A 71,546-nucleotide genomic window follows, 5' to 3' on the forward strand; every position below is an offset into this window, starting at 1 on the left:
TTGTATCCTGCTCCTTTGCCAAATTCATTTATTAAACCTAGTAGTTTTGGGGTAGAGTTTTTAGGATTTTCTATGTACAATATTATGTCATTTGTGAATAATGAGAGTTTTATATTCTCCTTTCCAATTTGAGTGCCTTTTATTTTTTCTCCTTGTCTGATCACTGTGGCTAGGACATCCAGTTCTATGTTGAATAAGAATGGTAAATGCAGCCGAAACCGGTTTGGCTCAGTGGTAGAGCGTAGGTCTGCGGACTGAAAGGTCCCAGGCTCGATTCTAGTCAAGGGCATGTACATTGGTTGCGGGCACATCCCCAGTAGGGGGTGTGCAAGAGGCAGCTGGTTGATGTTTCTCTCTCATCAACGTTTCTAGCTCTCTACCTCTCTCCCTTCCTCTCTGTAAAAAAAATCAATAAAATATATATATTAAAAAAAAAAAAAAGAATAGTAAATGCAGACATCCCTGTTTTGTTCCTGTTCTTAGGGGAAATGGTTTTAGTATTTGCCCACTGAGTATGACGTTTGCTATAAGTTTGTCATATATGGCCTTTATTATGTTGAGATATAATCCCTCTAGTCTCACTTAGTTGAGAGTTTCTATAAACAAATGTGTTGGGCCCTAGCCAGTTTGGTTCAGTGGGTAGAGCATTGGTCTTCGACTGAAGGGTCTTGGGTTTAATTCCAGTCCAGGGCATATGCCCAGGTTGCGGGCTTGATCCCTAGTAGCGGGTGTGCAGGAGGCAGCTGATCAATGATTCTCTCTCATCATTGATGTTTCTATCTCTCTCTCTCCCTTCCTCTCTGAAATTAATGAAAAAAATATTTTTTAATATGGTTGTTGAATTTTGTCTATTGCGTTTTCTGCATATATTGATATAATCACATGATTTCTGTCTTGCAATTTGTTTATGTGATGTATCACATTTATTGATTTGTAAATATTTTCAGACTTGCATCCCTGAAATAAATCCCACTTGATCGTGGTGTGTGATCTGTTTAATATATTGGTGAATCTGATTTGCTAATATTTTGCTGAGGATTTTAGTATCTATGTTCATCACGAATATTGACCTGTAATTCTCTTTCTTTGTAGTGTCTATATCTGGGTTTGGTATGAGGATAATGCTGGCCTCATAAAAAGAGCTTGGAAGTGTTCATTCTGCTTGGATGCTTGAGGAGTATAGATGATAGTTCTTCTTTGAATGTTTGGTAAAATTCCCCTGTGAAGTCATCCAGACCAGAAATTTTGTTTGCTGGGAGTGTATTATTATTATTATTATTATTATTATTGTTTCTATTTCATCAGTTGTTATTGGCCTCTTCAGGTTTTCTGATTCTTCCTGATTCAGTTTTGGGAGATCATATTTGTCTAGGAATTTGTCCATTTCCTCCACATTTCCCATAGTATTTTTCTACAGTCCTTTGTATTTCTGTGGTGTCAGTGGTTACTTCTCTGCTTTCATTTCAGATATTATTTATTTGGGTTCTCTCTCTTTGTTTCTTGATGAGTTTGACTGATGGTTAATCAATCTTGTTTATCCTTTCAAAGAACCAGCTCTTGGTTTCATTGATTTTTTTTTTTTTTTTTTTTTTTTTTTTTTTTTTTTAGTCTCTATGTCATTTATTTCTGCTCTAATCTTTATCATTTCATTCCTTCTACTTAATCTGGGCTTTTCTTGTTGTTCTCTTTTTAGTTCTTTAAGTTGTAGGGTTATATAGTTTATTGTTAATTTTTTTGTGTTTTGAGTTTTGAGGTAGGCCTGTCCTGCTATAAATTCCCTCTCAGGACTGCTCTTGCTATGTCCGAGATTTTGGGTTGTCAAGTGTTCATTTTCATTTGTTTCCAGGAAGTTTTTTTTAAATATATTTATTAAACTCATTAGTAACCCATTAATTATTTAATAACATGGTATTTAGCCTCCATGTGTTTGAATGTTTTGGGGTGTTTTTACTGTAGTTGATTTCTAATTTCATTCCATTGTGATCTGAGAAGATGCCTGATATGATTTCAATCTTCTTGACCACATAGAGACTTGTTTTGTATCCTAACATGTGATCTATCTTTGTGAATGTTCTATGTGCACTTGAGAAGAATGTATATATTGCAACTTTGGGGTGAAATGTATAAATGTCAATTCAACCGATCTGATCCATTTTGTCCTTTAGAGTCACTGTTTCCTAGTTAAGGTTTGTATGGAAGATCTGTCCAGTGAAGCCAACAGGGTGTTAAGGTCCCCTATTATGATTGTATTGCTATCAATCTCTCCCTTAAAGTCCTCTAAAAATTAAAAAAAAAAATTTAGGTACTCCTATATTGGGTGCTTATATGTTTCCCATGGTTATATCCTCTTGTGGATTGATTCCTTTAGTATTATGTAGTGGTCTTTGTTTTCTCTTGTGATGGCTTTCATTTGGAAGTCTATTTTGTTGGATATGAGTATTGCTACTCCAACTTTTAAAAAATTTTCCACTTGCATGGAAAACTTTTTCCCCATTCCTTCACTCTCATCCTGTGTTTGTCTTTTGTTTTGAGGTGGGTCTCTTGTAGATAGCATATAGTTGGGCTATATTTTTATATTCATTCAGCAACCCTATACCTTTTGAGAGAAGCATTTAATCCTTTTACATTTAAGGTTATTATTTATTAGAGGCCTGGTGCACAAAATTCGTATACTTCGGGGAGTTGTCCCTCAGCCTGGCCTGTACCCTCTTGCAGTCCAGGAGCTCTTGAGGGATGTCCGATTGATGGCTTAGGCTCTCTATGGGCCTAAGCAGTCAGTTAGGCATACTTAGCACTGATGTGGAGGTGGGAGCAGCTGATGGTTTATCCTTTCAAAGAACCGCTGTGCTTTCTAGCCATGAGCCTGGCTTCTGGCTGAGGGGCGCTCCCCCTGTGGTCAGTGCGCATCATAGTGACCAGTCATTCCGCCGTTTGGTTGATTTGTATATTAGCCTTTTATTAAATAGGATGGGTACTTATTTATTGCCATTTTACTTCTGTGTGCCTAGGTTCCTCTCTCTATTTCTACTTCTCATTACAGCAATCCCTTTAGCATTTCTTGTAATGCTGGTTTGGTGGTGATGTATTCCTTTAGTCTTTTATGTCTGGGAAGCACTGTCTATTTTTAATGATAGCCTTGCTAGATATAGTAATCTTAGTTTCAGATCCTTGCTTTCCATTACCTTGAGTATTTCATGCCATTCCCTTCTGGCCTGTAGTTTCTTTTTTTTTTTCTTCTAATAATTTTAAAAAAAATATATTTTATTGATTTTTTACAGAGAGGAAGTGAGAGAGATAGAGAGCTAGAGACGTCGATGAGAGAGAAACACCGACCAGCTGCCTCTGGCACACCCCCTACCGGGGATGTGCCCGCAACCAACGCACATGCCCCTGACCGGAATCGAACCTGGGACCTTTCAGTTCGCAGACCGACGCTCTACCGCTGAGCCAAACCGGTTTCGGCTGGCCTGTAGTTTCTAATGAGAAATCAGGTGTCAGCTTATGGGAGCTCCTTTGTAGGTAACAGTTTTTTTTTTTTCTTTTACTGCCTTTAATATTATCTCTTTGTCTTTAATTTTTGGCATTTAAATTATGATGTGTCTAGACATGGGCCTATTTGGGTTTTTTTTGCTTAGGGTTTTCTGTGCCTCCTGAGCTTGTGTGACTTTTTCCTTTTCCAGATTAGGGAAATTTCCTGTATTATTTCTTCAAACATGTTTTGCATCCCTTTTTCCCTTTCTGTCTCTTCTGGCACATCTGTTGTTTGAATAGTGTTACATTTCACCTTGTCCCACAGCTATCTTAAGCTATCCTCTTGTTTTTTTCTTTTTGGTTTTCTGATTGGATGAATTTTTCAACCCTGTCTTCTAATTCACTTATTTGATCCTTAGCTTCCCCTAATCTGCTGTGTATTCCTTCCAATGTGTTCTTTTATTATTATTATTATTTCTTTATTGATTTCAGAGAGGAAGGAAGAGGGATAGGGAGATAGAAACATCAATGATGAGAGAGAATATTGATCAGCTGCCTCTTGCACGCACCCTACTGGGCATGTGCCCTTGGCTGGAATTCAGTCTGCAGGCCAACGCTCTATCCACTGAGCCAAACCAGCTAGGGTCAATGTGTCCTTTATTCGTGCTATGTCATACCTTATTTCTTTCTTTCTTTTTTTTAAAAATGTATTTTATTGATTTCTTACAGAGAGGAAGGGGAGAGATAGAGAGCTAGAAACATCGATGAGAGAGAAACATCGACCAGCTGCCTCTTGCACACCCCCTACCGGGGATGTGCCTGCAACCAATGTACATGCCCCTGACCGGAATCGAAGCTGGGACCTTTCAGTCCGCAGACCGACGCTCTACCACTGAGCCAAACCGGCTTCGGCTATTTCTGTTTTCATAGTTTCTATATCTTTTTTCATGCTGTTGAGCATCTTCTAGAGTTAGACCATCATTATTTTTTAACTCTATATCAGATACAGATCTCCATTTCATTTATCTTTTCTTCTGGAGAATTCTCTTGTCTTTCATTTAGATGTTGTTTCTTTGTCTCCTTATTTTGGCTGCCTGTTTGGATTTATGATTCTGTATTAGGTAGATCTCCTATGCTTCTCAATCTCTGATGCTGGACACTATCAAACACTGTTTCTGATTATTAGATCAGGCAATGACTCAAATCCTCCAGAGACTACCTCCACCTATAAACTGATAGAATTCCATCCTGACTTGCCCTTAGGCAATCATCCACAGGTGTGTGAAGATGGGGCAATTGCTACTGCCTGGAGGATAATTACTATATGTGTCCCAGAAACTCTATTACTGCCGGGCATGTTGTTTTGCAATAGTGTGGGCGTCTGTCTTCTCTTCAGGCAAAGCTGTCTATGTAGCAATTGTCTGTGTGAGAAAGATAACCTCTGCAGTGTGAGGGAATGACTCAGCACAGGAAACCGGGGTGTCTGCCTTCAAGCTACTGATCCTAGCTTCTGCTCACACAACTCCAGTCCACTCTGTCTTCCCTTTGCTAAAGCACAAGGTGAGGAGCTCACAGGGAATTTTGTACATTGGCCTTTTAAGAGGGTGCCTGAATTTCTAGCCATCTCTCCCTCTCAGATAGCAACCCTGTTGCTTTTCACAGCCAGATGTTATGTGGTACCCTTCCTAGTTCTGGTGCTCTCTGTTGAGGGGTCCAGCTTGGGGATTAAACCCCAGAGTTCTCAGTGGCCACCCCCCACAGCTGAGATATCTCTCTGGAACTTCAGTTGCTGTCTATGTGAGCCTGGCCAGCTCTTTCACGCCTCCGCTCCTTGTAACAGACTCTATGCAGTCTTCATTTTCTGTCTTTGGTTATCAGGGTTCTCTCCTGCTAGTCTTCCATTGATATTCAGGAAGTATTTTAGTTATAATTCCCATTTGGTCCTGGGAGTGTGTCCGTGCAGCATCCACTTACTCTAATCTATTGGGTCGGCAACTAAGTAATTGCGGGTTTTTAAAAGAAAATCAAAGACAATTTTTTCATGGAACTAAATAACTTTATTCTGTAATGTATTGCCCATTTTGATCAATAACCTTTTGCCATCTTTCAGGCAGCATCATAATCCCACGTTCAAAAAACTTCTGGTTTTTATTAGCAAAAAACTGAATCAGGTACGATTTGACATCATCATCATTAATGAAATTTTTACCATTCAAGGAGTTTTGTAAAGATCGAAACAAAAAGTAATCAGATGGTGCAAGGTCAGGACTATATGGTGGATGTGGCAAAACATCCCAACCAAGCTCCATTAATTTTTGCCGAGTGACCAAAGATGTGTGTGGCCTTGCATTGTCATGATGGAATACAACACCTTTTCGATTTGTCAATTCGGGCCACTTTTCTTCAACTGCATTGTTTAATTTCGTTAGTTGTTCAATGTAGACATCAGAATTGATCGTTCGGTTGGGTGGTAAGAGTTCAAAGTAGACAATTCCTTTGTAATCCCATCAAACTGATAACAAAACCTTCTTTTGATGAATATCAGCTTTTGATGTTGTTTGAGTTGGTTCACCTGGCCTGCTCCACGATCTTTTCCGCTTGATATTGTTGTAAACAACCCATTTTTCATCGCCAGTTATCAGTCGTTTTAAAAATGGATCATTTTCATTACGTTTCTTTAGCAAATCGCAGCTGCTAAGGCGTTGCGTTAACTGTGATTCTTTCAGTTCGTGAGGAACCCATGTGTCGAGTTTTTGAACATAGCCAAGTTGTTTTAAGTGATTTTCAATGCATGTATGTGATACATGAAGCTTCTCTGCAATCTCACGTGTTGTACTGTGACAGTCCGAATTGATTATTGCTTTGATTAGGGCGTCATCAACTTCAACTGGACGACCAGAGCGTTTTTCATCTTTGAGTGAAAAATCACCAGAACGAAATTTGGCAAACCAATTTTGACACTGCCGTTCTTTTAAGGCTTCGTCACCATAAACAGCACATAACTTTTTATGAGCTTGCGATGCGTTTTTCCCTTTGGGGAAATAAAAAAGCAAAATATGACGAAAATGTTCCTTTTGATTTTCCATTTTTCAACGAACGCCAAACGAAAACTACAAAACAGATCAAAAAACTTTTTTTACTGATTAACAGCTGAATAGCCAACTATCAAATAACAAAATGTGTTTTACATTTGTACTACGTCTGCAAACCTAAAAATTCAACTGAAGCCATATATGTGTGAAACCCGCAATTACTTAGTTGCCGACCCAGTTAATTTTAATTAATTTATTGAAAATATTATTTCACATGTAATCAAATGTGAAATTAATATCTTTCATTTTAATTCTTTGAAATCCTGTATGTATTGTACATACTTGCATATATCAATGAAGGCTAGCCACTATAGGGGAGAAAAAATATTTTCCTTTTAGGTTCAATTACTGGGACCTGCAAATTAAACTGCTAAAAGCCTCATTAATAGGAAGGAAAAAATGGTATTTCACATGCATGCAGGAGCCAACAAAGGAGGTAGCTGGTTCATTAAATGATTAAAGTTAAAGGCTTACATATCTAATTTAAGAAAACAGAAGGGGGAAACAAATAGATTTCTTTTAGGAAGACAAATGGCTTTTCAGGAGAACAGACTTAAGATAAGGTTTGTGATAATATTTGTCTAACAAGTATGAATGGTGTCTCTTCTTCTTCAGGGCTTTAAAATTCCCTGGACAGGGCATTCGTGGCAGCCTCATTTCCCAAAAGTTGCTGATGCTTTTAGTCCGATAAGGAAAGCTCCAGGAGGCTTTTCTCTGCATCTGTTGAATCTCAAATGTCTTCAGCTTAAAATAAGCTTCATGCTAACTCTGGGATTCTAAGGAGGTCCCCACGCCACATTTCAAGTGCTCAACCAACAGTGGCTATGTTATTGGATTGTGCAAGTGCAGAGTGGAGTCCCAGGACTGCACAGTCCTGGAGGTCCCAACAAACATCTCTCTGCTGCCTCTTTCACCAGCTCTGGCCCCTACTCTGCTTGAGTGTCTCAAGCGCGGGGTGCCCACTGCCTCCGCCAAACAAGCTGTGAGGTGGAAGCTGTCATCTTGAGCGGAAATCGTCCTCCTTGCTGTGTATCCCATTACCTTTTCAACCCGCTGAGGTGTGAGCGGTGGCAGGCAGGAATTGTGTTTCATTTTACCCAGAGGGTCGCTGTCCCACAGCAAGTGGGAAGAGGGGGATGCTAGCACACTACAAAGTCACCCTTCCTCTGCGGGGCGGCATCTCCGAGGCCCTCGGAGAGAGCCAGACTTCTGGGCGAGCACCCCCACACCGCCGAAATGGGGGGCCCACCCGGCCAGCTCTGTGCCGGCTCAGGGCCACCTCTCCTCCTGCAGCCGCGCAGCAAAAACTGAGAGCAACGCCCGGCTTTACATTTGCTGTGCAGCCCACTCTTGAGCTAAACGCAATTCCAACCAAGTCCCAGGAGGCTCCGGCGGAAACTTGGAGACTTTTCTGTCCTGGAGGCCTGGGGAGGGTGGCGCTTCGCCAGCTCCTTGATCACCGCGGCGGAGCGAGGGCCGCGGGGACCGGGCGCCGGGGCGAAAGCTCCCGGGAACCCTGATGTAATTTGGCGCCCGGCTTGCAGGAGGAGCCCCGAGACCCGCCCGCTCACCGCAGCGGGAGGTCGCAGCGGGGCCCAGCACGGCCCCCCCGACCCCCCACCCCCACCCCGAGCGCCCGCCTGGGAGCCTCCCTCCTCCCGCCCGGGGCCTGCAGCCCGGCCTCCGGGGCCGCCGGGCCTGGTCCCACAACCGACCTCCTGGGTCGCTGGGCGTTGGCGGGGTTTGGTCCTTTTTCAGCCCTGGACCGTCTAAGACCCGGAGCAATGGCGGTGCCAAGGGGCGAGTCTGATAGGGCCAGACCCCCAAAACAACTCAAAATATCATTCAAATCAATTAAATAGCCGGATCTTGCTATGCCCACGTGGCTTCAAGACAAGGTTCTGCTATCCAAGCGTACAGGCATCTCCACTATAGTGGTGGCAGGTCCTGAATTGCTCTAATCGGAGCATTTGCCATGACCGTCTCTGATTCTAGTCCTTGTGGAGGGCACTTCTCTGGGTTTTCCAAAAGTCTACCTCAGGGGAAACATCTCCAGCATTTTCCATGGCTTTCCTAATTTGCTAATAGCATGGAGAGTTTGTGATTGGGAAAGGTTGTTAACGCTCTGGAAGGTTGAAGGGCAGAATTACTAGGGGCTGGGACTCAAGGTCTGCCTCACTGGGGCCAGTGGGGTGGAGCAGGAGGGCTGCTCCCACAGCACCCTTCCTAGTTGAGCTCTCAGGCCAGACACAGGCCTCCCACTCCCAGGGGAGAGGCAGAAGTCAAGACTGTGTGGCTGGATGACAATTGGGCTGAATGGAGCACAAGGCAGGGCATTGTTATGCCCTGTGCCCATTGCCAAGGGTTTCTCTCCCAGATTTTTAGTGCCCTGGTGAGGCAGACGAGCTGAGTCCAAATGAGGGATCTGAGACTACAAAGATCAGGGCAGCCCCAGGTCACCCTGGGTGACAGAGTTGCAATTAGTCCTTCATGTTCCTACTCTTGAGAGGGCAAGAATCCTGTGAGCAGGAGCAGTTGGAGGCCAGGTCTGAGCTAGTCAAGGCAAGAGGGTCTAGATTTGGAGAGGGTGTGGGAAGGGCTCCCTGAGCTGGGAGGTAGGAAGAGAGGGAAGGTTCCTCTGGGGATAGAATAGCCTAGGGAAGGTGTAAGAGCAAGGGTGTGGGAGGCCTGGCCATAGAAGAGAGTCTGGGGCTTAGTCGGGGACTAGTAACTCGGGGACTAGTAACTAGTCCAGGCCAGTGCGGGTCAGGGAAGTTCTGGAAGGGGTGGCAGATCAGATGCAGCATCAGACACTGTTGTGATTGGGGCTAAGATTCTGGCCTGCCTCCACTTCAGGCTCTCCCATTTCCCAGCCTGTGGGTATGTTGTTTCTCTATGGCCTCAGCCTCCTGATCTGTAAAGTGGGATCAGCTCCCTGTTCTGTTCATACTGAGAAGGTGCTTTCTGACTGGGCTTTATGTACTTGAGTGTGTGAAGGGCTCATCTACAAATGTGACAAAGAGATTGGCGTCAGGTGAGACTTCTACGAGGGGCTTCTCCCTCCCCTGATCCCCTGGCCCCTAGGGCCTAGAGGAAGAGGCCCCTGCACTTACTTGCTCCCCCAGCCCTACCAGCAAGTCCGGGCTGCCCCTGAGTTTAGTAAATATTTGTGCCTCTGATTTAGTTAGGGTCTGCTGGAATGTTCTGGTCTGCCCTGCTGCCCAGGCTACCAGGCTCCTGCCTCAGGCCAGGAAGATCCAGGAAGAGGACAAAAGTGAGGATGTGGACTTCTGGGTTCTTCCCCCAGCTTCCCTCCTGCCAGCTGCCGATACAGGGTTTTTGGACTGGAACTCCAGGTGTTTCTCCAGGGGCTCTTTGTCCCTTGGAGTTGAAGAGTGAAACCATGGACTGAAGATGCTATAGCCAAGGTAGAAATTTATTAAAGAACCAGTACAGACTCCCACGTGGGATGGGAGGGAGGAGGGAGTAAAGAGCCCCACCGACTTGCTGTTTTCATAATTCATAGAGGCTACTGTTTTTTGTTTTTGTTTTTTAAAAATATATTTTATTGACTTTTTACAGAGAGGAAGAGAGAGGGATAGAGAGTTAGGAGCATCGATGAGAGAGAATCATCGATCAGTTTCCTCTGGCACACCCCTACTGGGGATGTGCCCGCAACCAAGACACATGCCCTTGACCGGGACCGTTCAGTCCGCAGGCCGATGCTCTATCCACTGAGCCAAACCGGTTTCGGCGAGGCTACAGTTTTTTGTGCCTCGATATCGATATCCCCTCTGATTGATCACTATTCCCCTTTGATTTGGTCACTATAGTAACTCCTGAGCTTAAAGGTAAAAACTGAGAGATAAGGCAAGAAAACCAGGACTACAGGCTTCATTAGAGGAGAAGGACCCCTGCCGGGCTACCGCGTAAGGGGGAGTAGCAACCTGTGCAGAGGGGACACACCTTTTGAGGGGAGGAAAGGGAAGGGATGGGGCTTAGGGTACTCGGCACGCACAGTTTGGTGGTTTCATAAAAGGCACATGATTAGGCACTTAGGGACTTAGGAATGGGGGCTTAGGGTATTTGGCAGGTGCTGATTGGTGGTGCAATGTACAGTCCATATAAGGTGCCTGGTGAGGTGCTCAGGAATGTCCAGGCCGCAGGTGCAGTTTACTCATTCTCTGTCCATCTGTTGGGGGAAGGGAGGATCTATCAAAACCTCACCTGAGACTTGTGAGGCCCTCCTTCCTCATTGTTCTCCTATTCCCTCTGGGCTTTCTTCCTCCTTTATTTTGTAAATATAGACCTTTTGCTACTCCCTGTTCCTGTATCTTATGGAAATGTAATTGCTGCTTCTCCCAACTCCCTCGTCTTATGGAAATGTAAATCGCCCCAATTATGCCCCAATTAATTGATTATCTGTCTAGACTTAGTGGGACAAACAGCAGGTGACCAGGAGTCAGCAATATCAGCATATCCCCTGGTGCTTCAATGTCTAGACAACTGAGCCAAACGGGGACATTTGAACACACAGGACAGAATTAGTATGCAATCACACAGGGTTTATTTACTTACTCCTAGTGGGATCCAGGCTCCAGCAACGGCCACCTGGTGATGTACACTGAAGGACAGACGATGAAAACAGTGACAGGGCCCTAACTGGTTTGGCTCAGTGGATAGAGTTTTGGCCTGCAGACTCAAGTGTCCCAGGTTCGATTCTGGTCAAGGGCATGTACCTGGGTTGTGGGCACCTACCCAGTAGGGAGTGTGCAGGAGGCAGCTGATCAATGTTTCTCTCTATCCTTCTCCCTTCCTCTGGGTAAAAAATCAATAAAAACAACAACAGTGACAGGAAGGCAGCCGCAGTTGGTTCAGGCTCACACAGCGGAGCAATCAGTGGCTTGTCTCTAGGAGCGACGTGGAATCCTCTTATCCGGCAGGAGACCACAACTGAAGATAGTCTCAGGGTTATATGGACCGTGGCAAACAACTGTGACCTTATCAGTGTGGGCCAGATGTGTGTGCCTTATGCTGGGAGCAGGGCGTTTACACTTTAAGGGCTTAGAATTTTTACATCAAGATAGTGGGGTGTTCATTAACTTTGGAAGTTACAGAGTATTGGGGTTTCCATACAGCAAATGGACATTTCACACAGTAATTATGTCATACATTAGAGGGGTTGCATTATTATAACATTACTGCTGCCTCTTTGCAGCCTGTATTTTTTCCATGAACCCCCTTAATTTTTAAAAAAATATATATTTTATTGATTTTTTCAGAGAGGAAGGGAGAGAGAGAGATAGAAACGTCGATGAGAGGGAAACATCGACCAGCTGCCTCTTGCACACCCCCTACCGGGGATGTGCCCGCAACCAATGTACATGCCCTTGACCAGAATCGAACCTGGAAACTTTCAGTCTGCAGACCGACGCTCTACCACTGAGCCAAACCCTTTTCGGCCCCCCTTAATTTTTAAAATTCCCTAAACCTGCCCATTTCACCCCTAAAAATTCTTATTTCACTCTCCTGAGCCCCCTTTTCCCATTTTGTTTCTGAAGTTCAGAACCCTGTGCTAGAAACTGTGTAAGGATGTTGTAGTAAAATATAGAAATGTTTAAAAATGCTTAAAGAATGTGAAAAGTTAAAAATGTTTGAGTTAACTTCCCTTAAAACTTAAAGTCTGATATTAAAGATACATTCCCCACTGCCCTGAAGCGTGTGTACCCCAGAGATAAGGATTTGAACTGACGCAGAGTGACTTGTATCAAGATAAACACTGGCCTGAGTGACCTACTCCCCTTGGCCCCCTTGCGGTGTTTAAGATGAACATATGTGCATTGATGTAAATCACTGATAGACGCCTGGGCTGCTACGGGTACGACCAGGCTCAATACGGACCCCTGCCAGGCAGCGATGCGATGCTGCTTCCCGCCAGATGAGAAGAATGGCCAGTAATGAACGCGGCCCTGCACCCAGCCCAGCCCAGCCGCGGACCACGGAGGACAGCACCACGGATTGTACCCGCAGCCGCTCAGGAATTTGTGTAATAAAAAGCTGTGTGCTTTGCAACTGCATATGTTTCATGTGGTGTAATTCCTTCGGCAGGAATTGAATTAATTTGCGTACACTTAAAATTTAAATCAAAGCCTTTGGTCTTTGTTGGTCCTAAGTCTGTCACTCTGGTCCTGCTGATGCAGAGCAGTCTCTCCATCAGCAATTACTTGAATGTCCCAATTGCTGCATGGTAAAGTTTATCTCAAGGGATGCCTTAGATAAACACCCCAGAACCTTTTCTGAGATCTACTTGGGACAACGGACAAGGGACATTTGGCTTTAAAGATCCTCTTCTAAGAACTAAAACTTTGGCTTCGAATGTGATGTCAGCAGTTGTCCTACTAAGTGGTCTTGGATGAGTCCCTTTACCTCTCTCAGCCAGTTCCTCATTGTTGAAATGGTTCGGGTCAGTGCCTGGGACTTAGTAACTGCTTCCTCCCCTAGCCTTACTTCCATGGCTTTGCACTGTAACCCAGAAGTTCGAGCTTGCCCAGTTTAACCAATAAAATAACATGAGTAAGAAATTTCCAGTATTACTGTGTGCCATGTACAACCAGCTCTAAAAAACGCCCTGTTTTGCAGCATTTGCCTGATTTCTGTGTTGTTAATATTGATAGGGGCAGAAATAGAATGCTGGGGAACCAGCTAGATTGTAAGAAATATTAATCACGCTCTGTTAACAGTGATTGTTTTATTCTGATTAAAGAAGGCACATTCTAACCTGGCTGGCAGCTGCACTAGGGACTTGGGAGCTCATCCTCCCCATTTGGAGCTGCCTGTTATCAGGGAAAGATGAACAACTTTGCTGCAGAAACCAGAGCCGCCAGCCCTTTGAAGACCCCATGCCTTTGCATATCACTAGCCTTTTGAAGACCCAGCCTCTGCATATCACTAAGCCCTTTGAATATCCCCAGCCCTCTGCTTACCTGTTAACTGCCCATTTGGCATACTCTTTGGCTGGTTCCCATGTAATATTTGTCCTTTTACTCAATATAAGCAGCTGGCTGATGGTGGTGTTGTGGCAGAATGCACGGGAGAATGATCCTTTATTTCCCAGATCTGCCAGTCCAGGGGAATTCCGGACCCTAAGCCTGAATGAACTCGTGGGGAGGCTCTGGACCATATGTCTCCTCCTGTGGAGGGCCCCTGAGCGTCCCTGTCAGTCTTGCTGGGCTTGGGGGCATGTTCCAAAACTCCGCCCAAGTCAGCTGTGGCGGGCCCTGGGCTGAGGCTCTGCAGCTCTGCCCAAGTCAGGCAGAGTGGGGAAGTAAGACTACAGTTTTAGCCGCATACTGAACTAGTTTACAAGCTCCTCCCACCCATTTTCCTTTTCAGTGGGGTGCAGAGCAGATTTCTGTGGATGACCTGCTGCTCTCCCATACTGCCGGCAGTATTGGAATAAATGCTCATATATGATTCTACCTGTGTCTACTTAATTGGCTCAAGTGGTGACAGGCAGCATGGACCCATTGATTATCCGGTTACATATTCTCGCAACCATGAAGGGATTGCTTGCTGCCTGGACTGGGGGTTCCCAGAACTGAGGCCTGAACTCTATTTTTTTAATACTCACTCAGTTATTTTTCCATTGATTTTGAAGCATGGTAGAAATCATTTCAGGCAACCCTGCTGTTCTGGCTTCTGTAATTATTTGCTTGCTAAAATAATAGAGAAGTTATTTTGATCTCCCGAGAGCTTATGTAAATCACCACATTCAATTGTATATCCCCTTGATTGTGGTTTTACTGGTCTTTCAAAACCCATTCCTCTGCACCTGGAGACCAGGCCAGCACAATTACTTTAATTGCCCCAGTGGCTCCAGAAAATGTGTTTTCCATTGACTCTGAGACCTAAAACTATAGTTAATCTTTGTAGATAACTAACTTGCTCAGTTAAGCTTCTGTAACAAACTGCTTTTGCAATCAGGTTCCTAATTTCCAACCAAGAGATGTAATCGATACCTTTGCCTATATAAGCCTGATGTTACTGCCATTCGTGGCTGAGATTTGGAGTGCTGTATTGCCCCTCATAGCCACCGGCTTATGAAATAAATGTGGCTCCTTAATTCAACTTCCTGAGGCGTCATTGTGTGATTCACGGGGTACATTACAACAATTTTTATATTTATTTATTTATTTATTTATTTTTCACCTTACAAAGTTGTCTTTATTATTTTCTTCCTGCCTCGCAAGCATCAGGGTTGACCCCTCCCGGGAGTAGGGCATTTGAGGAGATAAATACTTATTTTGCCCCTCATTCATCAGTAGGGGGAGGTTTAATAAAAATAGTAATATAATAATAATAATAATAATAATAATAATAATAATTGTTACGGAGCAAGTCCCCAAGAGATGGACCACCAAAGCCAATTTGATTAAGCCAGCAAGAATTTATTACAGATTCGAATCCGGGCTCAAACTGTGGCTGATGCAGCAGCCGGCAAACACCCAGGTAAGAGCCCCGATGGAGGGGCAGTCCCTCCAGAGCGCTCACACAAAAACACAGACAAACACACACCTACCACGGCCAGTCAGGCTCTCCGGATCGGGTCCCTCATGGTCCTGGCTGGGGATCCCAGATGAATTCGTGATCCCCAAGGACCACCAGGGAGCCGAGTCCGATGCAATAAACAAAAGAGCCTTCTCCTCCATGCTAGCATGGGCTGTCCCACTCACGCCGGCAGCATGGCGGAAGAGAGCAAATTTCGCCCAGTCCAGGGGTTTTACTCCGGTCGGTGGTGATGTCACTGCCTCGGCTAACCCTGATTGGCCCCTCAGGACAAAGAACTGGCCGTCCTTATCTGTTCCTAAATCCTAAAGACTAAATTCTAAAGACTGGGGACAGCCCGCAGGGTTGGTTCCCAGTCACACCCTGCTGGACATTGGAATGTGGCCCTATCTTGCCCACAATACAAAAGCAGAACTCGGAGGTTAATCTCTAAAGGTTATCTATAGTTTCTACCCCTGAAGCTACTGAGTCAGTGGGAGTCAATCTCCTGTAACTACCCTATTGTTTAATCAAGTAATCAAAGGTCGAAGTCAGATAGCAAGGTTAAAATTCAAACAGCAGTTTTTACCCAAGTATGATTGCTACCATATTTCAATAATAATGGCTGTGCTCAATAATAAAATGTCGTCTATGATCCCCTAAGAATATTCACAGTCTCTAACCTCTTATCCAACCATCCAGGTCCCTGGCTTTTACTATTTTCCTTCCCCTTTCCCTCCCACTTTCACTGCAACACAGTCTCAATCACTCACCTACTCTCTCAGCTTGGAGTGTGGAACTAGAAAAAGGAATCTCATACCCTTCAGTCCACCTCTTCTTACACCTCTCAGCTTGTCTCCATCATCAGGGATTTTTCTTCCTCTGTGGGGAAAACTCATATATCTGTCTCCCCATCAGCTGGACAGGAACCTGTACTCTAATCTATCTCTCACCCAACGTAGATGCAGCCTCAATAATCAGTCTTTACCTGTCCCTGTAACCACTGCTCTACCTACTTTGGAACCCTGTCTCAGGAGCTACAAGAAACATGCGGATGCCCAGCAAGGGGCAAAACTGAAAAAACAAGAACCTACTTCCAATGGTAACCCATTCTCCCCTTTCATGTCACTAGTGAGGCAATTAAGACCTCTACTCTTTTCCCCCTAAAAATAACATCTAGGTCTCAGTTATCTTTCAACTCCAGATCTGTCTCCCACTCACCTGGACCAGGGGTCTGCAGCCTTTAAGACATACAGAGCCACTTGGACCCGTTTCTGAAGGAAAAAAAAACCTGGGAGCCGCAAAACCATTGCGACATTTAAAACAAATATAACACTGCATATATTGTTTCTTACCTTAATGCTATATACCGGATCGTGCAGTTAGCTGTCAATCTGAAGAAAAAAAGGACTTTTTCACTTAACAATGTAAAATATATTTTTGCAAATTAATAGCTAATTAAAATATTTAATTTACCTGGTTAATGGGATTTTTGCTCCTCAGTGCACAGTGTCTGCACATCAGGGCTGTAAGACGTTACCTTCATTTTCACACAGGCTTGCAAGATGTCATCTGTGAGGCGTGACCGATGTTTGTTTTTAATATAGTTCATGTTGGAGAAGACCTGCTCACATACATATGTGGAGCCAAAGATCGACAGGACTCCAAATGCATACTTTTTCATGTTTATATAAGTGTTGGGGATGGCATTCCATGTTTTGAATACAAGTTTGTCCTGTTTGGGAAGGTTTTCAATTTCACTCCATTTATGATTCTGAGCCAGAATGGCCTTCTGATGGGCAACATCCTCAAGAGTAGTGGTCAAGCATTTGAACTTGGACACCCATATATCTTTGTCGGCTATATCGGCCAGTTCCATCTCAAGATCAGGTTGACTTACAACTGCAAATGCAGTCATATTCAATAGGGATGGATCGATCACCGGAGGAGTGACAGGGAAGGATAATGTGTTTTTTTCCTCTCTGAACTCACAGGTCGTTTCCCAAACAAACTTTGCATTGTGGTGATTGCAGACATCAAATATTTCAAATTTATCGTATCATGACTTTGTTTGAACTCTCTCAAAAAGGGAAAGTGAGACAGTGTACCTCTCTGTAAATCTTTGACAAACACTGTCAACTTGTGCTCGAATGCCAAAACCTCCTCCAGCATGTGCAGGGCTGTGCTTCCTTTCCCCTGAAGGGTTGTATTTAGTGTGTTTAGATGTGCTGTCATGTCTACCATAAAATGTAATTTTTCCAGCCACTCTGGTTGTTCCAGCTCAGCAAAGGTAAGCTCTTTGCTGGCCAGGAAAGTTTTTACTTCTTCCAAACATGCGACAAAGTATTTTAGCACCTCGCCTCTGGACAGCCACCGGACCTTGTTGTGGAGCAGGAGGTCAGAATATATGCTTTCCACCTCATCCAATAGCAAACGGAACTGGCAGTGGTTTAAACCCTCTGCCATTATCTTATTAACAATCTGAATGACCACATCCATCACTTTTGTGCATTGTGGGGGAAATGTTTGAGCACACAATGCCTCTTGGTGCAGGATGCAATGAAATGAGAGCGGCGTTCTACCCAGAGCCTTCTGCAGGAGAGCCACAAAGCCCTTCTGTGCTCCTCTCATGCTCAGTGCCCCATCAGTAGCCACTGAGATCAGGTGGTTGGTGTTTATTTTTTCAGCACTTAAATAGTCCAGGACAGCCTTACAGATATCCTCACCCCTTGTTTGGTCTTTTAGTGGTATCAGCTCAATCAGTTCTTCCTGTGGCCCAAAAGAGTTCACATATCGGCAGAACAGCGCTATTTGTACAATATCACCTTTATCTTTGGACTCATCACAGGTGATGGAGTATGCCACAGCTGAATTGATGTCTTGAATTTGCTGTTTGCTAATGTTTTCTGCCATTTTTAGGGTTCTGTCTTTGACAGTCTTCGCAGAGAGAGGCATGTCTTTAATTTTCTGCACAATTTCATTCTTGTTTTTGAAGTCCTTGTATAGATGTTCTGAAACCTTAATGAATGCTTCTTTTATATACTCTCCATCTGTGAACGGATTCCCGTGCTTGACTATTTCCTGAGCGTCCACAAAACTAGCATATGTTGTGGAATTTGCAGACTTCACCCACTTCTTGAAATTATTTTTGTTCCTATCAACCTTCCTCATAAGTTCTGCAATGGCTTTTCTTCTCTCATCTCCATCTGAATATTTTTCAGCAAAGGCTGTGTGTTTATTCTGGAAATGTCTTGCAACATTCAACTTTTTGTTGTTTGCAAATTTCTCACTACATATTAAGCATACTGGTAAACCAGTCTCCAGTAGAGAATGCAAATGATTCAGTCCATGTATCATTAAACACTCTGTTTTCTTCAGAAATTTTTCTCTTCTTGCCTTTATCCATGGCTGGCCTACCGGGGCGTCGAAAACAAGGACGTAATAAGAAATCACAAAATTAATCAGGGCCCCAGTGTACCATAAATCATAATCAGTGCCTGATGTAAATAATAATTAATAATGAGGGCCCAATGTCATCCTCGTCATTATAAAAATAACTTTTTTGTCACTTTTTGGTAATAATTTCTTTTCCTGACCCCCTCAAGAAGCCCTCCTCATCATAAAAATATTTTTTCTCATTTTTTTAATTATTATTTATTTTCCGAACCCCTCAAAATTACTCTTCCTCATCATAAAAATAATTTTTGCCACTTTTTTTTTTATTATTTCTTTGTTTGACCCCCTCAGAATTACTCCTCCTCATAAAAATAAATATTAAATTAACAAGACACCTTTTTAAAAAAAACAACAAAAAAACAATTCATCAGGCCCCCCAATATTCCGTAAATTAAATTAAATAAATTAAATAAAAATGTAAATAATAATTTTATTTATTTAAAAAATAATTTTTTATATAATAGCCACAAATTTCCTACAGTGTACACCTTACAAAGGGACCTGTCTCCCATGCTTAACCATCAGCAAAAATTAGTATCTGTTAATTTTTTTTTTTTTTTTAACCTGGCTTTTGTTTTTTCTCTTTCAGGCTCTTGTTCTCCATTCACTGTACAGTCACACTTCAAGCCCACTCTTTCTCTTTCCGCATGCGGCTCTGGAGCCGTAGGTTGCTGACACCTGCACCTGGACAATCCTGTCCCAGGGGTTCAGAGACTATCATATATTTGGCCAGGCCTTACCCAGAGACCCCCAAGAATGCTTGTTAAAACCCAGCCCTACACATCTGAGGCATATAGCTGGTCTCCACTGGTAGGATTTCTCCATCATTGGATCCCAAATTTTTCTCTCCTAGCTAAGCCCTTATACCAGGTTTCCTCACCCTCCCTCGTTTGTCAAGCTTTCTCTAACTCCGGGACACCCCTCTGGTGTCTGTCTCTCCCTCTCCATGGGGGTCCTCACCCAGCCCCTAGGGCCAGCCTTCACCCCCATAGCCTACCTGTCCCAACAGCTTGATTCCACAGTTTGGGATTGCAGCCCTGCCTCTGGGCTCTGGCTGCAGCTGCTGTTCTCATCAAGGAGGCCCAGAAGATCTGCCTCCAGCAACCCTTACAGGTCTTCTCCATCCATAGACTACAGTATCTTCTGTCACACCAATCCTGATCTCTCCTTACCCCCTCTCACATGCAGGAACTTGATCTCCTATTCCTCGAGAGTCCTGATGTCTTCCTAGCCCAGCCCTCAGCCCTGAACTCAGCCACTCTCCTTCTTGCTGCCTCTACCCAAACTGCAGCAAAGCACTCCTGCCCCGAGGTCATCTCTCAACCTCAGGTGGGACTCTCAGATTCCTCTCTCTAATCCTGATTTAACTCTGCTTGTGGATGGAAACTTGTGTCTAGACCCCCCAGGAATGTCGGAAAGCCTCCTATGCGATTGTAACACTCAAGTGGACCCTGGAGAAGCCCTTCATCCCTCTTCACCTCACCCACACTGCGAGAGGCAGTCAGGAGTGCCTGCTCCCCTGCTCCACGTGTGCAGCTGCCTCACTCCAGGGAGGAATGCACCCCAACTTTCCTACCCATCAAATGAAGGGGACACCTCCCAGGGCAGGACTGCAGGTAGACTTTATATGCCTCCCCACAAGAAGACCAAATATCTATCACCATGGTAGACACCCTGACAGGGTGGGCAGAGGCCTTCCCTACCTGCAAGGAAACTGCTGAGGTTGTTGCTGAGATCTTGATAACACACATAATCTCTGGCATCTCCTGGAAACTGCACACACCCTACCACCCACATTCATCGGGTAAGATCCAGAAGAGCAACGGCTTCCTTAAAGACCATCTAACTAAACTCTCTCTCTCTAGAAATTCGCAGCCCTGCTGAAACCGGTTTGGCTCAATGGATAGAGCAATGGCTTGGGGACTGAAAGGTCCTGGGTTCGATTCCGGTCAAGGGCATGTACCTTGGTTGCGGGCATATCCCCAGTAGGGGGTGTGCAAGAGGCAGCTGATCGATCGATGACTCTCTCTCATCAATATTTCTAACTATCTCTCTTCCTTCCTCTCTGTACAAAATCAATAATATATATATATTTTAAAATGCTTTAGAAATTCGCAGCCCTAGCCGGACCTTCTGCCCATGGTCCTAACTGGAATCCGGACTACGCCAAGGAGCCCCTCCTTTTTACCTCCCCAAGAATCTTAACCCCCTAGGTTGTCTGTCAGTTCCAGGCCCAGAGAAACAGCAAAACCAGACAAGTGATGCCGTGGCAGCCTCAGGACCAGCTTTTATCTTCCAAGTGACTCAATAGGATCGCTCTCAAGATGTCACCAACCAATCTCTTGGAAATCATGCTGCTGCACCCCTTATCCAGCACGGAAAAATGCTACCTGCTTTTTGCTCATGTACCCCATGGCTCCTCCCACTATTAGGCCCACTGGTATTTATACTCTTTTTTTTAAAAAAATATATTTTATTGATTTTTGTACAGAGTGGAAGAGAGAGAGATAGAGAGTTTGAAACATCAATGAGAGAGAGTCATCGATCAGCTGCCTCTTGCACACCCCCTACTGGGGATATGCCCGCAACCAAGGTACATGCCCTTAACCGGAATCAAACCCGGGGCCCTTCAGTCCCCAAGCCGACGCTCTATCCATTGAGCCAAACTGGTCCCGGCAGGTATTTATACTCTTAATTTTGCTCTTTGGCCAATGTCTCATGCAGAACAGAATGCAGGCGTTCGCCAACCATGGGAGAGATCTATCTGGCACTGAATTCAGAACTGAACACCAGAATCTTTGAGACCCTGGGTAGATGCCCCTAAAAGACGACACCCCCTCACAGCTGGAAGTAGCTACGGAAGATTGACCTTCGCCCCCTGACCTCGCCCGGACTCTCAATTTTTAAAAAACATTACCAGAAGCCTGGAATGATAGATCCTCCCTTTCTCCAGTTGATGGACAGACATAAACCCCACCTGCGGCCAGACATTCCTGAGCTCTGAACCACCAATCAGCACCTGCCAAATACCCTAAGACCCCAATTCCTAAGTCCCTTGGTCCCTAATCAATCCGTGTGCTGAGTGCCCTAAGCCCCGCCCCCTATCCTTAAAGGTTCTTGTACACACCTCCCTCGCTCTCTTCTGCTCCTCTCCGTGGAAGCAGCCGGCAGGGGTACCCTTCCCTCCAGTAAAGCCTGTGTGTGTCCTGCCATCCAGATCTCCGGTCTACCTTCTCTATTTAATCTATCACACAGTTGGTTGAAGCTTTGAGAAAAAAAGACACCCCCCCCCTTTTTTTGGGGAAGGGCCAAAGTGTGCCTGGAGACCCGCCAATGGACTGACCAGGTGCCCATCTCCCACCGAGTAGCCCATATAAATACCCTCCCCATTCCATCCCAGCTCAGGAACCCTCTTCTCCTCTGGACGGATTAGGTGTCAGTTGCTTATGGAGCTTCTTCTCCCTGTTCCCAACCCCACCCTGCTCCTCCCCAGAGAAAGGACCCGTGGGTGTGTTCCTCCAATTCCCTCTCCCCTTGTCTCTTGTTCATCCATCTTCCTTTATCCCTCTCTCCTTCTCCGGGTGGCTTTTCCTTCCTTCTAATCACCATCACCTCCTCTCTCCCTACTTGCCTCTCACTTCCTTCACCTACATCCTTCCCCCTGCTTCTCTCGCTTCTTTCCTCTGGCTCAGAGCCTGTCCTTCTCGCCCTGGCCCTGAGCAGAGACCGGGATATGCCCCAACTTGGCCTCCCTGGGGGCTGGACAGGGCGCAGCCCAGACCTGAGTCTGCTCCCAGGGACCTGGCCCTTCGTTCCTGACTCTTCCAGAGCCCCTGAGGCAGGGCACTGGAAACGAGGGCTTTGGCACAATCATCCCTGGACACAGGGCCAGAAGCGCCCCCAGCCCACAGCAGAGGGGGCCGTTCTGTCCCGGTGGCGAGCACAGGACGGGCTGGGAGTGTGGCGGGAGGTGGGATGCGGCCTCCCGGTGGCTCCCCAGCCGGGCTCTCCCTGAGTCCGAATCTCCACTTGTCCTGGACCCGCCAGAGCTCTTTGCTCCCTGTCTCAGTCCTGGGATTCGGGGAGCTCTCTGGTTCCAGGCTGGGGGCAGGCTCCGGGGCCGCTCTGAGGCCTGTACCAGGGAGGCTGCGGGACTCAGGGATCCCTGCGGGCAGGACACGGACTCCCTGGACAGGGATGTCCAAGGCTTCTTCTTCATGGGGTCTGCGCTCCCATCGCTGCCCATGGAGGCCGGGTGCCGCGAGGCCTCGGAGAAGCTGTGGGGCCGCTGCGGGACGGAACTGCAGGCACCTCGGCCCTTCCCTTCAGGAGGCGGGGGCGGGTCCTTGGCGCCGGGCTTTCTGTGGGTAAAGCCCACGTGCACCAGGTGGTTGAAGTTGGTGGGCGGTGAAATGAGCTTGGAGCGCACGAAGGGGTCCTTCAGCATCTCCCTGCGCTGCCGCTGTCGCTGCTGCTCATCCAACACCCGGAAAAGGAAGCTGCGCTTGCTCTTGGTGCGGAGCAGCTGGCGCCGGCTGCAGTCGGTGAGGTCGGGGATGTTGAACTCGTCTTTCTCTCTGAGAGGGTTCCTGAGGTAGGTCAGGCGGACCTTCTCAGGTTCAGGAGTCGCACCTTCTTGAGTGGCACCTTTTGGACCCTTTCTGCTTTCCTCACATCAAACACGTCCATGGAGCTCTCACCGAACACCGTCAGGTAGGGCACTGCGTAACCCGGCCTGTGGGCAATGCTGGCCATAGCAGCCCATGGACGCGAGACTTGCTGCCGGCGCTGTCCACGTAGACCCCAGCAGTGGCGAAGAGCAGCAGGAACTCACTGAGGCTGAGCTCCACCGCCCCCAGCGCCTCGCCCAGGCCCCCTCTCGATGGTGGCAGCTCCTCGGACATCAGACTGCCCCCAGCGCTAAAGGCGCAGCCTCATTGAGCAGCGGGTAGAGCGAGAAGGCACCAGCTGCACCCACACACAGCCAGTCGCCCAGCAGCTCCAGGCTCTGCACAGGTGCTGGTGCCTGCAGCTCACGGATACGGTGGTGCCAGGGCCCAGGGCCTGAGCCCAGCTGGTAGCAGAGCACTTGGCGCTTGACAGCTACACGGAGCACAGGAGTGCGGGCCTGCAGGATGCACCCGGCTGCCAGCGCCTGGCAGCCTCGGGACTCGGGGATCTTGGCTCCGGCCACCTCGGCGCTCTCCGGCTCTGCCAGGGGGAAGAGGCGCACGCTGGGGCCTCGGCCGCACAGCACGGCCAGAAAGCCCGCGGTGGGGCTCACGGCCAGCCGCTGCACCCGCCAGCACTCCCCCACCTGGAAGATGTCATTGCTGTGCAGGTGGATCACAATCAGCCCCTCCTCGGTGCCCAGAGTAAGCGGGTCCTGGCCAATGATGGCGGGGCAGAGCGTGTGCCACAGCAGGGGCAGCCTGTTGTCGTAGGCCTCCGTGAGGGTGTACACGGGCCTGGGCCTCGGCCGCGTGTCCAGCAGCAGCCACTGCAGCTCACCCAGCACCTGCATCCAGTGCTCCCGCTCCGCCTCGCTCTCGGCCAGCAGCAGCATGGCACACGTGACGGGCGGCACCGTCAGCTGGGAGGCTGTCACCCTAAAGATGCGTGGCAGGTCTTTGGATTGGGCGTGAATAACATCAGAGGCCAGGACTGGGGTGGCTGAGAACTGGGGATCCCTCAGATCCAGTGCCTGCAGGAGGGCCCCGCTGACCAGGCTGAGCTGAGGGTCCGGGGCATCGAACAGCAGCAGGCACGAGTCGCTGAGGGCGGCAAACACCCGCTACCAGCCCCTCCAGACGCCGGAGGGCCGTGGCACCGACAGGAAGCCCTTGTAGGCAGTGCCCGTGCCTGTTTTGGGGTGCACCCCCAGAGCCGTGCAGAGGAGTTCAGGGGGCACGGGGCAGGGTGGCGCCTGTGGGGCACAAGCCCAGTGACAGAAGTAGCTGCAGGCATCACAGCCCCGGCCCTGGCGGCCCATGCCCAGCATCAGCGAGGTGCAGCGCAGACACTTGGTGGGGCACGGGAAACTCAGGGCGCAGCATGTATGAGCCAGGCTTTGCAGGAGGACCTTCTGCAGGGGCTGTGGGAGCAGCAGGTCCCCTGGGGAACACAGCCCCCAGGTGCAGGCTGCGTCGGCCCTTCTGGCCTCAGCTCTGGCTCCACTCCGCATCTTGGGGCCTCTCCTGAGAAGCCAGGGTCCTTGGCGGAATCCTTCTCTGAGCTCCAGAAAGGCAGGAGGGGAATCAGGGAGTTTGAGGACTTGGTGTCTCCTGGCCCGCGGGTCCGCAGCTCCTCCCGCAGCGCAGCCAGCTCCTGCTGCAGGCCCCGGTTCTGCTTCTCAGCCTCCTGCAGACGGCTCTCGGCCTGCAGCTGGGCCTCCTGCACCTGGGTCAGCTGCTCCTGCAAGCTCTGCCTGGCCCGGATCTCAGCCTCCAAGGCCAACTGCAGCTCCAGCCTGGCCAAGGCCTCCATCTTCTGCCGCCGTCTTGCCTTCCACTGGTGGTCCAGTGGCCGAGGAAGGAGTGTCTGGGTGCCCACGTTCCTCAAGGACTCCAGATCCTCTGCCCTCTTGGTGGCCAGGGCCTGCAGGCAGCCTCTTGAGACCTTTTCATTATTCACCCAGCTGCCCTCTGTATCCCGCCATTCGCCCTCCAGCTGCTGCGGGCTCTGCTGTTCCCGTTCCAGCTCTTCCGCAAGCCGCTCCTGCTTGTGGCTCAGCTGCCGGTTCTCTTCCTGTAGCTGGCACAGGGCCTCCTCCTTTCCACCGGCCCGTGGCCGCAGGCCTGCTCCAGCTGCACACGCCCCGGTTCTGCTTCTGAGCCGTCTGCAGGAGGCTGAGAAGCAAAACCGGGGCCTCAGCTGAGCTTTCTTCCTCAGCTGAGCCTCCTGAGGCCCGCCCTCAGGCAACCCCGTGCCGTTGGTCTCAGAGGCACTGTGGACCGTCTTGACCCGGGAAGATTCTTTCTCGAGGCTTCGCTCCCGCTGTCTTTGAAGCTGTGTCATCTATTGATTTCACAGAGGAAGGGAGAGGGCGAGTGAGATAGAAACATCAATGAGGAGAGAGAATCACTGATCGGCTGCCTCCTGCACACCTCCCAATGGGGATAAAGCCTGCAACCCGGGCATATGCCCTGACCCTTCAAGTCCGCAGGCCGACACTCTATCCACTGAGCCAAACTGTCTAGGGCTCCATTGACTTTTACTAGTAGAATGAGTGGAAGAAAGGGAGAAAGGGAAATCTATCCTATATAATAAAGAGAAAAAAATCTATGTTAGAGAAACACATCAATTGGTTGCTTCCTGCTCAAGCCCTGACCAGGGCCTAGGGCATGGGAGGAGCCTGCAGCTGAGGTATATGCCCTTCACTGGAATCGAACCACAGACCCGTTGGTCCACAGACTGATGCTCTATCCACTGAGCCAAACCGGCTATGGCATAGACTTATTTGCAGTGCTGCCAGGAATTTTCCTGTTTGAGTCCCAGCTACAGCCTCAGCAATCCCTGTTGTCTCACCTAAGACTGAAGTTGAGTCAAGCATTTTGGTAGGACAAACGAAGCATGTTTGTATGGCACCAGGAGCAGTGGCTGCTTCCCGTCCGGGCTTCCTTCTAAGAAGCATGTACTGTGTATGGCACAGGAGGCATTGCATTGCCTCTCATCTGAGCTTGAGGCGTGCATTTATTGGGTGAGTCTGATCAGCTCCAGATGGCAAGAGACCTCCAGTGGTCCTTGGCCTGGTCTCCACGGTCTTAGCCTAATCCTCTCTGGGATGAGAGGCATTGCTCTTCTTTGGTGGATTTTATTTTTTCTTTATGCATGCATTCTGTGATGTCTGTGGCTTGATAGTAAAGGATCATGGTGTGAAGCTCTTGTCTGTAGGTTGTCCATACCTGTAAATCTATCCTATATAATAAAGATGTAATATGCAAATTGACCATCACTCTAACACACAAGATGGCCACCCACATGTGGACACAAGATGGCCACCACAAGAGGGCTGACAGGGGAGGGCAGTTGTGAGCAATCAGGCCAGCAGGGGAGGGGAGTTGGGGGTGACCAGGCTTGCAGGGAAGGGCAGTTGGGGGTGACAAAGCTAGCAGGGGAGGGAAGTTAGGGGTGCCAGGCTGACAGGGGAGGGAAGTTAGGAATGACCAGGAGGCAAAGAAGGGCAGTTAGGGGTAACTAGGCCGCTAAGAGAGGGCAGTTGTGGGGTCCAGGTTTGCAGGGGATTGAAGTTGGGGGTGACCAGGCTGTCAAGGGAGGACAGTTAGGGTAAGGTGACCAGATGTCCCACTTTTGGCGGGACAGTCCTGATTTTTAACAATTTGTCCCATGTCCCGCAGCGTTTTAAAAAAGTTCCAATTTTTGGAAAGAATGCACAACAAGCTAGGGAACTGTGGGAGAACAGGAAGGGAATATACAGTTTTCGGCGGCCATGTGGCTATTTAGCCAGAATATGAGTTTTATATTATTTTTGTTAATTTTATAATGTTAAACTTTAATAATAACAAATAATTGTTGAGAACTGATCATTGAGAACTGCTTATTAAAGTTCGCAACGACGAAAACATTTTGTAATTGTCTCTCAGACGATACACTTCGTACTGCGTGCTAATAAGCTAGTTAAACAAGTGATATCATTACAAATCAGCTATTCAGATAATTTCGGTAAGTAGTTTATTTATTTATTTCATACATACATAAATTTTCTTGAATTTAGCACAGTACTCGTATTATTTATATTTATAGTGGCAGCAAAAACTCTAGCGCCAGCCTTGAAAGTGATACTTATGACTTAGGTTATAATTAAGTGTTGAGCCTTTGAAAGCCATTTTATGTGTGAAATATAATTTAACAAATACTTGTGAAAAATTTCATGACCTTTTAAACAACAGCAATCTGATTTTCCGGTGCCAGGCTCCCTCCCCCGGAAGTGAGACCTGAAGTAAACAAGGGAGCTGAGTGTCAAGGCCCTGGAGGTCAGAAAGCTGTGCTGCGGGCGGCACCCAGACCCGGGCCTAGGATCGGGAGGCGGGAGCGGAGGTCAGGGAAGCAATCCTGAATCATGACTCAGCAACCACTTCGAGGGTGACCAGCCTGTGTTTCAATCAAGACCAAAGCTGCTTTAGCTGTGCCATGGAGACAGGCGTACGCATCTAAAGGTGGAGCCATTGATGGAGAAGGGACACCTGGACCATGAGCAGATGGGCAGCATGGGCCTGGTGGAAATGCTGGACCGCTCCAACCTGCTGGCCCTGGTGGGCGGTGGTAGCAGTCCCAAGTTCTCAGAGATCTCGGTGCTGATCTGGGATGATGCCCGGGAGGGCAAGGCCTCCACGGATAAGCTGGTGCTGGAGTTCACCTTCACCAAGGCAGTGCTGGCTGTGCGCATGCGCCATGACAAAATTGTGATTGTGCGGAGGAACCGCATCTATGTGTACTCCTTCTCTGACAATCCCCGGAAGCTGTTTGAGTTCAACACCCGGGACAACCCAAAGGGGCTCTGCGACCTCTGCTCCAGCCTGGAGAAACAGCTGCTCGTGTTCCCAGGACACAAGCGCGGGAGTCTGCAGCTCGTGGACCTGGCGAGCACAAAGCCAGGCACTTCGTCCGCGCCATTTACCATCAACGCCCATCAGAGCGACGTGGCCTGTGTGTCCCTGAACCAGCCGGGCACCGTGGTGGCCTCGGCCTCCCAGAAGGGCACCCTTATTCGCCTTTTTGACACACAGTCCAATGAAAAACTGGTGGAGCTACGCCGAGGCACCGACCCTGCCACCCTCTACTGCATCAGCTTCAGCTTCAGCCATGACTCCTTCTTCCTGTGCGCCTCCAGTGATAAGGGCACGGTCCACACCTTTGCCTTCAAGGATACCCGCCTCAACAGCCGCTCTGCGCTAGCTCGAGTGGGCAAAGTTGGGCCTATGATAGGACAGTACGTGGACTCTCAGTGGAGCCTGGCGAGTTTCACAGTGCCCGCTGAGTCGGCCTGCATCTGCGCCTTCGGTCGCAACACTTCCAAGAATGTCAACTCCGTCATCGCCATCTGTGTAGATGGGACCTTCCACAGATATGTTTTCACTCCTGATGGAAACTGCAACAGAGAGGCTTTCGACGTGTACCCTGACATCTGTGTTGATGATGACTTTTAAGGACCCCGTAGGTTGTGCTAGGGACCTGCAGTGGCAAAGCACAAAGCATTTATGGTGTGGGAGTGCTGAAAGCCACCAGCCAGCGAGCACTAACGGGGCAGGTGCACACTTTCCCCTCCTCAGAGCAATGCCCAAACGGCTCATTCCTCCCACGCACTTCTTGGTGGTGTCCTTGAGGACTGTGTGCCCACAGGGCCAGGCCAGAGACCCAGAGGGGCAGCAGATGCCCTGGGGCTCCCAGCCTGGAGAAGAGGACTAGGTCCCCAGAGGAAGTGCCCTGATTCAACCTGTGGGGATAAAATTTTTTTCCCAGAAAGAGCCAATCAATTTGAATAAAAAGTAATGGTATTAAAAAAAAAACAACAGCAATCTACTAAAAAAAAATCACTCAAATGAGAAATATGCCAAAGAATAAAATAAAATAATACATACATAATTTTTTAATTTATTATATTTATAAATTGTACTTATATTGAAATTTTAAAAAAATATTACAGTACTATTTTTGTTGCTCCATATAAACCAAATTTTTAATCAAGAACTGGTCACCCTTTCCCCCTCCCGTCAATGATGTCCCGCTTTACAATCTGGTCACCTTAAGTTAGGAGTGACCAGGCCTGCAGGGGAAGGCAGTTGGGGGCAACCAGGCCAGCAGGGGAGAGAAGTTAGGGGTGACTAGAAGGCAAAGAAGGGCAGTTAGGGGTGACCAGGCTGGCAGAGGGCAGTTGGGGGGGTATCAGGTTGGATGGGGAAGGCAGTTAGGGGTGACCAGGCCTGCAGGGAGGGTAGTTAGGGGCAACCAGGCTGGCAAGGGAGGGAAGTTAGGGGTGACTAGGCATCCAGGAGAGGGCAGTTGTGGGGAGAACCCAGGCCTGCAGGGGAGAGTAGTTGGGGGTGACCAGGCTTTCAGGGGAGGGCAGTTGGGGACGACAAAGCTGACAAGGGAGGGCAGTTAGAGGTTACCAGGCCAGCAGGCGAGGGTAGTTGGGGGTGACCAGGCCTTCAGTGGAGGACAGTTAGGGGTGACCATGCCTGCAGGGGAGGGCAGTTGGGAGGACCAGGCCTTCAAGGGAGGGCAGTTGGGGGCAACCAGGCCTGCAGAAGAGGGCAGTTGGTGGGGACCAGGCTGGCAGAGGAGGGCAGTTGGGGGGACCAGGCCTGTAAGAGAGGGCAATTTGGGGAACCAGTCCTGCAGAGGAGGGCAGTTAGGGGTAACCAGGTTGGCAAGGAAGGACAGTTAGGGGTGACCAGTCCAGCAGCAGAGGGCAGTTGGGCAGGACCAGGTCGGAAGGGGAGGGCAATTAGGGGTGACCAGGCCTGTAGGGGAGGGCAGTTAGAGGTGACTAGGCCTTCAGGGGAGGGCAGTTGGGGGCGACCAGGCCGGAAGGGGAGGGCAGTTAGAGGTGACCAGGCCTTCATGGAGGGCAGTTGGGGGTGACCAGGCTGTAAGGGGAGGGTTGTTAAGGGTGACCAGGCTGGCAGGAGAGGGCAGTTGGGGGTGACCAGGCTGTAAGGGAGAGTTGTTAAGGGTGACCAAGTCTGCAGGGGAGGGCAGTTGAGGGTGACCAGGTTGGCAGAGGAGGTCAGTTGGGGGTGACCAGGAAGACCCTTCTTATAAGGAAACTTCCCTTTCACAGAGACCCCTCTAGGAGACCATGTCCCTATTTTAAATTGTCCAATAATTACTGGGAGAACATGCTGATCAGGTCCTCCCTCAACCTTTTATGGGAGACATCCCCCCACTCCTCTACAGCCAGGAGACTGGATCCTCCTAAAGAAAAGCCATCCATCAAATAATTTACAGCCCCAATGGCAAGGCCCTTGTCAGGTACTCCTAACTATCCCAATTGTAGCTAAACTATCAGGGCATACTAGTATATCACAATTCCATCTTTCCAGATTAAAACTCATTTTCAGAACACCACCATTGCATCCTCTAAGTATCACAGCCACCAGATCGGGCCCACCAGACTCCACCTTACCTACATCCCAGAAGAAGAGGAAAAATGAGTGAGCAGTCCTGCACGAGCCCCTGTGTACTGACCCTACCAACCCTAGCTACTGGCCCCTGCCAGCCTGATCAATGCCTAACTGCTCCCCTGCCAGCCCAATTGCCCCGAAGAGCCCTCCCCTGCCAGCCTGGTCATCTCCAACTGCCCTCCCCTGCTATCCCAGTCTTCCCCAACCGCCCTCCCCTGCTGGCCTGGTCACTGCCCTCCTCTGAAGGCCTGGTCCCCCCAACTACTCTCCCCTGCAGGTCCGGTCACCCCTAACTGCCCTCCCCTGCTGGCCTGGTTCCCCTCAACTGCTCTCCCCTGCACCTCATATCCTTTAGTCCATATCTTCTCCCTATACTTTTCAGCTTGCCTCTGTGACTAGGGATTTTTTTCTTCCTGTGGGGAAAACACATACATCTGCCTCTGATAAACTGGACAGGAACCTGTACTCTTGTCTATCTCTCACCCAGTGTAGAGGTAGCCCCCAATAATCAGTCTTTATCTGTCCCCATAACACTTCATCTTTGACACAAAAGGGCAGTCCAGATAATTCCTCTCCTCATAACCCTCAGCAACTCAGCAGGTGTTGAGACTGGCATAGGGGGCTTAACCACTCACTGCTCTAACATATTTTTAAATTCTGTCTTGGGTCTACAAGAAAGCCTAGATTGCCCTAGCTGGTTTGGCTCAGTGAATAGGGCATCAGCCTGAGGACTGAAAGGTCCCAGGTTTGAGTCCAGTCAAGGGCACATGCCTGGATTGTGGGCTCAATCCCCAGTAGGGGGCATGAAGAAGGCAGCTGATCAGTGATTCTCATCCTTGATGTTTCTCTCTCCCTTTCCCTTCCTCTCTGAAACAAACAAACAAACAAAAATCCTATATAATAAAACCTTAATATGCAAATCAACCGAACAGCGGAACAACTGGTCATATGATGAGCACTGACCACCAGGGGGCAGACTTCAGTGCTTTGGTGGTCAGTGGGCTTTTATGGGGGGAACTCTGCTCAGCCAGAAGCCGGGCTCATGGCTGGTGAGAGCACCAGCAGCGGCGGAAGCCTCTCCCGCCCTGTGGCAGAGCTAAGAATGTCCAACTGCCAGCAGGCCTAAGTCATCAGTTGGACATCCCCTGAGGGCTCCCGGACTGCAAGAGGGCACAGGCTGGGCTGAGGGAATCCCCCCCCCCCCACCCCGTGCATGAATTTTGTGCACTGGGCCTCTAGTATATATATATATATATATATAAATAAAAAGCCTAGATGACATTAATAAAAGTTTAGTTCAAATAAAGATAGCTTCATTAGCTACTGTCACCCTCCAAAATTGGAGAGGACTGGGCCTCATAATGGTGGAGAAAGGGGGACTGTGTCTCTTTCTTGAAAAATAATGTTGTTTTTGTGTCAATCAGTTTGACCTAGTTAGGGAGGGATGTTACTGAAAGATTAACAGATAGGGCTGCAAAGGTTAGAGAACTTCAATCAAATCTATGAGAATAGTGACTAAGGAATATAAATTGGTATACCTGGATACTTCCCTTCACAGGACCATTAGCATTCCTATTCCTCATTCTTAATTTTGGCCCAGGTATTCTACATAATTTTTCATCTTTCTTTCAGAACTGCTTTAGAGCCTTCACCAACCAGGCTCTTGGGAAAGTTATGATGCTGCAAAACCACACTCCAACGGTGAGGAATTTATACAGTGTTCTAGCTGGCTATAATCCAAGTCCATCCCCCTCTGATCTTGATGTCCCACCTCAACAAAAAGTAACTATAGAAGATATTGCCTTCGTCCCTATTCCAGAAAACGAAAAAGGCTGGAATGTTAGGTCTGACCAAATAATTAAATCAAGCCCCATTCCCTGGGAACTGACCTTTAGGCCACTTCACAACCAACATTCCTTTTTTGCTTAGATCACATTCCACTTGCTAAGGCCATTATCTGTCCTCTCTGTGCCCACACAGAGAGTTTCTTGCTGAAAAAGCCTGTCTAGAGTCCTTTAAAACCTCTGACTCCTCCCTGGGTGCTGGAGCCATTTTAGGGCTCAGCCCACCTTGTCTCCAGCTGACATAATAAATTTATAATCCCTTACCACTTTGGCCTCATGCATTCCTCCTTAGGCGACCCTAACAGAGAATAGATGGGAGATGTATTAGCTTGTGACATTGTCTGGTTAGGTGATTTCCTATCCTGGTCTCAGGTGAAGGGAATCAGTCAAACTTTTCTGTTTGTGAAACTCACAGAAAAGGGATTTGCAGCATTTGAATTCATTAGGAGACTCTGTTTTTAGGCAGATAACTGGAAGCTCCCAAAAAAGCCATTTCCTGCATCTGTTGATTCTCAAATATATTTAGTTCAAATTAATCCTTATGACATGGTATATTTTGTACCTCTCCAATCTTTACAAGGGAGAGGGTGGGTTAGTGTGGGAAATGCTGGCAGAGGCTGGAGGGCCACCTGTTGGTTTTCTACCTTCCAGGTTGCCCTCCCTGGCTGAGGTTGGGGCTTGGGGCCTCTGTTCCTTATCAGGCTTACTCAGAACCAAGCTGGAACCATTTCACCATTCCCACCCCCCCTCCCGTGTAGGTGGCTGCAGGCTACACTAGGGAGCCTCCAGCACAGGTGAATGAAGCTGGGATGGGATGGGGTTGAGGGGAGCCAAAGCTACTGCCGGCCCGGCAAGTTTCCTTCTTTATATAACTACAATGTAGAGATTGTGAAATGAAATGAAAATGTTTTGTAATGAAGTAAAGTTTGCATTTATCAGGCAAAAATATTATACCTCCTATTTTGAACTATCTAGTTTTAAACACAAATAAAATCTCCAAGATGTCACACAGATTGGTAGAATTGAAGGCATTCAAGTTCAGTTTGTCTTTATAATCACTATGTTACAGGCAGAAATTGAATATTGGGGACTATTAGTTATAACCTAATATAGAGTAATATGCAAATTAGCATCACTTCACGTCACCACACAAGCCACGCCCACTAGCCAATCAGAGCGAGTGTGCAGATTAACACAACAAAGATGGCGGTTAATTTGCATACACGGAGGGAGGGAAGACTGAAGACAGCATAGAAGGAAGAGGGAGGGAAAGTGGAAAGCAAGGCAGCGGCTGCTGGAGGGAAAGCACTGGCAGCGCGTGCGGGGTGGGGCGGGTGAGGTGCTCAGCGATGGCAGGAGGCAGCGGGGGTTGGGGGCGGCAGGAGCGGCGGGTCGGATGGGCAGGGCGGGCGCGCAGCAGTGGTGTGCGCGGCCCCAGAGGCAGCGGCAGCGGCAGCGGTAGGAGCAGCAGGCCTGGTGTGTGGGGTGAGGTGTGCTGTGGTGGTGGCAGCGGAGACGGTGGTAGAGGTGGCCGAGGGTGCAGTGGGGCGGGCGGGACCTGCGGCACCCCGCCCCACCCGCCCACCGCAGCCAGAGAGGTGGGGGTGGGTGGGAGGGAAGCCCGCCATAAGTCTTGCAGGAATATTCCTGCAACAGGTGCCTAGTTAGTTATAAGAAATAATTATAAGAAATATTAATCATGCTCTGTTAAGCATGATTGTTTTGTTCTGATTAAAGAAAGCACATTCTAACCTGGCTGAGAGTTGTACACAGAACCTGGGAGCTCACCTGGAAATGCCGCCCTTCCTCGCCATCTGGGAGTTGCCTATTATCCTGGAAAGATTAACAACCTTGTTGAGGAAAGAAAACAGTGGAGTACTGTATACCTCCTGCCCTTTGCAAACCCACAGCCCACAGTGCCTGTAATCTGTAACCATTATACCCATTCTTATTCCTTTTTCCCACTTCCCATGTAATCTTTGTCCTGGTGATGGGGCAGAAATAAAATATTGGGACCCAGCTATAATTGTAAGAAATATTAATTATGCTCTGTTAACTGTGATTGTTTTGTTCTGATTAAAGAAAGCACAAGGGACCTGGGAGCTCACCCGGAATGCAGTCTATCCTCCCCACTTGGAGCTGCCTATTATCAAGGAAAGATTAACAACCTTGCTGCAGGAACCAACCCTTGCATATCACTAGTCCTTTGATGATCCCCAGCCCTTTGCATACCTGTACCTGACCATTTGCCCCTTTCGCCTTCTTCCCCATGTAATCTTTGTCCTTCTATAAGCAGATGGCTTATTGGGGGGGTTGGGGGGGGGGGAAGAGCAGGGAAGTGGACAGAACAGATTTTGGGGGATGACCTGCTGCTCTCTCATATTGTCAGCAGTATTGGAATAAATGTTCATATATGATTCAACTCTATCTCTCCTTAATTGGCTCAAGTAGTGGCAGGGAGCACGGATTCATTGATTGGTTACATATTCTGGCAACCACAAAGGGGTGTAAGCCAGGGACTTCTCTAGGGTGAGTACTGGGGATTCGTCTTGCTATCTGGACTGGGGGTTCCTGGGGCTGAGGCCTGGACTCTTATTTGCAGTGCTGCCAGGAATTTTTCTGTTTTGAGTCACAGCTGCAGTCTCAGCAATCCCCATTGTCTTACCTAAGACCTAAATTCTCACTTAAGACCTAAGTTGAATCAAGCGTTCTCATCTGGGTTTCGTTGTAAGGAAGCATGTACTGTTTATGGCATGGGGGTGGGGAGGGAGGACATTTTACTGCCTCCCATCTAGGTGAGTCTGATTAGCTCTGGGTGGCAAGAGACCTCCAGCGCCCTTAGTCTCTGAGCTCTTAGTCTAAACTGCTCTGGAACAAGAGACATTGCTCTGCTTTGGTGTTGTTTGTTTTTATGCAGGGCATTCTGAAGTGTCTATAGTTGGACAGACAGAACGAATGGTGTGAAACTCTTGTCTGTAGGCTGTGTGTGCCTGAAAATATATTGTATCTATTGTAAGAGTGTCTTTGTTGATTGTTGCTTTGTTGTTTGGCTTAATTTGTTTAAGGATGGGGCACATCCCACTTTGCTGGGGGCCCACCTCCTTGTGGCAGGCTGGAGGGATTGTAGGAACTTCCCAGCAGTTGCTGAGAATTCTTAAACTTGGGGACCCTTCCTGCTCTCCCTCTCAAGGCATCAGCAGTTAGAAACTCTTAGCTAGTGAAAGTTCTTGTCTGTCTGTAATGTAACTTTGGTTACTGATGCTCTTTGCTTGCTTTCTATCTTTGGGGACTTAGTATGCTTTGGGTATTTTATGAACATAAGGAATCCTCTGTCTCTGCTGTGGGGTCTCTGTGTCACTGGGAACCAGAGGTCATTTTGCTCTGTGGGGTGAGTGTGAGATAAGATTCTAAGGCTAATGTCCCAGTCCATGTATTTTTTTTAGAGTACTCATTTACTTACTGTAGGGGTAAGTAAATGAGTACTTTGGTTGGTTGGTTCCGTTTTTAAGATCTTTTCTTATGCAAGATTTTATGTTGTTATAGTCTACTCAGAAAGAAAAATATGAGAAATAAATCTTCTAAAGCCTCTAAGTCCTTTTCCTAGAAGGACCAGAGATGCAGAAGTGCCCTCCAGCAGGCTGCAGAAATAGCAGTGGTACCACTCCCATTTTTGAAAGGAAAAATAAAATAAAATAATATTTTCACATTAAAGCCACTGAAGGCCAGTGAGATATCCCTGTTATAAAATTTGTCAAGAACATGCCTTGGGTAATAATAATTGCCTTTAAAACCTCAAAGTTATTAAGACATAATAAATAGATATAACTAAAATGAAGGGTTTTTGATAAAGCTTTTCAGTAAAATTATAAGCCTAAACATAATTTCCCAAGTCTTTGGTATCTTAAAATTTTGGAGTTTGCTGGGTTAAATAATAAAAATTATTAAATATCTAGGTATTTTGAAGTAACAAGATACTGAGATAATCGGAGGCGGATCTTGAAGATGGCGACCGAACAGACGGACTTATTCTGACTCCGGTCCCAGAACAGAAAAAAGCAGCGTCTGAGTCGCCCAGGGAAAGTTGATTGGCAGCTGAGGGACAGCGGAAATCTTAAGGAAGGAGAAGAAACACCACATAACCAGACATCCTTAAAAGAGAGGCCATGGGGAGACAAAGAAATAGCCCGCACATGAAGGAAAAGCAGGCATCACCAGAAAAGGAAGTAAAGGAGTCAGAGGCAAGCAGCCTACCAGAGCAAGAATTCAGAATAATGATCATAGGATGGCTAAAAAGAATGGAAGAGAAACTTGACAATAACAAAGAAGAAATGAGGAAGAACCATGAGGAATTGAAGAAGAACCAAGAGGAACTGAAGAAGAACCAAGAAGAAATGAAAAATGACAACACTACCATGAAGAACTCAATAGAAAGCATCAAGACTAGACTAGATGAAGCAGAGGACCGCATCAGTGAGCTAGAAGACAAGATGGAAAAAAATACCCAATTAGAGCAGCTTCTAGAAAAAATGATTAAAAAGCAGGAGGAGAGCCTACGGGAGCTTTGGGACAATACAAAACAAAATAATATTCGAATAATAGGGGTTCCAGAAGGAAAGGAAACTGAGGTAGACATGGAAAAAGTATTTCAAGAAATAATGACAGAAAACTTTCCTGAGATAGAGAAGAAAAAACCCACACAAATCCAAGATGCTCGCAGAGTCCCCAACAAAATAAATCCCAGAAGACAGACGCTAAGGCACATTATAATTAAATTGGCAAACAACAACGACAAAGTAAGAATCTTAAAAGCAGCCAGAGAGAGACAGAAAATGACATACAAAGGAACCCCCATCAGACTAGCAACTGATTTCTCAACAGAAACATATCAGGCCAGAAGGGAATGGGATGAAATATACAAAGTCATGCAAAGGAAGGGTCTGAATCCAAGAATACTGTACCCAGCAAGGCTATCAATCAAAATTGAAGGTGAAATCAGGAGCTTCACAGACAAAAAAAGACTGAAGGAATTTATATCCACCAAACCAGCAATGCAAGAAATGCTAAAGGGTCTACTGTAAAAATAAAGAGATAGGAAGTGAAGAAGGAACACGGGTATAGAACAAAAATGGTGTCAAATGAGTACCTATCAATAATAACCTTAAATGTAAATGGATTAAATGCTCCAATCAAAAGACATAGGGTGTCAGATTGGATAAGAAAACAAGACCCATACATCTGTTGTCTACAAGAAACCCACCTCAGAAAAAAAGATGCACACAGACTGAGGGTGAAGGGATGGAAAAAAGTTTTCCAAGCAAATGGAAATGAAAAAAAAGCTGGGGTAGCAATACTTATATCTGACAAACTAGATCTCAGAGTGAAGGACATAACAAGAGATAATGAAGGCCACTTCATAATACTAAAGGGAACAATCCAACAAGAAGAAATAACCCTGGTAAATATATATGCACCCAATACAGGAGCACCCAAATACATAAAAAAAAAAACTGCTGGAGGACATTAAGGGAGAGATTAATAGCAATACAATCATAGTAGGAGATTTTAATACCCCACTGTCACCCTTTGACAAATCATCTAAACAAAAAATCAGCAAAGAAATATCAATCCTAAATGACTCACTAGACCAGATGGAATTAATCGACATCTTCAGAACATTCCACCCCAAAGCCACAGAATATACATTCTTCTCAAGTGCACATGGGACATTCTCAAAGATAGACCACATTTTGGGACATAGGCAAAGTCTCTTCAAATTCAAGAAGATAGAAATCATATCAAGCATCTTCTCAGATCATAATGGCATAAAACTGGAAATTAACTACAATAAAAATAATCCAAAAAAATCAAACACATGGAGACTAAACAGTATGCTATTAAACAAGGACTGGGTTACCAGAGAAATCAAGGAAGAAATTAAAAACATCATGGCAACAAATGACAATGAAAACACAACAATCCAAAATCTATGGGACACAGCAAAAGCAGTTTTGAGAGGGAAGTTCATATCCTTACAAGCCTATTGCAAAAAACTAGAAAAAAGGCTAACAAGTGATCTAACTCTACAACTCAAAGAGTTAGAAAAAGAGCAACAAGAAAAGCCCAGTGTAAGCAGAAGGAAGGAAATAACAAAAATCAGAGCACAGATAAAAGACATAGAGACCAAAGAAACAATGCATAAGATCAACAAAACTAAGAGCTGGTTCTTTGAAAGGATAAACAAGATAGATGGACCTCTAGCCAGGCTAACCAAGAAACAAAGAGAGAGGACCCAAATAAACAAAATCAGAAATGAAAGAGGTGAAATAACAACAGACCCCACCGAAATACAACGGATTGTTACAAAATACTACGAACAACTCTTTCCAACAAACTGAACAACCTGGAGGAAATGGACATATTCCTAGAAAAATACAAACTTCCAAAACTCAATCAGGAAGAATCTAAAAATCTCAATAGACCAGTGACTTGGGAAGAAATTGAAACAGTCATCAAAAAGCTTCCAGCAAACAAAAGCCCAGGGCCAGATGGCTTCACAGGAGAGTTTTACCAGACATTCAAGGAAGAACTAAAACCTATCCTCCTCAGACTATTCCAAAAAAATACAAGAGGAAGGAACACTTCCAAACTCCTTCTATGAAGCCAGCATCACCCTAATATCAAAACCAGATAAAGACAACTCAATGAAAGAGAATTACAGGCCAATATCCCTCATGAACATAGATGCCAAAATCCTCAACAAAATTCTAGCAAATCGACTCCAGAAGAACATCACAAATATCATACACCATGACCAAGTAGGATTTATTCCAGGATGCAAGGATGGTACAATATCTGCAAATCAATAAACGTGATACATCACATAAACAAATTGAAAGATAAAAATCATATAGTCATATCAATTGATGCAGAAAAAGCATTTGATAAAATCCAACACCGTTTCCTGGTAAAAACTCTTAACAAGGTGGGAGTACAAGGATCATACCTCAACATAATAAAAGCTATATATGATAAACCCACAGCCAACATTATACTCAATGGGCAAAAACTAAAACCATTCCCTCTATGAACAGGAACAAGACAGGGATGCCCACTCTCACCACTCCTGTTTGACATAGTACTGGAAGTACTAGCCATTGCAATTAGACAAGAGGAGGAAATAAAAGGCATCCAAATTGGAAAAGAAGAAGTAAAGTTATCCTTATTTGCAGATGACATGATATTGTACATAAAAAATCCAAAAGACTCCATTAAAAAACTAATTGACTTAATAAATGAATTTGGCAATGTAGCAGGATACAAAATTAATGCCAAGAAATCCATGGCATTTCTATACACCAACAGTGAAACTACAGAAACAGAGGCTAAAAAAGCAATTCCATTTACCATCGCACCAAAAAAAATTAAGATACCTAGGAATAAATTTAACTAAAGAAGTAAAGGACCTATTTGTGGAAAACTACACGACACTGAAAAAAGAGATAGAGGAAGATGTAAGGAGATGGAAGAACATACCATGTTCATGGATTGGTAGCATCAACATCATCAAAATGTCCATACTTCCTAAAGCAATCTATAGGTTCAATGCACTCCCCATTAAAATACCAACGGCATATTTCACTGACCTAGAAAGAACTCTCCAAAAGTTCATTTGGAACAAGAAAAGACCCCGAATAGCCACAGCAATCCTGAGAAAGAAGAGTAAAGTAGGAGGGATCTCAATATCAGACTTCAAACTATATTACAAAGCCACTGTTCTCAAAACAGCCTGGTACTGGCACAAGAACAGACATATAGATCAATGGAATAGAATCGAGAACCCAGATATCAACCCAAATCAATATGCTCAATTAATATTTGACAAAGGAGGCACGAATATACAATGGAGTCAAGACAGTTTCTTCAATAAATGGTGTTGGGAAATTTGGACAGACACATGCAAAAGAATGAAACTAGATCACCAACTTACACCATACACAAAAATAAACTCAAAATGGATACAGGACTTAAACATCAGACGGGAAACCATAAAAATACTAGAAGCATCCACAGGAAGCAAAATCTCAGACGTATGCCAAAAGAACTTCTTCACTGATACTGCCCCTAGGGCAGGCATCTTCAAACTACGGCCCGCGGGCCACATGCAGCCCCCAGGGGAGTCTGATCCTGCCCGCCAGGTTTTTTGGGCAGTGAGCGCAGCCAAGGTGTTACAGTAGGGATTAGTAGTTCATATAGTCCGGCCCTCCAGCTCTCTGAGGGACCGTGATCTGGCCCCCACTTTAAAAAGTTTGAGGACCCCTGCCCTAGGGCAATGGAAGCTAAAGAGAAAATAAACAAATGGGACTACTTCAAAATAAAAAGCTTTTTTACCGCAAAAGAAACCATCAACAAAACAACAAGAAAGCCCACGGTGTGGGAGAACATATTTGCAAATAATACCACTGATAAAGGTTTAATCTCCAACATTTACAGACAGTTTATACAACTAAATAAAAGGAAGATGAATGATCCAATTAAAAAATGGGCAATGGACCTAAATAGAATATTTTCAAAAGAAGACAGAAGGAAGGCCAAAAGGCACATGAAAACATGCTCAAAGTCACCAATTGTCCGAGAGGTGCAAATCAAAACAACCATGGGGTACCATCTCACTCCTGTCAGAATGGCCAACATCAACAAATCAACAAACGACAAGTGTTGGCGAGGTTGCGGAGAAAAAGGAACCCTCGTGCACTGCTGGTGGGAATGCAGACTGGTGCAACCACTGTGGAGAACAGTGTGGAGTTTCCTCAAAAAACTGAAAATGGAACTCCCATTTGACCCAGTAATCCCACTTCTAGGAATATATCCCAAGAAACTAGAAACACCAATCAGAAAGGATATATGCACCCCTATGTTCATAGCAGCACAATCTACAATAGCCAGAATTCGGAAACAGCCTAGGTGCCCGTTAGCAGATGATTGGATCAAAAAACCATGGTACATCTACACAATGGAATACTATGCTGCCATAAAAAAGAAGGAATTCTCATCATTTGCAGCAACCTGGATGGAATTGGAGAACATCATGCTGAGTGAAATAAGCCAATCAATGAAAGAGAAACACCACATGACCTCACTCATTTGTGGATGATAAAGAACATTATAAGTTGATGAACCAAGAGACAGATATAGAGACAGTAAAGCAACAGGGAGACTGTCAAATTACAGTGGGGAGGGGAGAAAGATCTGGGGGAGATAATAGATCAACCGAAGGACTTGTGTACATGCATATAAGTACAACCAATGGACATAAAACTCTGGGGAGGGAGGGTATGTATGGGAGGGAGGGAGGGGGGCAAAAAAACAAACAAACAAACAAAAAAAACACACAAAAAACATTGCATAATCATGTTTAGGCAAAGACTTCAACCCCACAAAAAACTTCTTGGAATGGGGCTTCTTTTCAGCACCATTGGAAATTCATGAAATTCACAGGCTGTCAGTTCATGTGTTCACACTTACTCTGCTCTACGGCTCAGAGCACTGGAATGTCTTTCATTAATTTTTTTAAAGGGGGAGGGGGGGTGAGGGTACTTAATAAACAGAAAATGGTATCGCCTCTTTCAAAATGAAATGAAAGCCTAAGAAGACATTTTATTCTTAAAGCATTTTCGGTATTGCAGGATGCTTTGGTAACGGTTTTAGCGTCACTTTTTTTTTTTTCCTTTCTCATTTTGGATTTAATCAATGTGACACCTTTGTGAAGTAGGCTAGCCCAGGAGTTATTGTGTCTATTTTACAAATAAATATACAGGTGACAAAGAAATGAAATAATATGCTTCTTCCTTAGAGTTGATGGTCCTCACTCTAAGATCTGCCTCTCAAAAGAACCCTCACCTACTAAGGAGTAGCCTGCCTGCAGATCAGCCCCTCGCACAAGGACTGGCTCCGCTCCCTTGAAGAACAAAAGCTCCCCTCCCATCCACTGCCGAGTCACTGTCTGGGACCCCATACAGCACTGCAGGAGTGCTCTGAATGCCTGAGCCCTTTCAGAGGACTTCCATGGAGAAATAAAATTCTCAGATACAAAAAAAAAAAAAAGATACTGAAATATTAATTAATCTGAGTTTGCCTACTTTTGGATATTTAGTAGAGAATCTAGAAGATAGATTTAAATCTATTAATGAATATGTCTTATATTTTATTTGAACTATATTGTTTAAAAATGTGGATGTACCGGAGAAACTAAGATGGCGGCCTAGGTAAACACCTAAGTTGTTTCCTCGCACAACAATTTCAAAACAATAATCAAAAAACAAAATGGACATCATCCAAAACCACAGGAAAGCTGGCTGAGTGGAAAAATCTACAACTAGAAAGAAGGAGAGAGACTCACGGATCGGTTTGGGAGCTGCAAAGCGCTGAGGTAGGGAGACGCTCGTGCACAGGGAGGAAGGGATGCCAAGTGTCTGGCTGGCGGGAGGAGAAAGGAAGCTGCTGGCTGCACTGAACCCCAGTTCTGACTGCAATGAACCCCAACACCACCCGAAACCCCATGGACCCAGGCTCATACAGGTGGAGTCTGACTGTAGAGAAAGGCACCTGGAGACTCGGAGACTGGGGGAGCCGGGAGCCGCAGTGGGCAGGGTCTACAGTCACACGCGAGTGAGTGCACGCAGAGAGGTCTGACCGCGGAGGTTGCTGCGGCCTCTCCATAGTGGAAGAGTCGGAAGCTCCAGACTACAGAGACCCAACCCAATTTTGGGCGAGCCCCTGGGGCACCCATGCTCTTGCAGGGGGAATCTGGACTGTCAGGTGGAAACTCAAGGGAGCCGCTGAAGGCAGAGGTCTGAGGCGCTCTCACAAGGGCAGGACTGACTAGAAGCCAAGACTGTCGGCTCAGCCCTGAAACTCCACCCCATCCAAGCTCAGCACAGAGGCTTTTGCAATTTTGCAAGTATGATCCTATAAGACTGCTTCCAATACAGAAGGTATCCCAGCTTAGACACAGGTGATACTCACATCCAATTGGCCTGGAGGTCAATTCTCCTAGTGATACTAACAACAATCAAGACTTAACTACAACAAGGCTGTACATACAGTCCACAAAGGGAGCACCAAGAGTGTCTATCTCAGGTAACTGGAGAGGCTGACCCACCAGGCTATATAGGTCACCAAACACACAAAGCCATCCTATCAACTCTGGAAAGCAGTGAAAATGCAGAGACAAGGAAATAGATCTCAAACAAAAGAAATGGAGGAGAACAAAAGACTGGATATAGAGTTCAAAACCACGGTTATAAGTGGTTATAACCAGTTTTTCAAGAATTTCCTAGAAAAGGCCAATAAATTTAACGAGACCCTCAAGGATATGAAAAAGGACCAACTAGAAATTAAACATACACTGACTGAAATAAAAAATATTATACAGAGACCCAACAGCAGACTAGAGGAACATAAGAATCAAGTCAAAGATTTAGAATACAAAGAGGCAAAATGAGAAGAAAAGAGAATCCAGAAAGTTGAAGATAGTGTAAGGAGCCTCTGGGACAACTACAAGCGTACCAACATCAGAATTATGGGGGTACCAGAAGAAGAGAGAGTGCAAGATACTGAAAACCTATTTGAAGAAATAATGACTGAAAACTTTCCCCACCTGGTGAAAGATTTACAAATCCAGGAAGCACACAGAACCCCAAACAAAAGGAATCCAAAGAGGCCCACACTAAGACACATCATAATTAAAATGCCAAGAGCAAAAGACAAAGAGAGAATATTAAAAGCGGCAAGAGGAAAACAGTTACCTACAAGGGAGCACCCATATGACTATCAGCTGATTTCTCAACAGAAACCATGCAGGCCAGATGGGAATGGCAAGAAATATTCAAAGTGATGAATAGCAAGGTCCTACAACCAAGATTACTCTACCCAGCAAAGTTATCATTCAGAATTGAAGGGCAAATAAAGAACTTCACAGATAAGAAAAAGCTAAAGGAGTGCATCACCACCAAACAAGTAGTATATGAAATGCTGAAAGGTATTCTTTAAGAAAAGGAAGAATAAGAAAAAGGATAAAAATTATGTTCAACAAATACATATATATCAACAAGTGAATCTAAAAATCAAGTGGATAAAAAATCTGAGGAAAAGAATAAACTGATATAATAGAATATAATAGAATCAGGGGCAAAGAAAGGGAGTGGATTGATAACTATCAGGGGAAAGGGGGTGTGGGGGATACAGGAAGAGTCTGGACAAAAAACGTACACCTATGGATGAGGACAATGGCGGGGGGGGGGGGGGGGAGGTAAGGGCAGAGGGTGAGGTGGGAACCAGGTTGAAGGGAGCTATAGGGGGAAAAAGGGGAAACAATTGTAATAATCTGAGCAATAAAGATTTATTAAATTTGAAAAAAATTTCTTCCCATAAGGCTGGGATCATCTCATCTTGTCCAATAATTCCATAATATGTCTCAACCAATGAAAAAATAAACATAAATCTATATACTTAAAAAAAAAAAGTGAATGTATTGCTAATCTGAGAAATGTTAAGTACTTGTCACCTAAAATTTAAGGTTTCTAAGAGTGAAAAATTCTAACTAATTGAGAGGAAATTATATGGTTTTGGTAATAGAGGATTTTGAAAAGAAATGTTAAAAGAAAATTATAGGTAATCTGAATAATTTAATTAGATGAGTGAATCTAAAGTAAGCTAATACAGAATTTGTTTAGTCCTTTTCTAGTCTGTTACAAAGGAAAAACTCTTTTCTGTATTTTCCTAGAAAGCAAAAGTTCTATAAATAATTGAAATAATTATATAATATGTTATTTTATTATTATTTTGTAAATAAATCTTTATTGTTCAGATTATTACAATGGTTCCTCTCCCCCCCCCCCCCCATAGCTCCCGTCCACCCACTTCTCACCCCACCCTCTGCCCTTACCCCACCCCCTGCCCTTAACCCCATCCCCACTGTATTTTTGGCTGGCGAGGGTCTAGCTGCTTGATTTTAAAACACCTTTTTTTTCTGCTGGGGGAAGGGTGACTAGCCACTTCCTCCATTAAAGAGGCACAGCTAGCCTTCCCCCTAGGCTATTAGACCTTTGTAATTAATATATTATTTACCTATGTTTCAATAATATTTTGAGATTTAAATCCAATTATAATTATCTTAAGGCATTTTTTTGGCAAATTTTTGTAACAGAGATAACATTGATTTTTAGTGGCTTCAATGTTCAAGTATTATTTTATTTTATAAAAATCTTGTAGTGCCTCCAAGATTTGAGATGCAACCTTGTAATGTGAAACATTATTATTCAAGAACTATCATTATTATGAAGAATTGCCTAAATATAGCCTGTATATTTTCCTTGTGTCATTTTTGCCATCTTTTAAAAGAAATAAACAGTCTGTTTTATTCTGTAGCATCCGTGAAAAGATTGGGGCTCAAGAAGTCACCCAAATTAGGGTGAAGTGCACGCATTTTCTTAATCTTGCTTTTCTATTCAGAAATCCCAGATGCATCCCTAAATTCTGGGAAATGTTTCATTTGTCTAAATTTTAAACGATAGATTGTGAAATAAAAACATGGCAAAAGTGAGACTTAATAACAGTCTTGAGTGTGGATGCCTATTTCACAGGATCGCCAAAAGACCTAGTAATTTTTTTAATGTCCTGTTTTTCCACAATTATAACACATTTTACTTCCCACTGTTACAGCAGCAGCGATCAAATTTGCTTGAAAAGTGCCTGACCCCACATTCTGACATGCTCAAATCATTTCTCCATAAATTCTCCCTTCCATAGTAAATGATCTCCATCCAGAGTTGCACAAGCCAGAGAATACCAATCATAAGGAGCTAAGAATGCTTCAGAAATATTATTCAGAAATATTTCTCCTGTAAAAGGATCTGTTGGACCATTTTGAACGACACTTTCTCCAAAGGCTTTTATCATTTTAAAATCATTTTCCCCCCGAAACCGGTTTGGCTTATGCCGAAACCTGTTTGGCTCAATGGATAGAGCAATGGCTTGGGGACTGAAAGATCCCAGGTTCGATTCCGGTCAAGGGCATGTACCTTGGTTGCAGGCATATCCCCAGTAGGGAGTGTGCAAGAGGCAGCTATCGATGACTCTCATCAATGTTTCTAACTCTCTATCTCTCTCCCTTCCTCTCTGTACAAAATAAATAAGATATATATATATATATATATATATATATATATATATATATATATATATAAAATCATTTTTTCATGGTGTCTGATTATCTGATTTGGGAGATGTGGGTCAGCTGCCTGTATAACAGAAAAAGCAATCCTTTCTTCCACTGACATGTCCTTCATTCCTTCTCTGATGGCTTTCTGTATAGGTGATTCTATTAACACCAGATTAAATGTTTCAGGATTAGGACATGGAGGTGGAGGGGGCCATGAAGGCCATTCCTCCAATTTAGCAGAGGGAGCCAGGGGAGGAGGTTCCTCCTCAGCCCCTCTAAAAGCTCTAGCAAATGCAATATTGTGTTCCACAAGGCAAAACAATTTTTTTTACAAAATATATATTTTATTGATTTTTTACAGAGAGGAAGGGAGAGAGAGAGCTAGAAACATCGATGAGAGAGAAACATCGACCAGCTGCCTCTTGCACACCCCCTACCGGGGACGTGCCCGCAACCAATGTACATGCCCTTCACCGGAATCGAACCTGGGACCTTTCAGTCTGCAGACCGACGCTCTACCGCTGAGCCAAACCGGTTTCGGCAACATTTTTTTTATTAATATATTTTATTGATTTTTTACAGAGAGGAAGGGAGAGGAATAGAAAGCTAGAAACATTGATGAGAGAGAAACATGGACCAGCTGCCTCCTGCACACCCCTAACGGGGATGTGCCCACAAACAATGCACATGCCCTTGACCGGAATTGAACCTGGGACCCTTCAGTTCGCAGACTGACGCTCTATCCACTGAACCAAACCGGTTTCGGCTAGGCAAAACAATTTGGAGGCAAGTTTTTTCCCTGCTGCTGGGCTTTTTTTCAAATTTTAACCCACTCTCTGCTAGCATTCAAAATCTCTATAACATCATGCAAAAACTATAAGAGAATACCTTCTGAAACTTTTATTCCTTTCTCCTTAAGGATGCAAACCAAAACTCTACAATAAAGCTTCTCCCCTTTTGATGAATGCTGCCCCATTTGGCCTGGCTGAAAAAGATGTTTCCACCCTACTTACAGATCTCGACTTCTGCAACTGATCATGGACTTTGCGTGTGGTGAATTTTCCTCACCTCTATGGTGAATTCTTCCCCACCTTTCTTCGCTTTAGGCGAAACCATCCCCTCCAGAGGTCTCACGTCGAAAGCACTAGTTTTAAGAGTCCTGCCCTCCTTTTCCAGGCCATTGTCCCTTCCACAACCTCAGTCATGGGTATTGACGGCAAAAATGCTCTGGCCTCAGCGCCTTCTCACCCCACCCTCTTCCCCTCTCCACCCTCCCTAGAGAACAACTTTCTTGCTGGCACAGGCTTATCAGAAACTCACTTTTGAGTTCAAGCAGTTAGAGGCCTGTTCCCTCCTTCCCCTGCTTTTTCTAAATATTTTCAATAGCATACAATAATGGAAGAAAAGAAGTGTTAACGAAAAAACCATTGAAACCTGTAAAGAATTTTTTAATGAGTTTATTTGAGCCAAAACTGTCGACAATTGCCGGGAAGCAGAACCTCAACGGATTGAGATAATGCTCCGAAGAATGGCGGGTTACATTGCTCTATTTATACACCGAAATCAAAGGAGGGACATAGGTGGGTTACATGAAATTCATTGGTGATGGAGTAAGGAGGCGGGAGAAAGCAAAGCGGTGGGAAACTCCTGGGATTGGATAAAAAGTAAAATGATGGACGTGTACTCAGGTGAGTGCAGGAACAATTAACATGATAAAGAAGGAATTTGAGGCATCTGTCCTGGTACCCACCACATTTGGTTGTTCCCCAGGGGCTCCGGAAAAAGGGAAGTTACAAGTTACCCAGACATCTCACAGATATGTTATCTTAGAGGCAAAAAGGCAAATGGGCTCAGTAAAAAGATCAAAGTTGATCTTTGTCTGGGAAAATATCTGGGACATGACTACCTACTATAACCTGTTAGATATTTAATTTTCAAACCATCTTTTGTGGTTATCTTAGGTCTCTGGGTTTGCAAGACTGCCACGCAGGCCTTCCCTGAGCTTGTCAGGTTAGCATGTGGCTTTTTTTCTTTCACAGAAGAAAGAAAGAAGTTCTAAAGTTAACTGTTGACAAGAAATTTAAAAGGACCCTCTCATCTGAATGGTCCTGCCCCAGGAGCTCAAAAACAGTCCTCATCTGTTTGACCAGGCCTTACCCAGAAACCTCCGACAATGCTCCTTAGAACTCAGCACTCTCCTCCAGTATGTAGATGATCCTTCTCTGCAGCACCTCCCTAGACACGTCTCAGAGGCATACAGCTGGCCTCCACCGGTAGGATTTTTCCATCATTGGATCCCAAATTTTTCTCTCCTAGCTAAGCCCTTATACCAGGTCTCCTCACCCTCCTTCATTCGCCAAGCTTTTTCTAACTCCTGAATACCCTTCTGGTCTCTCTCTCTCTCTCTCTCTCTCTCTCTCTCTCTCTCTCTCTCTCTCTCTCTCTCCCTCCCTCTCTCTTCTGGACATCTCTAAGCCTTTCCAACTACTTACTGATGAAAGACAAGGAATAGCCATGGGGGTCCTCACCCAGCCCCTAGAGCCAGCCTTCACCCCTGTAGCCTACCTGTTCAGACAGCTTGATCTCACAGTATGGGGATTACAGCCCTGCCTCTGGGCTCTGGCTGCAGCTGCTGTTCTCATCAAGAAGGCACAGAAGATCTGCCTCCAGCAACCCTTACAGGTCTTCTCCACCCATAGGCTACAGGATCTTTTGTCCCACCAATCCTGATCTCTCCTTGCCCCATCTTGCAGCAAGAACTCCATCTCCTGTTCCTCAAGAGTCCTGACATCTCCCTAACTCAGTCCCCAGCCCTGAGCCCAGCCACTCCTTCCCGCTGCCTCCACCCAACCTGTGGCAACTGCACTCCTGCCCCGAGGTCGTCAGTGGCCCTCACTCAACCTGGATGGGACTCTCAGATCTCTCTAATCCTGACTTAACTCTGTGGATGGAAACTTGTGTCTAGACCCCCAGGGACATCGGAAAGCCTCCTATGTGATAGTAACACTCCAGTGGACCCTGGAGATGGCCTTCACCCCTCTTCACCTCACCCACACTGTGAGAGGCAGTCATGAGTGCCTGCTCCCCTGCTCCACGTGTGCAGCTGCCTCACCCCAAGGAGGAATGCACCCCAACTTTCCTACCCATCAAATGAGGGGACACCTCCCAGGGCAGGTCTGGCAGGTAGACTTCACCCATATGCGCCTCCCCCCCTCCCCCCAGAAGACTGAATATCTGCTTACCATGGTAGACACCCTGACAGGGTGGGCAGAGGCCTTCCTTACCTGCAAGGAAATTGCTGATGTGGCTGAGACCTTGATAACACACATAATCTCTTGGCATCTTCTGGAAACTGCACACACCCTACCACCCACATTCTTTGGGTAAGATCCAGAAGAGCAATGCTTCCTTAAAGATAATCTAACTAAACTCTCTCTAGAAATTCACAGCTCCGAAGGAGAAACCAAGAAGGCAGAGTAGGTAAACAACTGGTCTGCCGCCTCAAACAATTTCAAAACTACAACTAATATACAGGATGTCTATCACCCCAAATCACAGGAAGGCTGGCTGAAAGAGAAAGGAGCACAAACGCTGAAAAGCTGAAAAGCCTAGGTACGGAGGCACGCGAATCGGGCTGGTGGCGGGCACCTGGACGCGAGGCTTTTTTTCAACCCGAAGAAAACAAGGTCACGCGGAGGACCCAGATGCCTACGGGGAGAAGTAGGTTTGTTGGTCATCAGGTCCAGAAGTGAGGGTGACTCTCTTGCAGAGGTGTGTGCAGCAATCATTGTTTACTGCGCTGGGTCGCAGGCATGCGGGGACTTGGAAACACGGAAGGGCAGAGAAGGCTGATGGCAGCCATGGCTGTTTGCCACGCCCCAGCCTAGTGATGTCCTGAGAGCCCGCCCCGACCTAAGGACCTGCCCTCAGGACCCGTCCCACACATTCTATAGATCCACCCAGGCACCATACAGCTGCTTTTGCATATAAATGGCCTGTATTGTGGCAGATTAATGAAAGAAATTGCAGCTCCAGCAAAAAACCACCAAGTCCCAAACAAAGAGGACAAAACTGTAGTTCTTGTGGTAGCTCATGCTGGGTTACCTCAGACAGTAGCTGAACTGCACCCCATTGGAGTTCCGGAAACTAGTGTATCTAGTGGTCTGTGTGAAATGACACCAGATTTCAACTACTCTCATAAGGGACACGTTCAAGAGGCAGACTCAGTGAGCACCAAAGACCTACGGGAACAAGTCCTCCCCCATAAACATGCCTCCAGCACAGCAATTCTTCCATTATAGACACAGCAGTTCCCCACAGTTAATTGGCCTGGTGGTCATTTTTCTCCAGTGACACCAACAACAATCAAGACTTAACTACAACTAGGGTATACACACAGTCCACAAAGGGGTGCACCAAGAGTGTCCACATCAGGCAACTGTGAGGCTGACCCATTGAACCATATAGAACACCCAGGCCCACAAAGCGACCTACTAACTCAGGGAAACAGTGAAAATGAGGAGAAAAGGAAATAGATGTCAAACAAAAGAAATGGAGGAGAACAAAAGACTGGAGATAGAGTTTAAAACCACGGTTATAAGTGGTTATAACCACAGTTTTTCAAGAATTTCCTAGAAAAGGCTGATAAATTTAACAAGACCCTCGAGGATATGAAAAAGGACCAACTAGAAATTAAACATACACTGACTGAAATAAAAAAATATTATACAGAGACCCAACAGCAGACTAGAGGAACATAAGAATCAAGTCAAAGATTTAGAATACAAAGAGGCAAAGGACACTCCTCTGCAGAAGCAAGAAGAGAAGAGAATCCAGAAAGCTGAAGATAGTATAAGGAGCCTCTGGGACAACTACAAGCATACCAACATCAGAATTATGGGGGTGCCAGAAGAAGAGAGAGAGCAAGATACTGAAAACCTATTTGAAGAAATAATGACTGAAAACTTTCCCCACCTGGTGAAAGAAATAGATTTACAAGTCCAAGAAGTGCACTGAACCCCAAACAAAAGGAATCCAAAGAGGACCACAGCAAGACACATCATAATTAAAATGCCAAGAGCAAAAGACAAAGAGAGAATATTAAAAGCGGCAAGAGGAAAACAGTTAGTTACCTACAAGGGAGCACCCATATGACTATCAGCTGATTTCTCAATAGAAATCATGCAGGCCAGATGGGAATGGCAAGAAATATTCAAAGTGATGAATAGCAAGGACCTACAACCAAGATTACTCTACCCAGCGAAATTATCATTCAGAATTGAAGGGCAGATAAAAAGTTTCACAGATTAGAAAAAGCTAAAGGAGTACATCACTACCAAACCAATATTATATGAAATGCTAAAAGGTGCTCTTTAAAAAGAGGAAAAAGAAGAAAAAAGTAAAGACAAAAATTATGAACAACAAATACATATCTAGCAACAAGTGAATCTAAAAGTCAAGTGAATTAAAAATCTGAGAACAGAATAAACTGGTGAATATAATAGAATCAGGGGCATAGAATGGGAGGGGATTGATAATTCTCAGGGGGAAAGGGGGATCTGTGCAGGGGATATGGGAAGAGACTGGACAAAAATCATATACCTATGGATGAGGACAGCAGGGGGTTGGGGGGAGGAGGTAAGGGCAAAGGGTGGGGTTGGGACCAGGTGGAGGAGAGCTATGGGTGGGTGGGGGGAGAAACAACTGTAATAACCTGAACAATAAAGATTTATTAAGATTAAAAAAGAAAGAAAGAAATTCACAGCTCCTGGCCAGACCTTCTGCCCATGGTCCTAAGGAGCCCCACCTTTTTACCTCCCCAAGAATATTACCTCAGGTTGTATTTCAGCTCCAGGCCCAGAAAAGTAGCAAAACCAGACAAGTGACGCTATGGCAGCCTCAGGACCAGCCTTTACCTCCCAAGTGACTCAACAGGATCGCTCTCTTTTCCTCTTTACCCCTTTATCATGTGCTGTGTCACTAGTCTTTTGCAGAGCAGAATGCAGGCATTCAGCATTCACCAACCTGAAAGTGGGAGAGAACCTAGCATCAGAATCCTTGAGACTCAGGGTAGACACCCCTAATGATGCCCCCTCTCAGCTGGAAGTAGCTATGGAAGATGGACCTCCAGCCCCTGACCTTGCCCGGATTCTCAATTTTTAAAAATATAATATATCAAAAAGCCTGGGATGTGAGATCCTTCCTCCCCCCAACTGGTGGGCAGAGTTATAACATTACTGGCATCTGCTGCCGAGACATTTCCAAGACACTGAGCCACCAATCCGTGCGTTCCGAGTGCTCTGGGGCCCACCTCTTCCTATTCCGCCTTGGATCCAACCCTTTCCTGTTCCTCCCCTCAAAAGGCTCTTCACCACTCCACGTGTTGCTGTTCTCTCTCCATCTGCGAGTCAGCCCGGTTGGGTCCCTCCTTCCATGCCCGCCCCCCCGCCCCCCCCGCCCCCCCCCCCTCCCCCCGCCTTTAATCCTGATTTCTCTACCTCCGTAATGAGTCCCGCTCGTTACTGGGAAATAAACCTTCCTTTAATATGTCTTGGTAGTTTCCAACTCCAGTTTCCGGCGCCTCAAACCTTACAGTAGCAGTCAGATGGTGGCTGGGCAAAAGTCAATTCAAAAGTAGCTCACTTGGATGCTGGCCGTAGACAGAGCACTTCTTTTTTATTTTTTTTTATAATATATTTTATTGATTTTTTACAGAGAGGAAGGGAGAGGGATAGAAAGTCAGAAACATCGATGAGAGAGAAACATCAATCAGCTGCCTCTTGCACACCCCCTACCGGGGATGTGCCCGCAACCAGAGTACATGCCCTTGACCGGAATCGAATCCGGGTCCCTTGAGTCCGCAGGCCAACGCTCTATCCACTGAGCCAAACCGGTTTCGGCGACAGAGCACTTATATCTATGCTGGACATTCTAACCTCTTGGCAGCTGAGGTTCAAGAGCAAGAGCCTCCAGAAGAATAAGGCAGAAATCATATCACATCATTTCTGTTATAGTCATAGGCTGCTCAAGTGAGAGGGCAGGACAGGTGGGTTCCACCTGTCAATGGGACAAGTGTCAAAGTAGATTGTAAGAAGAGCACAGGGACTGGGATATATTGCTGTGAAATCTACAGTATGCCCCAGGAAAGAAGGGTGCTCGGCCATGGGGAGTAGCTTCCAGATGGACTCTGGCCCAGGCCTGCACATGATAGGGTAGCAGCAGTCTTTTACCCCCAGGTCCCTCTGGTCCACACCTGTGGAGAACTGGTCTGTTTGAACCAGCTGGCATCCTGCCAAACCCCATAACCAGTCTCTAAGCACTGACCTTGTAAATGTAACAGCAGCATCGAGGCCACTGCCTTGGAAGAGAGGGATGTTTGAATTAGCTCCTGGAGCTCTTTCTGGCACAGAACTCACCAGGAAGCCCCACTCTTCCCTCAAGGAACAGAGGGAGTCTGCCACATGGTCAGGAGGCCCCCTATCCTGACTGGGAGCCCACACTCTTGGGTTCTAGGCCTGACTCACTCTCGGTGGGATCTTGGGCAACTCAGCTTTATTTTGGGCCTCTCTCACTCTTCAGCTGTGAATTGGTAGGTTGGAGCTGAGGCTGGCCCTAAAACCTCTGCCCACTCCTCCATACCCAACAACAATGACCATACGGCCTTATACCAACCTCAGCTCTCCTGATACCATCCCTATAAGAAGGCATCTCTCTTCCAGAATATACCATCCCTGACTCCATGGGGGCAAACCTGTGCTAGTTTTGATGGCTGCTATTTCCTCAGACCAGTGCCCAACAGCAGAATTTGTTGTGACCAGTTAATAGCCTGGGGCAGTTTGACTGGTCTCAGGCCTGTCTCCATGCAGTGGCCTTCTTCTCAGAGGGGACTCTAGGCTAGATTAGAGGGTAAATTTGCACAATTAAATCAATGGTTCAGCAGGAGGCATTTTCAGTTCCTGTGGAAATGCTGGGAATGCCAGCCTGAAGGAGGGAAAGGCACATTCAGCATAATATGGTGGGGGCTGTTTTCACCACAGGGAAGAGTGTCAAGGTCATGTTAACCAGAGGAAAATCAGGGCCTCAAGCAAGCTGGAGGGTATACTCCCCACCCCAACTCTTGGATCATTGTAAGAAAGAAAGTCTCCTGTAGGGAGGAGAGTTTGTTTGTCTCAGGTCCTTACAAAGAGAAAACTGGAGACAGCTGTGGCTGGTGGAGAGCAACCAACTGCCTGGGGAAGAAGGCCTCATTACCTCCAATCTCAGATAAGAGCCCACTGTACCAGGGGATGCCACACACCTAGGGGGCCTCCAGAGAGTTGCTTAACTGGAAAACTGGTCCGTTTGAACCAGCTGGCATCCTGCCAAACCCCATAACCAGTCTATTCCATCCTATTCCACTTAGGCGTCCACAGACCTTCACTGACCACTGTGGCACCAGCCTTGTCTTGGGGGAGTCGGGGGAGATGATTGTGGGTCCATGGCTTAAAAGAATGCTTAGGAGAAAATGGAGATGGACAGGAGGAAAGCAACACGTGCCAATACACCCCTTTCTCTCTGAGAATTGTCAGTCCACTCCCTTTCTATGCCCCTGATTCTATTATATTCACCAGTTTATTCTGTTCCTCAGATTTTTTATTCACTTGATTTTTAGATTCACTTGTTGATAAATATGTATTGGTTGTTCATAATTTTTATTTTTACCTTTTCCTTCTTCCTTTCTTAAAAATACCTTTCAGCATTTCATATAATACTCGTTTGGCAGTGATGAACTCCTTTAGCTTTTTCTTGTCTGTGAAGCTCTTTATCTGACCTTCAATTCTGAATGTTAGCTTTGCTGGGTAGAGTAATCTTGGTTGTAGGTTTTCCATATTCATAACTTTGAATATTTCTTGCCACTCCCTTGTGGCCTGCATAGTTTCTGTTGAGAAATCAGCTGATAATCGTATGGGTGGTCCCTTGTAGATAACTGTTTTTCTCTTGCTGCTTTTAATATTCTCTCTTTGTCTTTTGCCCTTGGTATTTTAATTATGATGTGTCTTGCTGTGGTCCTCTTTGGATTCCTTTTGTTTGGGGTTCTGTGCACTTCCTGGACTTGTAAGTCTATTTTTTTCACCAGATGGGGGAAATTTTTTGTCATTATTTCTTCAAATAGGTTTTCAGTGTCTTGTTCCCTCTCTTCTTCTGGCACCCCATAATTCAGATGTTGGTAAGCTTGAAGTTGTCCCAGAGGCTCCTTATACTATCTTCAAATTTTTGGATTCTTTCTTCTTTTTGCTTTTCCAGTTGGGTGTTCTTTGCTTTTTCGTATTTCAAATCTTTGACTTGATTCTTGTGTTCCTCTAGTCTGCTGTTGGATCTCTGTATATTATTTTTTATTTCAGTCAGTGTATGTTTAATTTCTAGTTGGTCCTTTTTCATATCCTTGAGGGTCTCACTAAATTTATCAGCCTTTTCTAGAAAATTCTTGAAAAACCTCATGGTTTTGAAGTATGGTTTTGAACTCTATATCCAGTCATTTGCTTTCTTCCATTTCTTCCATTTGTGACCTGTTTCTTTGTCTGCATTTTGGCAGCTTCCCTGAGTTGATAGAGTGGCTTTGTGTGCTAGGTCTCCTATAGGGTCCAGTTGCTCAGCCTCCCCAGTTACCTGAGGTGGACACTCTTGGTGCACAGTGGACTGTTTGCACAGTCTTGTTGTGGTTAAGCCTTGATCATTGTTGGTATTACTGGGAGGAATTGACTTCCAGGCCAATTGGCTGTGAGGATCAGCAGTGTCTACGATGGGAGAACTTATGTGCTGGAGACATCCTTATGAGACAAAACTTGCTTCAGTGGGGCTTTGGTGCTCACTGAGTCTGCCCCCTGAGTGTGTCCCTTATGGATCTGAGGAGTTGTAATCTGGATGGTCCCACTCTGACCACTGGGTACACTGGCTCTTGGATCTCCAAGGAGGTGCTAATATAGCCTCTGCCTGAGGCCACCCAGCAGGAGCTGTGGAGAGATCTGCAGATTCCTCTTCTTTGTTTGGGTTTTTGAGGTGCCCAGATGGGGCCTAGATGTGAAGCAATGCAAGTTGTTGTGGGGCCTTGGGCCTTCTTTTGGATGTTCTGGGTCTCACTGACTCAGTTGCAGTTTGTTAGGTACATTTAAAATTCAAAGGACCAGGCCATTCATATGCAAAAGCCTTTGGGCAGAGTCTTAGGGCAGAGCAAACAGAAATGGCTTTGTGTGGCAGGATCTCAGGGCAGAGCAAACAGCAATGGCTTCCCGTCAACCCTGCCCTAAGAGGCCCCTGGGTCTCAGTGTCCTGTGGTAATCGCTTCAAGCACCTCTGAGGGAAAGCTTTCTCCAGTTCTGCCCAATGCCAGGCAGTCCAGTTTCTCCCGTATGAGTCTGGGTCCCCATAGTCTCGCCCAGAACTGGAATTCAGAGCAGTTGGAAGCTCAATCATGAGATTCCAGAATACACACACACACACACTAGAGGCCTGGCGCATGAATTTGTGCATGGGTGGAGTCCCTTGATCGGGCTGGGCCATGGGAGGTTAGCTAGCTGGGGTGAAGGTTTGTGACAGTATGGCTGTGGGACCATGCTAACCACCTGCAGTGCCTGCATTGAGTATCTGCCTCCTGGTGGTCAGTGTGCATCATAGTAACTGTTTCTTCAGTTGTTCAGTTGGTTGGTTGTGTAGGCTTTTATATATCTAAATATTTTTTAAGCCTATATGATCAATTGTTATTCTTACTGTGTTCATGTAAAAACAATCAGGCCAAATTGAAACTAGATTTAATACAGTAAAAAATTTGGTCTTTTAAAAAATGTATATTTTGTGCGGGGGCAATGGTAAAATATGTACACAGATAATAATTTAATAAAAATAAAATTTAAAAAAATAAAAATGTATATTTTTATCAATTTCAGAGAGGAAGGGATAGAAACATCAATGACGAGAAAATCATCAATTGGCTGCCTCCTGCATGCCCTACACAAGGTGATCAAGTCCACAACCTGGTCATATACCCTAACTGGGAACGGAACCTTGACCTCCAGGTTCATAAGTCAATGATTGAACACTGAGCTATGCCAGACAGGCTAATCTTAATTTGTTTCTTTAATAAAAATGAGGGTGCCCTGGCTGGCTGGTTTTGCTTAGTGGGTAGAGCATTTGCCTGGGAACTGAAGGGTCCCAGATTCAATTCCGGTCAAAGACACATGCCTGGGTTATAGGCTCGATATCCAGTAGGGGTGTGCAGAAGGCAGCCAATCAATGATTCTCTCTTATCATTGATGTTTCTATCTCTCTCTTCCTCTCCCTTTTTCTCTGAAATCAATAAAAATATATTAAAAAGAAAAAACAGTGGAATGATTATGTCCACACTCTTCCTTCCCCCTCCTCCCTCCTCTTTAAAAGAAAAATGAGAGTGCCCTAACCTGTTTGACTCAGTAGATAGAGTGTCAGCCTGCGGACTGAAAGGTCCCAGGTTAGATTCTGGTGAAGGGCATGTACCTTGGTTGTGGACACATCCCCAGTAGGGGGTGTGTAGGAAGTAGCTGATCAATGTTTCTCTCTCATCAATGTTTCTAACTCTCTATCCCTCTCCCTTTCTCTCTGTAAAAAATCAATAAAAAATATTTAAAAATAATAAAAATAAATGTAAAAATTAAGAGTGATTTTAGGGGGGAGGAGGGATTGTGTTTCAATATGAAATATGGTGGCAACCATACTTGGGTAAAAACTGCTGTTTGAATTTTAACCCTGCACTTGCTTAAACATAGGGTAGTTGCCTCAGCTTCCAAATTGAGACCTGGAGGCTAAGGCAATGTAGATAACCTTTCTATATAACCTTTAGAGATTAACCACTGAGTTCTGCTTTTGTATTATAGGCTATCGCAAGATAGGGCTATATTCCAATGTTCTCAGCTTTTAGAATTTAGAACAAAGGAAAATTCCTGTGGTTTGAACCTTTAAAAAGACTGACTACACTTGGAAAAGTGCAGTTGTGTGGGTCGTGTGGACTCCACCTGCGTGTGGTGCTCTAGCGGCAGTCCTGGCCAGTTTTTCAATAAATCCTTGCCTGCTTTTTTTAATCAATCATCAGCCTCCGGTGGTCTTATTTTGAACCCAGGGTTCGACCCCACAACAAATAGACTATAATACACAGTTGTGAATATTAGACTCAAAGCTTTATTTTTCACCTATGAATTGAACTAGATCCTGAATTTATCTAGTTTTCTTAAGTATTTGGCTACCACGCTCCAAAGTAATGTTTCATTTTTCCTTTCATCATTTTACTTTGAAAATTATTGTTGTTCTGGCTTTTGCCTCAATAAGACTAAATTTTATAGCACAGTTTGTCTCCACTGTACTCAGAACACCACCTCTAGATACCATCACCACATGCTCCTGTGCCCAGACCTCATCATCCCTCTGCCAGTGAGCAAGGATTTCTTGGCTCTAAAGAAAAACTTTGTCTCTCATCAGCAGGAAGCAGCTACAAAAGAGACTCTGCACCCCTTTCTCTGAAAGAATTAAAGCTAAGATCTTTGATGGAGGGAAGCAATAGGCAGTTAGAATGACATGAGCAGAGCAATTAGACAGACATGAGCAGAGCAAGGACAATGAGCCAGGTATAGAAAGTCACCAGACTGCACCACTGTGAACTAAAAGCTTCAGGGTAGTAGTTAAGAGAATGAGCCCCCTAGCCAAACTTGTCTGAGTCTGAGTCCTGCTTTTCCTATGTCTATCTGTGTTGTATTCTCTATGCCTCTGGATCCTCACTAGAGGAGTGTTGTGAGATTTAAATGAGTTAATCCACATAAATCACTTAAATCACTTAGAACCTTACCTGAAACACAGTAAGGGATGGCATAGGTCAGCCATCATCATCATCATTATTATTTTATGAGAGGCCCGATGCATGAAATTTGTGCAAGAATAGGCCTTCCTTCCCCCGGCTGCCAGCACTGACTTCCCTCTGGCACCTGGGACCCCAGCTTCCCTCACAGCCCTGGCTTCTTTCGGAATAATGTCCCGTCTAATTAGCATATTGCACTTTTATTGTTTTTTTTTATATATATATATATATATATATATATATATATATATACATACACACACACACACACACACACATATATATATATAAATATATAAAGAGATAATCTATATATACATATATACATATATACATATATATATATATATATATATATATATATATATATAAATATATATAAAGAGATAATCTTTATACCAAGTAGAGACCTATTGTGTACACAAAGCAGAGAAGTACCCATAGGCTTTCTCTCTATTCACAAAAAGGAGATAAACATTCCCCAGAATATAGGAAAGACAATTTCTTTTTAAAAAAATATTTTTATTGATTTTTTACAGAGAGGAAAAGAGAGGGAGAGAGAGTTAGAAACATTGATAGCTGCTTCCTGCACACCCCTACTGGGGATGTGTCTGCAACCAAGGTACATGCCCTTGACTAGAATCGAACCTGGGACCCTTGAGTACACAGGCTGATGCTCTATCCACTGAGCCAAACCGGTGAGGGCGACAATTTCTTTTTTTTAATTTCAGCTTTAGTGAGGTATAATTCACAAATACAGCTGTAATATAAAGTGTACATTGTGGTGACTTGATATTCTTATACATTGTGAAAGTGATACCATTGCAATTAGCTAGCTATTAATAATAGGGGAGGAGCAAAGGGAAGGCCCAATAGTATAGGCATGTCATTTAGACAGCTTCACCAGGAAGCCACAAGTTTACACTCTCAGGGATCCAACAAAGGGAAGATAGACACATGCCCAGTAAAGTTGGAATGATTAGAGAAGGTGCATGCGGTCAGTCACACCTGGGAACAGAGGTCATCGGCATGAATGGGCATGGCCACTGCTAATGCTTAGAAATTTAGGATAGTTGATTCCCCAAACAAAGAAACTAGTGAGCTCTTATGCTCTTTTAAAAAATCTTCATTATTTAGTGTTACATAGATCCTCCTTTTTATGCCATAAACCTCTTCTAGCCAGCTCCCGGGCTCTCGTCCCCCGTTCCCTGGCTCTCATCACTCCATTGTCCGTGTTCACAAATACATATATGCATACAAGTTTATTGGTTGATCTCTTCCCACCCACCCTCCCCACTCTTACGCTTTTGTTACTCTTGGTGGGTTGTGTTTGACTCCTGGCTTGTGGGGCTCCTTTGCTCCTGTTTCCCACGGCCATGTGGAGCCCATACACAAAGGACTAATGGGCTGTAACTACCCTGACACTGTGCTGGACCTGTCTCAAACATGGAAATGAAACTCTGGACATTGGCTTTGCTTGTAGCTTTCCTGAAACCCCAGCTACACTTTTTCCAAGACTGGACTAAGGGAAATGGAACTTTGGAAACACAGGGATGTAATTCCATGCAAATAAAAAATCACTCATTCTCAAAAAAAAAAAAAGAAAAAAAAAAAGAAAAAAAAAAAAAGAAAGTCACCAGGCTGGAAAGCCCCCTGGAGCCTATCAAGAGGCAATTTTAAGGTGGGGGTGGGGGACCTGGCCCTCAGGGTGGCCTTTCTTCCCTTAGCATAACAGTGGTTTGGATTCCCTGACCTTTTTCCCCTAGAGATAACATCTAGGCCTCAGGAATGGTTAAGAAAATGAACCACACCCTAAAGAAGAATACTAGTAAAACCAAACTTTGTCAGGAGACTCATCTGCATTGGGATCCCCAGTTTCCAATTGCCCTGCTCAGGATTCAAGTAACTCCCTGAAGCAGGACTGGTTTGAGTCTCTATAAAATAATATATGGACCACCTTTCAGATAACTATAAAACAGGAGATATATATGTAGACCTGGGTTTGGTTCCAGTCTCTTGATTCAGAGTAATCTTGGTTGTAGTGAGAGGGCAGGTGGGGTGAGAGGGCAGGATGGGGCGGGTCCAGCTCCAGGTAACTGGACCCTAGGCCTAACCCAACCATCGGGTCAGCCAAGGTAGCCGCACCACCCTCCCTATAAAACCCATTGATATGTTAAGTTCTCTCTCTTTCTCGCCAGGCCCTCGCTGGTGTAAGTGGGACTGAGCTCAGACTAGTCCGAAATAAATACAGGCTTTCTGCAATTGCATCGGATTCGGCTCCCTGGTAGTCTTTGGGGTTTATGACACTTGGGCATTACATATGGGGCCTTGTCCGCGATCTCCAAGACTGAGGGACTCTGAATCCGGAGAGCCTGTCTGGCCGTGGTAAAAGTGTGTGAAGGGATCCCTGTGGGAAGTGCCCGAGAGGTCTAGCGGACGCGCTGTTGAAGACCACGGGCCGGAGAGATCAAAAGACGTTTTGATCCTCCTTTAGGAGGGACGTAGAATTCCCTCTCAGGACGAGGTAGTCAGCGTGAGGCCGTCGTTTAGTTTTAGGCACCGCTTCCACGGAGTTGGAAGGCTGTTCTTGGGGGCCCCCCGTCTGTTTCTGTGTTCTTTGTTTGTTTGTTTGTATGTTTGTGTAGGGAAAGGTTTCAGTTTGCTCTTGTTTGTAAATTTGCTATAAAAACTTAAATCTGAATGTATTGAATTGTTATAAACTGAAAATGTTGATGTGGGGAGTCCTTCTCCTGGGGGCTGTTGTAATTTTATGTGTTATTTTATGGACTCACTGTATGGATGTTATGGGACAAACTCAGATTACTCCTTTAAGCACTGTGATTAATCATTTTCAGGAAGTAGAGGCAAGAGCTAATGATTTTAGTATGGAGGTCTGGAAGGACGAATGGCAGACTTGTTGTTCAAGTGAGTGGCCAGCTTTCAATGTTGGATGGCCACCAGAGGGAACATTCGATCTCCCTACCATTCGCCGGGTTCGGAGTGTTGTCTCTCATCCCAAGACAGGTTACCCCGATCAGCTCCCATACATTATAATGTGGCAGGACCTTGTGGAGAACCCACCCTTTTGGCTTAAACACTCTGTGGCTCCGCGCCCCTCGGAGCCAAAACCTATTTTTGCCTTACAGGGAACGGAGAGGACAGAGAAGAAAATCACCCTGCCATCAGCTCCCCCCTACTCTGTCTTGCAGGGGGGAACTGAAGAATTAATTTTTCCTCCCCCATATCAGTTCCCTAGGGTGCCGGAGGAGGAAACTGACCCTCCCCCATTGAGGGAAGCAGATGCCACGAGGAGAGCGGGAAGCCCGCCGCATACCAGACAAAGAGCCCAGAGGGAACAAGCCACCTTCATCGCAGACTCCACTGTTAAGACTTTACCCCTTCGAGCCACTGGTCCCCCAGATGAGAGGGGCGATCAGTCCCATCACTACTGGCCTTTCGCCACTAGCGACCTTTATAATTGGAAAACTCAAAATCCTGAGTTTTCTAAGAAGCCAGCAGCTCTTGCAGGTCCTGTTCACCACCAAGGAGAGGGAGAGGATCCTTAATGAGGCCCGGAAGCTGGTTCCAGGCGTGGGTGGGAATCCTACCACCAACCAGGCTCAGATAGATACCTCTTTTCCTCTGACTAGGCCTGAATGGGATTTCAACACAGCAGAAGGTAAGGAGAGGCTCCGGGTCTACCGCCAGGCACTAATGGGGGGTCTCCGGGCGGCTGCCAGAAAGCCGACTAATCTGGCTAAGGTAGGGAGCGTACAGCAAGAGAAGGATGAATCTCCAGCAGCCTTTTTAGAGCGGATCATGGAGGCATTCCGCACCTATACCCCCATGAATCCAGAGGCTCCTGAGAGTAAGGGAGCTGTTATTGTAGCCTTTGTAAACCAGTCTGCTGCAGATATTAGGAGAAAATTGCAAAGAATAGATAGACTGGGAGAGAAGAGTCTGCAGGACTTGTTGGTGGTGGCTGAGAAGGTGTACAATAACCGGGAGCCCCCTGAAGATAAACAGGCTCGCAGGCAGACCCGAGACCTGGCTAGGATCCTGTGGGCCGCCACTATGGACTCCCCTGAGAAACGGGACCTCCGCTTCCGACAGCTTGCAAACGATCGAAAGAAGGGTAAGGAGACCTCCGGGGAAGGGAAGTGGAAACTGCAGAAGGACCAATGTGCATACTGCAAGAAGATAGGGCATTGGGCTCAAGAATGTCCTAAGAGAGGCAGTGGAAAGGGGAGCAAGACAGACCGAGTAAAGGTCTAGGGGCCGGGAAAAGACTCAATGTCTTTACAGATAGCCGCTATGCATTTGCCACAGCTCACATCCATGGGGCAATCTATCAGGAGAGAGGGCTGTTGACTGCAGAAGGAAAGACTATAAAAAATAAACAAGAAATACTTGACTTGCTAGCTGCCTTATGGCTCCCAGCCAAGTTAGCCATCATCCACTGCCCAGGACACCAGAAAGCCAACAATCCTGTAGCCAGGGGCAATCAAAAGGCTGATCAGGTGGCCAAAGAAGTAGCCCTCACTGCAGTCCCTGCACTGGCCCTGCAATTGCCAGACCCAGGGAACCCAGTTCTGCCAGATCAGCCCGGATACTCCCAGGAAGAATTAGAGCGAATCAAAAGCCACCCCACAAACAAGGAAGTCAGGGGCTGGTGGTATGCTCCAGATGGGAAGCTCCTGCTACCAGACCAGCTTGGGATCCTGATGTTGAAACACATACACCAATCGACGCACCTAGGGTCCCGGAAACTAAAGGATTTGGTCCGGCATGCTAAGATCAAAATTCACCAACTGGACGCCAGAATAGAACAAATTGTATCAGCCTGTAAAACTTGCCAGCTTACAAATGCAAGGGCCAGGTCAAGTGGAAAAGAAGGAACCCGGCTCAGAGGAACAAAGCCCGGGGTGCACTGGGAGATTGACTTCACTGAGGTAAGGCCGGGAAAGTATGGCTATAAATATCTTCTAGTTTTTATAGATACCTTTTCTGGATGGGTAGAAGCATACCCAACTAAGCATGAAATAGCCCAGATGGTTGCTAAGAAGCTACTGGAGGACATTCTACCCAGGTACAGTTTCCCAGCTGTGATAGGATCGGACAACGGCCCGGCTTTCATCTCACAGGTAACACAGGCAGTAGCCAAGGCCATAGGGGCAAATTGGAAATTACATTGTGCGTATAGGCTGCAGAGCTCAGGACAGGTAGAAAGAATGAATAGAACATTAAAAGAGACCCTTTCTAAATTAACCATGGAGACTGGCGGGGACTGGGTGGCTCTCCTTCCCTATGCTCTTTACAGGGTGAGGAACTCACCCTATACCCTAGGCTTCACTCCCTATGAAATTATGTTTGGTAGGCCCCCGCCTATCATTCCCAATCTTAAGGCAGAATTGCTAACTGAATTTGAAAACCAAGAAATATCTTTTTCTTTAAGAAGGCTCCAGAGGGCGCAGGAGGACATTTGGCCACGCCTACAGGCCATCTACGAGGCTGGCCCGATCCCGACGCCCCAACAGTACCGGCCGGGAGACTGGGTCTTTCTCAAAAGACACCGCCGGGAGACGCTTGAACCACGTTGGAAAGGACCATACATCGTAGTGCTGACGACGCCCACCGCCCTCAAAGTGGACGGCATTGCGACCTGGGTCCACCACACCCAAGTTCGGCCAGCTGACTCCTCTGCGATCCGGGAAGACTTCGCCAACGGATGGAGCATCGACCGAGACCGAGACAACCCCCTCAAGCTCAAGTTACGGCGTACTCAACCTGCCTGATGAAATTTTGTTTGCGGCCAGCTGCAGGAGTCCCCACCCCCCATACACTGGTTCGGGAGCGGGGGGCGGGGAAGACTCACTTCTGCCCTGGACACTCCTGACCCTGCTGTGTCGTCTTGTGTCTCCACTGGACACATCTCGTGGACTCCCCCAAAATGTCAGATCATGGCACCGGGAAGGAGGAACTTTATGCACCCTTCAGAAGTGCAAACGGTCCCATGATTGGGCCTGTTAAGTCTCAAGACAAGGGGGGAATGAGAGGGCAGGTGGGGTGAGAGGGCAGGATGGGGCAGGTCCAGCTCCAGGTAACTGGACCCTAGGCCTAACCCAACCAATCAGGTCAGCCAAGGTAGCGGCACCACCCTCCCTATAAAACCCATTGATATGTTAAGTTCTTCCTCTTTCTCGCCCATGCCCTCGTGGGTGTAGGTGAGACTGGGCTCGGACTAGTCCGAAATAAATACAGGCTTTCTGCAATTGCATCGGATTCGGCTCCCTGGTAGTCTTTGGGGTTTATGACACTTGGGCATTACAGTAGGTTCTCCATATTCATCACTTTGAATATTTCTTGCCACTCCCTTGTGGCCTGCATAGTTTCTGTTGAGAAATCAACTGATAATCGTATGGGTGGTCCCTTGTAGATAACTGTTTTTCTCTTGCTGCTTTCAATATTCTCTCTTTGTCTTTTGCCCTTGGCATTTTAATTATGATGTGTCTTGGTATGGACCTCTTTGGATTCCTTTTGTTTGGGGTTCTGTGTGCTTCCTGGACTTGTAAGTCTAATTCTTTCACCAGGTGGGGAAAGTTTTCTGACATTATTTCTTCAAATAGGTTTTCAGTGTCTTGCACTCTTTCTTCTTCTGGCACCCCCATAATTCTGATGTTGGTACACTTGAAGTTGTCCCAGAGGCTCCTTACACTATCTTCAACTTTCTGGATTCTCTTCTCTTCTTGCTTCTGCAGAGGAGTGTCCTTTGCCTCTTTGTATTCTAAATCTTTGACTTGATTCTTGCGATCCTCTAGTCTGCTGTTGGGTCTCTGTATAATATTTTTTTATTTCAGTCAATGTATGTTTAATTTCTAGTTGGTCCTAGTTGTTAAATTTATCGGCCTTTTCTAAGAAATTCCTGAAAAACCTTGTAACCGTGGTTTTGAACTCTATTTCCAGTCTTTTGTTCTCCTCTATTTCTTTTGTTTGACATCTATTTCCTTTTCTCCTCATTTTCGCTGCTTCCCTGAGTTGGTAGGGTGACTTTGTGTGCTAGGTGTCCTATAGGGTTCAATGGGTCAGCCTCCCAGTTACTGAGGTGGACACTCTTGGGGCACCTTTTTGTGGACTGTGTGTACAGCCTTGTTGTAGTTAAGTCTTGATTGTTGTTGGTGTCACTGGGGAGAAATGACCTCCAGGCCAATTGGCTGTGAGGTTCTGCTGTGTCTATAATGGAAGAATTGCTGTGCTGGAGGCATGTTAATGGGGCAGGACTTGTTCCAGTGGGGCTTTGGTGCTCACTGAGTCTGCCTCTTGAATGTGTCACTTATGGATGTGAGTAGTTGAAATCTGGTGTCGTTTCACACAGACCACTAGATACACTAGTTTCTGGATCTCCAATGGGGTGCAGGTCAGCTACTATCTAAGGCCACCCAGCAGGAGATACAGCAAGAACTACAGTTTTCTCCTCATTTCTTGGGATTTGGAGGTTTTGGAGCTGTCTGCCTGGAGCTGCAGTTTATTTGGTTAAGCTACCACAAGGCTGGCCATTTATATGCAAAAGCCGCCGCTGGGAGCTTGGGTATGTTTGTAGACTGTGTGGGGCAGAGTCTCAGGAAGTCACTAGGCTGAGGCATGGCAAACAGTGATGGCTGCAAGTCAGCCGTCTTTGCCTTTCTGCGTTTCCAAGTCCCCGCGTCCTGTGCCGCAATAAGCAATGATTGCTGGGCACTCATCTGCAAGAAAGTCACCCTCACTTTTGGACTTGATGGCCGATAGACTAGCTTCTCCCCATAGGCACCTGGGTCCCCCGCATCTCCCCAGAAATTGGATTTCAGAGTGATCGGGAGCTTGTCTACCTGTGGGTTGTAAAAAAGCAGTACTCCCAGTCGCCTGCCATCAGCCCGATTTGAGTGCCTCTGTACTCAGCTTTTCAGCACTTGTGCTCTCTTTCCTTCTAGTTGTAGAACTTCCACTCAGCCAGCTTTCCCGTGGTTCTGAGTGACAGACATTTTGTCCTTTAGTTGTAGTTTTGAAATTATTGTGCTAGGTGGCATTTTAGCTGTTTACCTACGCCACCATCTTGAATTCTCCCCATAGTCAACTTTTAATGAAAATGGTTACTGAATTTTTCCCAGGGCAAACAGAATGTAGGGAGGAGGGAAGAGGCTATAAGAACAAAGAGCTGTGGACATGAGCCAGCATCATGGTGGAAACCCCTGAGGTGCCTGCCTCAATTAGACAGGGGGAAGTGGAGGCAACTAGAAAAGGCCTCAACCTAATTTTTAAAAAATGACCCAATGGGAGACAATAAGACCTGGTGACATGTGAAGAAACAGGTGACCCCATAATACTCAGCCAATGAGGAACCTGAGAAGGGACTGGATAAATAGGCTGTGCTCAGTACTACAACTGGACAGACACCTGCTCTTGAGAACATATTAAAAGTCTAGTTTTCTCCATACTTGTGAATTTGGACAGGTGAGCATTTCTCACATGCTATATTCAATGTATTCCTCTTTTTTGATTTGCTGTATTCCATTCTCTGACCTCCAAATGCGGTCCATTCACCTTAGGTGAGAACTACTTATCATCATGGAAAGATTAACACCCTTGTTGCTGAAACAATGGAGTCCCGGAGGCACTCACCCTTTGCAACCCCTACTCTTCCCAAGACAGAATTGCCTATAATCTATAGCCATTTCATCAATTCTTATTCCTTTTGCCTACTTCCCCATGTAAGCAGCTGGATTATGGGGGAGGAGGGTCAGAGCAGAGTTTCTTGGATGACCTGCTATTCTCTCATACTACCAGCATTATTGGAATAAACGCTCATACATGATTCAATCCTGCTTCTGCTTAATTGTCTCAAGTACTGACAGGCAGCCTGGACCCATTTGTTGTCCTATTTCAATAGGGGTGTATCTATTCTTTCAGATTAGACTTTCAAGTTTCTTCAGATAAATTCCCAGAAGTGGACTTGGTGGGTTATAAGACAGTTCCATTTTTATTTTTTGAGGTAATTCCATACTGCTTTCCACAATGGCTGCACCAATTTGCATTCCCACTGAAGCATATTAATCCCTCCTTTGGAAAAACTGCTGTTTGAACTATTCTGTTATTTTCAGTCTCTTATTCTGTAGGTCAATTCTGTTATTTTTAGACTATAAAATGACTTTGTTTTTAGCTTGAATAATAGAAAAGGTAAATTAAACTGATTGACCTTGCAAGCTAGCCACCAAAAGGGGCTGATACACAGATACTGATAATAATTCCCATATTCTACCAAGTATTTGTTCATCCAAGGTTACATGCTACTTGATATCAAACTATATTACAAGGCCATAGTAATCAAAACAGCATGGTATTGGCATAAAAACAGACATATAAATTAATGGAACAAAATAGAAAGTCTTGAAATAAATCCATAGCTGCCGAAACCAGTTTGGCTCAGTGGATGGAGCATCGGTCTGCTGCCTGAGGGGTCCAAAGTTCGATTCCAATCAAGGGCATGTACATAGGCTGCAGGCACATCCTCAGTAGGGGGTTTCTTTCTCATCGATGTTTCTTTCTCATCGATGTTTCTGGCTCTCTGTCCCTCTCCCTTCCTCTCTGTAAAAAATCAATTATATATATATATATATATATATATATATATATATATATATATATATATATATTTTTTTTTTTTTTTTTTTTAAAAGAAATAAACCCATAGCTTTATAGAGGAAGGAGACAAAACCCTACAACAGGCTAAAAATAGTCTGTTCAATAAGTGGTGTTGTAAAAATTGGACAGATATATGCAAAATAAAAAAATCTTACTTATTTTAAAGTCCCTGTGTTATAAACCCAATATCTGTATCTCCTCTTTCTATTACTTTTTTTGTCTTAAGATTTTGGGTCAGTTTTTCCTGTTTCTATTTTACTTTATTTTATTCCATTTTAAATAATTCTTTAAAAAAATAAATTTTTATTGCTCAGATTATTACAGGTGTTCCTCTTCCCTCCCCCCATTGCTCCCCTCCACCTGATTCCCCACCCCACCCCATGCCCTTACCCCCTGCCACTGTCTTCATCCATAGGTGTAAGATTTTTGTCCAATCTCTTCCTGCACCCCTTCCCCCTGAGAATTGTCAGTCCACTCCCTTTCTATGTCCCTGATTCTATTATATTCACAAGTCCATTTTGTTCTTCAGATTTTTTATTCACTTGATTTTTAGATTCACTTGTTGGTAGGTATGTATTTGATGTCTTTTTGTTGTTCATAATTTTTACCTTTACCTTTTTCTTCTTTTTCCTCTGCTTAAAGAATACCCTGCAGCATTTCATGTAATCCTGATTTGGTGGTGATGAACTCTAGCTTGTTCTTGTCTGTGAAGATCTTTATCTGACCTTCAATTCTGAATGATAGCTTTGCTGGGTAGAATAATCTTGGTTATAGGTTCTTGCTATTTATCACTTTGAATATTTCTTGCCACTCCCTTGTGGCCCGCATAGTTTCTGTTGAGAAATCAGCTGATAGTCATATGGGTGCTCCCTTGTAGGTAACTACCGTTAGCTGTTTTTCTCTTGCTGCTTGTAAGTTTCTCTCTTTGTCTTTTGCTCTTGGCATTTTAATTATGATGTGTCTTGGTGTGATCTTCTTTGGATTCCTTTTGTTTGGGGTTCTGTGCACTTCCTGAACTTATAAGTCTATTTCTTTCACCAGGTACAGAAAGTTTTCTGTCATTATTTCTTTCAATAGGCCTTCAATATCCTGCTCGCTCTCTTCTTCTGGCATCCCCATAATTCTGATGTTGGTTCACTTGAAGTTGTCCCAGAGGCTCCTTACACTATTCTCACACGTTTGGATTCTTCTTTCTTTCTGCCTCTCTGGTTGAGTGTTTTTTGTTTCCTCATATTCCAGATCTTTGGTTTGACTCTTGGGGTATGTTGATCTACAGTTGAGTTTCTGTATATTCTTTATTTCAGACAGTGTATGTTTAATTTCTGACTGGTCCTTTTCCATTTTTTTGGCATTCCCATTAAGGTTTTTGAAGGTCTCACTAAGCTTCTTGGAGGTCTCATCAAGTTTCTTAATGGTTTTTAGAAGATTCTTGAGTAACCTTACAAATGTGATTCTGAACCCTGTGTTGTCTAGTAGTTTACTTTCTTCCATCCTCCCATTCGTGACATGCTTCCATGTCTCCTCATTTTGGCTGCCTCCCTGTGTTGAGGAGTGGCTTTGTGTGGTCAATGACTTATAGGGCCAGTAGCTCAGCTTCCCTAATCACCTGAGATGGTCGTTCTTGGTACACCCCTTTGTGGGCTGAGTGCAAAGTCTTGGTGTAATTAAGCCTTGATTGCTGTTGGTACACTGGGAGGAATTGACCTCCAAGCCAATTGGCTGTGAGGATCCACTGTGTCTATAAAGGAAGAACTATTCCTCTGGAGACATGCTTATTTTGGTGCTCACCGAGTTCATCTCCTAAATGTGTAACTTATGGGTGTGAGGAGTTGAAGTGTCTCACACCAGTGTCTCACACTGACCCCTGGGTACCCTGGCTTCTGGATCTCCAATGGGGTTCAGTTCAGCTACTGTCTGAGGCTACCCTCTAGGAGCTACAGTGAGAACCACAGTCCTTTCCTCCCTGCTTGGAGCTTGGAGGCTTTGGAGCTGTCTGTACCAAAGTTTTAAGTTTGCTAGGTTATACTGCACTAGAGAAGGCCATTCATATGCAAAAGTCGCTGCTTGTGGCTTGGGTGTGTTTGTAGATTTTGTGGGGCGGAGTCTGGGGTGGAGTCTCAGGGCATCACTAGGCTAGGGTGTGGCCAACAGCGATGGCTGCCTTGTCAACCGCCTTTGCCTCTCTGCCTGCCTGTGTCCTCGCGTCTCACACCCCCGCACAGCAAACAATTATTCTTGCGCGAAGCTCTG

General features: G+C 45.6%; 1 protein-coding gene, 1 long non-coding RNA gene and 1 pseudogene across 3 annotated transcripts; 2 read left to right on the plus strand and 1 right to left on the minus strand.

The window, feature by feature from the left end:
• The first annotated feature begins 4,925 nt into the window (after window positions 1-4,925).
• LOC311633821 lies at window positions 4,926-14,404 on the plus strand. The gene is made up of 3 exons (XR_014797019.1): window positions 4,926-5,031; window positions 9,748-9,991; window positions 12,424-14,404. It is a non-coding gene; the product is annotated as an uncharacterized lncRNA (long non-coding RNA).
• A 3,462-nt stretch (window positions 14,405-17,866) lies between these two features.
• Window positions 17,867-26,115, minus strand: LOC311620704 (serine/threonine-protein kinase MRCK gamma-like; annotated as a pseudogene). Its single transcript has 3 exons — window positions 26,091-26,115; window positions 22,473-25,401; window positions 17,867-17,876 (listed from the first exon to the last, which is right to left on the minus strand). The product of its transcript is annotated as a serine/threonine-protein kinase MRCK gamma-like (transcript).
• A 1,216-nt stretch (window positions 26,116-27,331) lies between these two features.
• On the plus strand, window positions 27,332-29,049 carry LOC311633471 (WD repeat domain phosphoinositide-interacting protein 4-like). Its single transcript, XM_084906204.1, is given in 3 exon segments — window positions 27,332-27,664; window positions 27,667-27,732; window positions 27,735-29,049. Coding segments are annotated over 3 exon segments (1,083 nt in total). The 5' UTR covers window positions 27,332-27,642; the 3' UTR covers window positions 28,730-29,049.
• The last annotated feature ends 42,497 nt before the right edge of the window (window positions 29,050-71,546 follow it).

The sequence above is a fragment of the Pipistrellus hanaki genome, assembly GCF_964339955.1.
Source record: "Pipistrellus hanaki genome assembly, chromosome: 1".
In the NCBI taxonomy this organism is placed as follows: domain Eukaryota; kingdom Metazoa; phylum Chordata; class Mammalia; order Chiroptera; family Vespertilionidae; genus Pipistrellus; species Pipistrellus hanaki.